The sequence below is a fragment of the Malus domestica genome, chromosome 05, assembly GCF_042453785.1.
Source record: "Malus domestica chromosome 05, GDT2T_hap1".
NCBI classification, from domain to species: domain Eukaryota; kingdom Viridiplantae; phylum Streptophyta; class Magnoliopsida; order Rosales; family Rosaceae; genus Malus; species Malus domestica.
The window spans coordinates 24,867,660-24,939,748 of record NC_091665.1 but is presented as its reverse complement, the minus strand read 5'-3'; the positions used below and the strand labels follow the sequence as shown (position 1 = coordinate 24,939,748).

General features: G+C 37.6%; 3 protein-coding genes, 2 long non-coding RNA genes and 1 pseudogene across 5 annotated transcripts; 5 read left to right on the top strand and 1 right to left on the bottom strand.

Moving 5' to 3' along the window:
* Nucleotides 1-8,605: 8,605 nt before the first annotated feature.
* LOC103422180 (acetylserotonin O-methyltransferase-like) lies at nucleotides 8,606-11,598 on the top strand. The gene is made up of 2 exons (XM_008360216.4): nucleotides 8,606-9,518; nucleotides 11,104-11,598. The coding sequence occupies exons 1-2, from the start codon at nucleotides 8,751-8,753 to the stop codon at nucleotides 11,401-11,403; spliced, it is 1,068 nt and encodes a 355-aa protein (XP_008358438.1). The 5' UTR covers nucleotides 8,606-8,750; the 3' UTR covers nucleotides 11,404-11,598.
* A 27,784-nt stretch (nucleotides 11,599-39,382) lies between these two features.
* Nucleotides 39,383-40,777, top strand: LOC139195933 (uncharacterized). The gene is made up of 2 exons (XR_011581013.1): nucleotides 39,383-39,519; nucleotides 39,790-40,777. It is a non-coding gene; the product is annotated as an uncharacterized lncRNA (long non-coding RNA).
* A 9,501-nt stretch (nucleotides 40,778-50,278) lies between these two features.
* Nucleotides 50,279-53,015, top strand: LOC103445270 (D-aminoacyl-tRNA deacylase-like). Its single transcript, XM_008384262.4, has 7 exons — nucleotides 50,279-50,395; nucleotides 51,405-51,647; nucleotides 51,781-51,844; nucleotides 52,205-52,257; nucleotides 52,428-52,483; nucleotides 52,582-52,656; nucleotides 52,765-53,015. The coding sequence occupies exons 1-7, from the start codon at nucleotides 50,279-50,281 to the stop codon at nucleotides 52,808-52,810; spliced, it is 654 nt and encodes a 217-aa protein (XP_008382484.4). The 3' UTR covers nucleotides 52,811-53,015.
* Nucleotides 53,016-56,495: 3,480 nt separating this feature from the next.
* On the bottom strand, nucleotides 56,496-57,217 carry LOC139195932 (uncharacterized). The gene is made up of 2 exons (XR_011581012.1): nucleotides 57,125-57,217; nucleotides 56,496-56,749 (listed from the first exon to the last, which is right to left on the bottom strand). It is a non-coding gene; the product is annotated as an uncharacterized lncRNA (long non-coding RNA).
* A 6,232-nt stretch (nucleotides 57,218-63,449) lies between these two features.
* Nucleotides 63,450-65,566, top strand: LOC103445235 (acetylserotonin O-methyltransferase-like). The gene is made up of 2 exons (XM_008384232.4): nucleotides 63,450-64,556; nucleotides 65,209-65,566. The coding sequence occupies exons 1-2, from the start codon at nucleotides 63,777-63,779 to the stop codon at nucleotides 65,509-65,511; spliced, it is 1,083 nt and encodes a 360-aa protein (XP_008382454.1). The 5' UTR covers nucleotides 63,450-63,776; the 3' UTR covers nucleotides 65,512-65,566.
* Nucleotides 65,567-65,771: 205 nt separating this feature from the next.
* LOC114825279 (U4 spliceosomal RNA) lies at nucleotides 65,772-65,914 on the top strand (annotated as a pseudogene).
* The last annotated feature ends 6,175 nt before the right edge of the window (nucleotides 65,915-72,089 follow it).

The window sequence follows — 72,089 nt, the reverse complement described above, 5'->3', positions numbered from 1 at the left end:
GTAAGTTTACGAACTTATATTTATATTATTGTAATTTATACTTGCATGTTAATTTTTTGAAGTAATTAAGTAATGTTGTATAATTATTCCCTAGAATAATTTTAATATGTTTAATGTTATTTATTATTTTATTATCAAATTGGATTATTATTCATTAATATTAGGTTTTATTATTCCATATTATTTTTATAATTACTTAAATTCTTACAATCATTTTCTTTACTTCCTATTTAATTCTTCTGTAAAATAACTTTACTTCCTCTTTTCTTAACTTCCTATTTAATATGTTTCTGTCACTACTATATTTTTTGGCGAAAAAATAATTGCCTAATTTTCATGAAAAATAAATATAAGTACGTTTAAGATGTCCAGTGGAGTTACTAAACGTGATCCAGCTTGGGAACATGGAGACCCAATAGACGGAAACAAACATGGCACAATTTGCAAATATTGTGGTCGGGTAATGAAGAGTGGCGGAGTAACACGACTTAAGTACCATCTTAGTGGATTAGATCCAGCACATAATGTCCAACGATGCGATAATGTCCCCCCAGAAGTGAATGCATTCATCAGCACATTATTAAAAAATAAAAAACAGCAGAAGGAAAAGATAACACATGGAATGGAAAATATTCGAGCTGGGCTACGAGGAGAAGTCTATGGCCAAGCGGTTGACAGTGATGATGATGACGATGAGGACGAATGTGATGATGACATGGGACCTGAAGAACGACGCAGTTTGAAACAAGCATTACGTGCCTCCAAACAGTCAGCATGGGAAAGAGAACACCTTCATAAAATTCCTAATAGAATACAAGGTTTCGGGACAAGTGGTGGTGCACAAATGAGACGGGGAGGCAGTCTTAGAGAATCACAACCAACACCACCAATAGCCCCAAGTTTATATAAGTCATCCAAAGCACGTCAAAAGAGTGTTTGGAGTTATTTCACTGGAGGTAATATGAAGGAGGGAATGGGGCGTCTAATTAGCAAGTTCTTTATCTATGAAAATGTCCCTGCTGAGAAAGCATCATCACATCATTTCAAAAATATGGTAGTGGGATGTCAACAGGCCGGTGTTGGAGTACAACCTCCCACTCCCTATGAGATAAGAAATAAATATTTGGATATGGAGTATAAAGACATTGGCGAGTATGTGAACAAGTTGAAGTCAAAGTGGGAAACTAATGGTTGCACAATCATGTGTGACGGATAGACTGGCCCGACCAGATTGTCTATCATAAACTTCATGGTATACTCCAAGGGAAAGACAATTTTTTTTAAGTCTGTTGATGCTTCAGACCATATAAAGAATTACAAGTATATTTACAAATTATTGAGGGATGTAATCATGGAGGTGGGAGAACATAATGTTGTCCAAGTCGTGACCGACAACGGTTCTGCATTTGTCAAAGCTGGAATAAAGTTAATGAAACATCATAATGTGTTTTGGACATCATGTGCAGCACATTGTATTGATCTCATGTTTGAGGCAATGGGGAAGAGAGAGAATGTTGCTACTGTGGTAAAAAGAGCTCGAACGATCACAAATTATATTTACAATCACGGTTGGTTGTTGGCAAAGATGCGTGAATTTTGCAAAGGAGACATTATTCGTCCAGCTACCATTCAATTCGCCACCAACTATATTGCATTAAACAGCCTACTTAAGAAGAAAGCATGGTTGAAGTAACTATTCACTAGTGACGATTGGGCCAACCACAATTTGAGCCGCTCAAATGTAGATCATATGGTGGAAAGTATAGTGCTTGATCATGCTTTTTGGACACAATCAAAACATGTGTGCCAAGTGTTTGAACCTCTTTACAAAGTTTTACGGATCGTTGACACAGAAGTGTATCCTACTATGGGGGCAATATATGAGTTGATGCGTGTAGTGAAGGATGAATTGGAAAGAAAACATGGTGCAAGGTGAGTCATAAAGATAATTGAAGATCGATGGTATAAAACATTATACCACGATTTGCATTCAGCAAGTATAAATTATGTCATAATTTGTAATTCATTTCTTTAATTGCATAAGTATTATTTCTCTTATTAGAGTATGTGTTTCTTTGAACAGCATATTATTTGAATCATCGATACCAATACAGACCCGGTGTTGGAGATGATGGTACCCTTATACGTGCTGTACATAATGTATACTCTAAATTAGACCATGCATCACCAGCAGTTGGCCAATTTGGAAATGAGGTACACAATTACTTAAATTATAATAATTACTTTGTTGGATTAAATTAACACGATTTATTGAATTCAGCTAACATGGTTTAAAGATGCAAGAAGAACTTTTGGAGAACCAACATCAGTTGCTGCTCGAACAAAAATGTCTCCTAGTGAGTGTAAACATATTTCACGATAAGTTTATAATAGAATTGGTTGGAGTTATTAGGCCTATCAACATTGTTTTTCATTGTAGCTGAATGGTGGATCATGTATGGGACCGATGCACCAACTGTGAGAAAGTTAGCAATCAAAGTATTATCACAAACAACTTCCTCATCTGCTTGTGAAAGAAATTGGAGCACACTTGCACTCATACACACAAAGCAAAGAAATAGGTTGGCTCATAGTCGGTTGGAAAAATTAGTTTATTGCTACTACAACATGAATCTTCAAATTCGAGATAAGGAAGCAGAAATAGATCATGTCGACCGTGGTGACCCACTAGATGTGTTTGATATTGTTGCTGAAGATGATGATACAGAGGGTAACCAACTTTATCAATAGATTAGACATCTTCATTTAGATGATGATTAAGGCAACCCAGCTCTCAGAGTTGCTGAAGAAGCACGTAATGAAAGGATAAATGTAGAAAGAGTATTAACGGAGGAGGTGGGATCTAGCAGCGCTGACTCTTTGGAAGAACTTTTGCGCCCAAAACCAAGTAACACTGGAATTCCACCTTCTTCCAATCCTACACAACCACAACATCGTGCTGATACTAATGATAGCTCTAGTACAAGATCAGGAGGAGACTCACCTACCACCGGAGGTGGGAATGATGAAGGATATAGTGGAGCTGAAGGTAGTGGTGGTGGATATGGAAACTATGTTGGACCACCTCCCGGATTTATGAGCCCCTTCACTGGTGAGGCAAACTTCACGCATGCAACACAGGATGAGGACCATGGCAGTAGGCGGGCAGGACCAGGAATTGGTGCCATAGGGAATGACTATACTCGTAGAGAAAGATGCAAGGGGATTTTGTCAAGTCAAGAAGATGACTCGTTATCTATAACTTCGGACTCTGTTGGAGTGGGAAGTAGTAACTATGGTTATACTCATAACCAACAATTTCCCTACCCTTCATATCCCATTCCTGTTGGGATGGAATCGAGCGACTCATGGAAACAATCCGAGACTCAATCTTCAAATGATTTTGCTTATGGACAAGGTCAACCAATCTCGGATCCATATGGGTGGCATGTTAACAATTACATGCAAAACTATTTTAGGGATTTATCATTTGATAACTACTCTTCACAATACACTCACTCTACACATAGAGATGATGAAGATAGTGAAAAATTTGAACCTCATAGGAACTCTATGTGGTACTAAGTTACTCATGTATCTTACCATGCAATGTATAAAGTGTAAAATATTGTACTAATTCATTATATATAAATGATTATGGTGTGTTTAAACTTCTTTCATTAATTACTACATATTTTCTACACTCACAATGTTTGCTAGCTCGCTATATAATCAACTTGATAATGTTAAATCCATCATGCAATGCATTTCCTTCCAATTTTTTATGATAAACTAATAGATAATTGACTAAATAAATATCCTGCAAAGTTTCAATAAAAATTTTCAAGTTTTTCTTATAATTTCCGTGGTTTCCATATTGTTTTTATCGATATCGATATTATCCCGATATTTCCATCGATATTTCGGTGTTTTTAAACTACTAATATTTCCGATATCATCGATATTTAATACCTTTGTCTCATTACATATGTATTGTCTTTTTCAGTTTCGAGCTGATCCTTGCCAACAAACGTACTCTGACTGTTTGACTTCCAATATTCGTGGTCTGACTATTCGTCGCCTGAGTCCTGACGTTACTACTTCGGTCTTCAGGATACTAAGAAAAGTCATCGCCTAAAATCAATAGGTCTGACTATTCGACACCTAAATCCTGACGTTACTACTTCGGTCTTCAGGCATCCTAAGAAAAGTGTTCGTCTAAAATCAATAGGATGTTAATCCCGTAAATAAGACAAAATCTTCTTTAATACATATTGAAAATTGGGTAGTTGAATCTTTGATGCAATCACAATGAAAGTGATGGATTTTTCTTTTTTCACAAGTGTTGAACATATGAAATCAACAAAACTAATGTGATTATGAAAAATTGGTTCCTCCAGCAGTTACTTTATTGTCTTTCTCTTATTAACTTTCTATAAGTTTCCATGCTCAACAAAATCACATGTTAGATCATCTCCAACCTTTGACCTAAAACCTAAAATTTTTAGCCCAGAAACAGTTTTTTTGTTCCAACCTTTTTGGTCTAAAATTTTAGCCTCAGATTATTAAAGAATGAATTTCGACAATTGTTTTTGTTAAAGTAACTTTTTTTATAAAATAAAAATTATGTAAACCATCATAATTTAATTTTATGAACATTTTAGCCTAAAAATATTTAGATTCTGACAAATATTGAAAAATCACTAACCGACACCATGAAACTCGTTAAACACTATGAAAAAAATATGAAACAAATAAAAGATTTTTTTTTATAATTATTTTAGCCGTTAGATTTAAATTTGGACCGTTAAATATTTTTTTTTACCATTGAATTTTATCATATTAGATCTTAACCATTGGATTCAATGAATTTATAAATATAAAACTAAATAAAATATACATATATGGTGAGTCAACCCCACTAATCATGGGCTAAATTTAGCTTCCATTTGAGTTTTAGGGTTTAGGACACATTTTAGCCTTGGGTTGGGTTGAGTTTTGGGGGGGAATAGAAGTGGAAATTTGAGTTTTATCCCAGGGTTGGAGAATGCCTTATAAGAGCAACTCCATCGTTGCTAAGGTCCCCAAGGCTATTCACTATTTAATCCACCAAGTGAACAGTAACTGCCCTTAATGAACAATAACAACTTTTTGCATCTCCACCCTTACACTGAATAGCCCTGGTAATAGGCAATAAAATATTAGTATTTTTTTATTTATAAAATAATACAAAATAATTTTATTTGTAATTTCGGATAAGATTTTTAATCGTTCTCGTTGCGCCACGTGTCATTATCCGAAAAGACAATTATTGGTGATAGATTTCGATAAGATTTTTATCCAATGCCGCCGTGCCACGTGTCGTTACTTTTTCAGAATCGTTAAGGATAGATTTTCAATAATATTTTTAACCAATCACGTTGCGTCACGTGTCACAATCTGTTTACCATCTTTGAGGATAGATTTTGATCAGATTTTTAACGAATGATGGCATTCCATATGGCATTATCTACAACATAATCCCTTATGAATCCTCCATATAATCCACCATCCATCCTCAGAAATCTCACGCCAATTTTCTTAAGATCTCTATCATTATTCATAGTTTTTGCTTTCTTCTTCACCAAAATCAAAATATGTATCATTATTCATAGTTTCTCATTCCTTCTTACAATGTCTTCTTCTTTAAAGATGACGTGGGAAATCAATCAGCAAGAGGAAGAATTGTTTAACCAATAAGAAGGAACGTTCAATCTCCAGGTGGCCCAAAATGAGATGGAAGAGGATGATGAGCGTATAAGGAGAGATGACGAAGCAAGAATGGCAAGAGCTTCACATTCCAGTCGAGTCATCCAAGTTGTGGCTCAGATATGCAGGCCAAGCCATTTCGCAAACCTTGATAGAAGCAGGCAATGATGAGGTACGGATCTCTTGGACGATTATTTTGTCTGTAACAGTGCATTCCCTGATATGTACTTTAGACGTCGTTTTAGAATGGAACAACATTTGTTCAACAAAATCATGATTGTTGTTTGCAACTATGATTCTTACTTTGTACAAAAGAATGATACTTTTGGTGTTATGGGTCTCATTTCTGAGCAAAAAATTATTGCTGCCTTGCGGATGCTTGCATATGGAGTATCTGCATACCAAGTGGATGAGATAGCGAGGATGGGGAAATCAACCATTCTTGAGTCCCTGATGAGGTTTTGCAGAGCAATCGAATCTATCTACACCACAGAGTACCTCCGGAGGCCTACTGAGATGGACTTGCAAAGGCTTCTGAAGAAGGGCGAGATGCGAGGTTTTCCTGATCTGCTAAATTTTCCCCACTTTGAAGATTACTACTAGCTTGTGCCAAGGCGTCTCTCCACGTACTAAACGATTGGCCAAGTAATTTCCAACGACTGGACATCGATTCTTTGGTTATTTTCCCACTAATTTTCTCAAGAAAATTGGTATAAATAAGACTCCACATTTCTCGCAACTGTATCTCATTACCCGTAATCAGATCATGAGTAACTTCAACCCAGCTAGTACACAACGCAACATCTTCAATAAGCGTCCAATTCATACCTGCATCAGTAGTCATTTTGTTGGAAAAAAAATTGGATTGAAACTTTGAGAGAAAGATAGGAATGTAGTTGAAAGTAGTTGAGAAAATATGAAATTGTGGTGTAAGGTAGAAGATAATGAGAAAGTATTTATAGAAAAGTAAAATCAATTTTTTTTTAATTTTTCAAATTTTTTTTTTGGATTTTTATTAATTTTTTACATTTTTAAAATTTTTTTATTCACCTAATTAATCTCTGCCGTTGGATTAAAAAAATTTTGAATTCCAACACTTCAGATTGTGCCATGTGGCACAACGGTAATATTTCTGATTTTTAAACAGTTTTTTTTAATTTATAAAGACGAATAACTTGGACCGTTGATCTCAGATCCAACTGCTGAAATTAAATAAAGTTTTTAATTTTTTTTTACCGTTGGAAATGCAACTGTCCATAAATTGTTGCCGTTGAAATCCAACGGACGAGGAGAAGCCACGTGGCCTCCCCAATGGTAACATTTGTAAAATGCACTGCAGGCCCCATGTCTAAAATATTGTTGGAAGACGCGTGCCCATGTGTGCTTGAAGAGCACTCGCTTGACGCAAAAAACATAAAAAATGTGGCTGACGTCGCCCAGACGTCAACCTTGCGTCACGTTGCCTTCGGGCTCTCGGGCTGGCAACTCGTGCGGGGCCTCTCCCTCAGGCCCGCTCGGGCTCCATCGCCAGCACACGCTGGACCAAGTCACTCAGGCTCTCTGGCCCTGTTCCATTGCCAGTCCACCGGGCAATAGCCCATGGTGGAACTGCTCTAATACACAGACAATTTGGTTGATTGTAGGGGGTTCTTTATGACTAGGGTGACGAAGACTGCAGTTGTATCCTTGAAAAGAGCCGAGAAGCTGTTCATAAGGACACAATGTCACCTGTTCCTGCTATCCAATATTCTGTTATACAAGTTTTTCCTTAATGATGTGAATTTGTATTCTCGAATAAGTGTTTCGTTGTAATTTTAAATTTACTTTGTGGTCCTTTTGTCTTTCTATGTGTAGTCTGCTTTGCGGGTTGGCAATGAAAATTTGTGAAACTTGTTGTGGCTGTTATGAGACTTTCTAATCTAAATGGGCATGTTTTTGGGCAATATAGTGCTATTCAAATATGGAGTTTAATTGCATGCGATGATGCTAATAAATAAAGGGAAAAGTTTTAAAATAAATTTTACAAAACCACTTATCCAACTATGAGACTAAAAACTTGAGGAGTAAAAACACTTAAAACATGTAAATCAAGAATTCGACTTTCACTTTTCGCTTTTATCTACTTTAGAATTTAGGGTATCATTTGAGCAAAAAAGAAAGTGTTTTACGGTAAAATAGGTGGCAGAAAGAAAGAGTTTTTGGATAATTATTTTAGAGAATTATTACTGACATTCCAAATTTCACATTCTACATTTTAAACTTTCTATATTTAAAAAGAAAAATACATTTATGATGATTGTAGAATAATTTTTTTAAAGTACCAATAACACTTCCTTTATTTTATCATTAAAAATGATTTATTTGGAAGAGAAAATGAGAGCAACTGATAGAATAAATACAGACAGAGAGTACCTCACTAAAAAGTTGGATTAAACTCCCAAAATATCCGTCTCAATACATACATACATACATATATATATATATATATATATATATATATATATTGTTTTTTTAGTTTCGAGCTGATCTTGGACAACAAACGTTCTGACAATTCGACTCCATCGTCCTGATGTTACTACTTCGGACTTTAGGCATCCTTCGAAAAGTCTTTGCCTAAAATCAATAGGATATTACCACTCAGTATTACGGTAGTATTCATCTTCATTTAGAAGTGAGGGGTCATAAGTTCGAATTTCGTGAATGGCGAATTCGTTACCAAATTAGGCTGTCCATTGTGTAGTTTAACTAAAGTTTCCCTTCTTCTAGTGTAAAAATATAGATGTACTAAAAAAAATCAATACGATATTAATCAGTAATAGACAAAGTCTTCTTTAATACACATTGAAATTGGGTGGTTGAATATTTGAAATCACAATGGAAGTGTTTGATTTTTCGTAAGTGTTGAACATATGTATTTCATCAAAGCTTCAACTCTAATCTCTTCCAGTAAATTGTGTGTATATATAGTGCTAGCTTAGAGCCTGAGAAACACACACAAAAAGATGGAAGAGAAACAAAGAGAGTTGACATGGGAAGAGGAAGAGGAAGGGGCCACAGCGGAGATGTGGAAATATGTGTTCGGGTTTACTGAAATCGCGGTGGTAAGATGTGCCATTGACCTCGGAATAGCTGAAGCAATTGAAAACCATGGAAGCCCCATGACACTCTTAGAGCTCTCAACTGCTCTAAGTTGTGATCCTTCTCACCTTTACCGAATCATGAGGGTACTAGTCCACCGCAAAATATTCAAAGAAAAACCCACCCAATCAGGCTCCAATGGTTATGCACAAACACCTTTGTCTCGCCGGCTACTAAAATCCGCAGAAAATAGCATGGTGGATTTGCTCTTGATGGGGAGTAATCCGGTAATGATGGCACCATATCTACGCCTGAGTACCCAAGTTCAAAGAAACACTAGTGATGCAGTGTTTGATGAAGTACATGGCAGTGACCTATGGAACTACGGTGCGGAAAACCCTGATCACGGCAAGGCTTTCAATGATTCAATGGCCTGTGATGCAAGGTTAGCTGTGCCTGCAGCGCTTGAAAGTTGTCCAGAGGCGTTCAAAGGGATTGAGACAATAGTAGATGCTGGTGGGGGTAATGGGACCACGGCGCGTTTGTTGGTTGAGGCCTGCCCTTGGATTACTAAGGGCATTATCTTTGATCTTCCTCATGTTGTGTCTACTATTCCAGAGTGCGATCGCATTGAGAAAATTGGAGGTGACTTTTTCAAATGTATTCCAAAGGCTGATGCTGTAGTTATGATGGTAAGTATCTATGAAATCAAAAAAACTAATGTGCATACAAAAATTGTGGTTTCTCAAGCACTACTCCTTTACTTTATTGTAATTTGGATAAATCTTAGTTTACTATCCTCATATTTCATGGTTTTGAATATTTAGTATATAAAGTTTTTTTCATCCCAGAATCATATCTAAAACGTTAATTTTAGAACAGTCTCATACATGAGTTAGTCAACCTGTAAAGTCTGTTGTTAACTAATGACGTGGCGCTTATGTAGACAATGACTGAACATCACGCGTCATTATGGGGTCTACGTTAAAATTATGACAAAAAAAATAAAAATAAAAATCTTTTTGTTACTCGTCTTCCTCCCAGAGGAAGATTGATCCGCCCATCCGTCCTCAATCCCCTCCTCCCTTCTTTCCTCCGCGTCCCACCCAACCTTCCTCTACTACCTCACCCTCCGGCCACCTCTTCTTCCAGATTAGCGGGACCCACCTCCTTCCCCCTCGTCAAATGTCCCTAGCCAAACTCGAGTACCTTTCTGTGGTCTCGTCGGTTTAAGCTTATCCGCCAACACCTCTTAGGAGACTTCACCTTCACAGATTCCTTCATTTCTCATCTCAATTTCCAATCCCAACCAGTTAAGCCAGAGTACTCATCCCTCTCTGAATCAGGGCCCAGCACTCTCCTTTTTTCGCTGCCTTGAGCAATCATCTCTTCATGATCCCATTTGTTTTGCCGAAGCTTGTGTGTATAGTTTTCTCCTAACCCTTTGTGTGTTCTGGATTTATTTTGTTGTATTTTTTCTGGGTTTTTATTTTACTTAGAATTATCGGCTTTTGAGATCTGAAATTGTGGCCCTGGTGGGAGTGTTTGATTTGGTTGAATGTATAAATTTTGGTTTTAGTAAAAAAAGTTGGGATTTTTTTATGGTTTAGGGGGTATTTGGGGCTGAGATTTGACCTGGGTTTTGAAAGTTTTAGCTCGAATTTTGTAAGGTTGTTGATTTTTCTGGATTTTGGAGATGAAGATTGAGATGGGTTTAGGAGGAGGGGTTTGGGATGATGAAGATAAAGCCATGGTTGCCGCAGTTTTAGGAACCAGAGCTTTCGATTACTTGATTTCGAGCTCGGTTTGCAGAAGAAGAGATGAGGGTTTGGTGCAGAGGAGAGAATGGAGGGATAAGGGAGGAAGGAGGAGAGAAGGGAGGATGGTGTAGGTTGCAGAAGAGAAGGGAGGGAGAGGGTGCGGGGAGTTGGGGGAGGTAGAAGACGAGGTTTTTTTTTTTTTTTTTTTTTTATGAACCCCTTCTAAGAAAAAGAATTTCACGTAGACCCTTAATAACACGTAGCGTTTAGTTATTGTTTACATAGGCGCCACATTATTAGTTAACGGCAGACTTAACAGTTTGATTAACGGATGTATGAGACTGTCTAAAAATTAACACTTTAAGTATGACTGTAGGACGAAAAAAACTTGATATACTAAATGTTGAAAACCACGAAATATAAGGATAGTAAACTGAGATTTACCCTTATAATTTAGAGCCAGGCTAGATCTGACAGTTTTTATTTATTTATTTTTTTTTATGTGTGTGATGAGTAGTGGATTCTTCATGATTGGACTGACGAGGAGTGCATCAGTATCCTTAAGAATTGTCGCGAAGCTATTCCTAATGACAAAGGGAAGGTGATAATCATAGATGCTGTAGTTGAAGACAATGAGAAAGATTACAACAAGCTAACACGAGTGAAATTGATGCTAGACATTGCGATGATGAACGGTACCAAAGGCAAAGAAAGGACCGCCAAGGAATGGGAGTATGTTATCCGGGAGGCTGGTTTTAGTCGGCACACTATAACACCTACTCGCACTGTCCAATCTGTTATTCAAGTATTTCCTTAAATTTGGAGAATAAAATGTTAAGGATGTGGATTTGTATTCACAAATAAGTGTTCCTTTCTATTTTCCATGTACAAGTAACTCTATTCCAGTCCTCCTCCTAGTTTTGGGATGGTTGGCAATAAAATTTGTGCTATGCACACCTTGCATGATTTCCGACAATGATGCTGATGAATAAAGGAAAATTTTTAAAGTGAACTTTGGATGCGGTTCCTAACTATCAATGTTTTTTTTACTGAAACCTTGTTGATTTTCAGTGTTTGATTGAAGTCTTTGATATTAATGTAATGATGCATTTTTATGTTGAAATCCCTGATTTGGATGAGTAGCCTTGAGCTCTGTGCCATAAATCATGTAATGATGATGTTATGCGCTATGCGCTTGTTGTGTGTGCACGAAAAACAAGAAATAAACAAGAAATTACCTCCGATATTATGCTCTAAAGACACAATCGTCCGATCCGCTGATTCCGAGGTGAATTGGTCCGTATTCAACGGTGGGATGATTTGAAATGTCTTCTTTGAATATCCGTCATAACTGTATTCTTACTTCCTCACTAAATCCCTATATTTCCCTTTCTGCTTAGAGAATATTGTAGTCTTCTTCTTCAATTTTATAACTGCCGTCGTTATATTCCCCCAAATTCCAATAACATCATGGCCTCATGTGAAGGACCATATTTCAAATACACACACACACACACACACACACACATATATGACGAATCCACATGTGATGTGTGAACAATGAAAGTTGGTACCATAAATGGGCCGTTACGACCTTCTAAAATATTTTTTATACCATGACCAATGCCCTAGTTGGTCCTATACATGTGACCCACTACCAGAAAAAGAATCGCAATAGCTAAATGATGGTGTGCAATATCGGTCAGCCAAAAACTTCCAATTATTGGATCTAATCCTCCACGAAAAGTAAGAAATTCTGCATATTTTGACCAATTCAAGGTGAAAAATAAGGTTGTTGCTTTAGCAAAATTGGGATGAAGTTGAGCCAAAAGATCCCGATTCAAGATAAATTCATGAAGGAGCAGAATCTCTTTAGGATCTACTTCAGCATTTAGAAATTGGTTAATTGGTAAAGATACATGTACTTGATGCCCCGCCCAAGAAAGAGAACCAAGGCCTGGTAGCCATGCTAAATGGTGATTCAACATAGATTCAACATCTTGGAACCAAGCTAACTTCAGAGGCAGTCAATCTATATAGATTGATTCGAAATCTAATTCAAGTCCAATATAGCACATATGGGTACATAAGAATGTATGGACTCGATTCTTTTTAATGAGTAGATCTGGTTGCAACTTCGAATATGGGATTTAAAGGGATCAAATAGGAAATGATACTCTGAATCATATAACTATAATGAAATATACGATCAACTAACATTTATCAAATTTGAAAAAGAGTCAGAAGAAATGGTTCGATCCTCTTATTTTTATTTCTCGAATCGAAAGATCCATGAATCGGGATTCTAATGCATATTGGGTTTGCAATCCTTAATAAGATCAGTTCAGGATCATGGGATCCTTTTCTATCAGATAGGAAGGGTTGTTGCACTAAATGTACTTCTAAGTAATTCTTATTTGTATCCAACCTAATACCAACCCAACTCATTTCATGAATAAAATGTGACCAAATAACAAACCAACAAAACTATTTGTTGCAAATAACATATTGTTCTTGCTTCAAAACATATAAATGTTGACTAATTTGACTGACATTGAGTCATGGTTCTCATGTAGCTAGATCCTTTGGAACTACAAGAATCCTTAGTTAGAATGGGATTCCAACACATCACCCTTTTGAAGTACTAGTTTTATTGTTTGGTTTCCCTTGTCAAAACTTGTAATTGCTACCACACATACTCATATTTTAAAGTTAGGGTATAATCCTGATCTGGGATTTCTATTAGGATTAAACCTGTCAAGATCCAACCTTCTTCACTGCAAAAGGTTTGAATCATACATTTTCATTTTCATATCAAGCTTAGTTTTTCAGATTCCTTTTGTTTAGTGTAGTTGTCTAGTCAGAAGTTCCTTATGCTATCCAACTGTCTAGGCATGCAAACTAAGACAGCCCACATGGGCCATTTAACATCTTTTCCAATGTGTGGATCTCTTACCGTTGATCTGGAAAGGTCTCTTTGGCTTGTGACACATGTCTTATTGTCCTCTCTTGTCTGAAATATCCAGCTTTTCCATTAAAGGGGCTTTCAAGGATTCATTTTTTTTAATTTTTGCTAGGATATTCACATTTCAAAAAGAGTGCATTTAGCGTAGAGTTACCTCTTAAGCTTACATACAGAAACCCTAGCCACAAAACCATCCCATGCACAAACATCCAATCATTGCATATTAGGGTTGCATTGTTTTAATGATTTTGCATTAAGCTTTTGGTCTAAACCTAAGTTTTATATCCTTCATAGACCAATCTCTCATATTTATGTTATGTTCTTCTTCAACTATTTGAACTTAAGAATCTGACTAGTCAGTTGAATTTAGATCTCATGTGCATATCATAAAATCATATCACATCATTGATCGTGTCGATCTCGGTGCCACAAGGTGATGAGCTTAGGAGGAGTTGCCACTTCATGAAGACTGAAGAAGTCCATCTCATATAAGGCAAATTTGCACAAAGGTGAAGCTGCTCCATAGATAGGGATCTAGGAATTGAGCTTGTGTGGTATTTGTATGAACCTTTGTTTACGCTAATGGATTGGACTCAGTGGAGAGTCCCCCATTTTTTAACCCAGAGGTGGGTTTTTCCGGCCAAAAACTTCCTTGTATTTAATACTTTACAAAGTTTTGTTTATAACCCTTGTTGGAGTTAAAAATTGTAGGGTTTGCTAGTATTGACACTTTATTAACCAAGTGAACTTAACTCAAGTACTAAGACTAAAACTTAATTGAGGCTCACATTGCTAAGTTTTAACCTTTTAAGTTAGTTTGGTTTATATGTTTGTGGGCTTCTAACAATCTGTACTCAGTTGATTAGTATGTCTGACTAGTCAGTATAGTTGGTTTTAAGTTTTTGTTGTAGGACATTCCACCTGGTACCAATTTCAACCTTTCCTTTTGAGATTTTGAGAAGAGTTGCTCTTTGGAGAGCACAGTACAATGAAAGTTATAAGCTGTGTTTAGGGGGAGTTATTATCTATCATTGACCTCTATGGTAGAATCAGTCAGGGGCTTGAGAGGCAATAGTTTACCCTGTGTGGCGGATGTCAACTCCAACCCTTGGAGTAGGTCCTAAAATTTACCTTCTATTCCCCCCATTTCCCAACCCTTGGGCCAATTTGGGGCCCCGCACCAAAAAATTAAGTTATTTCCTCAATGAGAGATCTAAGATTACATCAGGTGGTTCTCCAAGCCAAATAAGCTTTAAGTTAGTCGTTAAGCGCACTCTAGCTAATATGTGTGCCACCTTATTTGTCATTCGTTTACTAGACATCACCTTGGATGTAGGGAAGCTATCAATCATCCTTCACGTGTCAGCAATAATGTGCCCAAAAAGCGAATTATCATCAAATCTCTCGTGTTGTAAAGCCTTGATAACCATCAAAGCATCACCTTCGAATTCCACATGTGCCAGTACTGCCTGGGAGGCCATTACAACACCTTCCCTTGCTGCCACGTATCTGCCAGTAAAGCTGACTCAATAAAAGCCAACTTCATAGCCAGTGCCGCCATGAACTTACCGTTACACTTCTTATCTTAACCCTCACACCACCAGTCCCCGTATCCTCATCCCAAGCCTCATCAAAATTAACTTTAGCCCATCCATTTGTCGATGGACTCCATGGCCGCACCATATGAACTCTGGATTTTTTGTCCCGCCCATGCCATTTATGAAATTCCTGCAGCCACGCTAGCATTTTACAGTTAATCTCCAAAGGATTCAAAGCTTTACCTTGCCAGATTAATGAATTATGCTCTGTCCATAAACTCCAAATTAGCATTAAAGCGAGATCAAAGCTTTCTCTAGATAGCGACCCCGCAAGATCAGCAACCCACTCCAGGAAGTTCTCCATGTGGTTCTTTCGGCCTTGAATTGCCAAAGGTCTGGAAAACCACACCGCACTAGCTCTCGAGCAAACACAAATCAAGTTTTCAACCGTTTCAATAGTCTCTTCACAAAATAGACAATGAGGCTCCACATTCATCTTCCTTTTCGAGAGATTATCTTTCATAGGCAAGGCATTCATACTACGTCTCCAAGCTCTCCATATAGGTTTCCATAAGAATTTAATCTCCGAGCCATGATTGACCCACTAGTTTCATTTCCACTCACTTCCCAACACACCCTTGCGATGTGGTAAGCACTTCGAGTTGTAAACTTCGATTTTTCTTTACATTCCAGATTAATCTATCTTCCGCATAGAAATAACTCAAAGGGATTCGAGTGATTAAACTCATCTCCTCTTCGCAAAACATCTGTTGTATGAGCTCCATGTTTCATGATACATCGTTAGTAATTAAAGCACTAACCTTTGTGGTTCAATCCATCCCAATCAGTGTAGGACTAAGAACCTTGAAGAAAGTTGGTCTAGGCAGCCATCCATCCCCCCAAATACATATCTTTGAGCCGTCCCCAACCCTTCATCTTGTACTCGTCCGCAGCACACAACGAGCAGCGGCCAAGCTTCATTTGAAGGGAAATACTTAGCTTTAAAAATTCTCTCCGAGAGGGATTGTGGTTGTTAAATAATCCGCCAACCTTGCTTGGCTAACAAAGCTAAATTGAACGCATATAAATCCTTAAAACCAAACCCCTTTCACTTTTCTGTTTGCATAATTTTCTCCAACATAACCAGTGAATATGGCGACACCCCATCTCCTTTCCCCACCAAAATTGGGCTACCATTTGATTTAACTTCACACAAAACGATTTCGGAAGAAAAAAGGTTTGCATCATGTACAACGTAACCGCTTGACCTACGGTTTTAATCAAAATTTCTTTACCCGCACTACCAAGGAGACTTTCATGACACCCATTCAATTTTTTCCGAAGTCTATCCTTTATATACGCAAAGGTGGCTTTCTTCGACTTCCCCATAAATATCGGAAGACCAAGATAACGATCATGATATTTTACCCTAGCCACACCAAGACAATCTAACAGTAACTGGCCATCATATTCATTAATATTCCCATTGAAAGCCACACAACTCTTCAAAAAATTAATAGTTTGCTCAGATGCTTTTTCATACATTTATAACAAAAGTTTCACCTGAACACATTCCTAAAAGGTAGCCCGAGCAAAGATGAAACTATCATCTACGAAAAGAAGGTGGTGTACATTGGGTGCATATTTGCAAATTTTGACCCTAGTAATTCATTTATGCCGCTCCCCCTCATCGAACATCGTGGATAGACAATAATGAGGCCAAGGATGTACCAATGGGTTGGTGTGAATAGGCCATGCGCCCACCTGAATATTCATGAATGCTCTAGAGAACCAGCCTAAGCTCTCATAGGAAGCGGCCCCACTCCCACACTTATACAGGTGAATACATCAAGTGTGCACTACAGTCAAGCACACCACTCATATATAGGCTATGGTATTCATTTAGAACATAAGTTCTACCTCACACGCTACATTAATTGCACTATCTACACCATAAGGATAAACTCTTGATAATAATAACATTTGATATAAACGATAGTGCATGCCCGATCAATAAATGACTTGTTCTTACCCATATGAACCTACTTCTTAGGATCTCTATTCACATAGGTTGGGTTACCATCAATCTTGATCAATGTTATAAGCATAAGTCTTATCCCCCTCAATGTAATATTCATCACAAGCATTTAGCTTAGTGGATTTGTCAGAGGATAAGCTAGATCCATTTCTAACCTTAAAACAATTATATCAAATTGTGAAATCCCATTCCCGGATTTTACTGTTATAATCTACGTATTTGTACTATTGAGATTTTATATTATTTTTCAAGAATTTATTTTAAATTGTTTGGATTTAGATTTTAATTAAACTAGTTACGAAGAGTGAAGTTTGAAAAATAATTATTTAAAATTCGTTGACATTTTGAGGTCACAAGTAACGTTTTCGAATAGATCTCGAAGCCACGAGCGCATGGGCGAAAGCCGTGTGCGAGTCCGAGTTATAATGGTATAGTTACGAACGTTTGAAGTTGTGAACTATAGATTGTGGGAGTTATTTAATTCCCACATGTGGGTTAAAGGTTAAGTGAGTTTAAAAAGGGGAAGGTTTTCTGAAAAAAAAAAAAAAAAGGGAGAGGGGTCTGATTTTTGACCCGTTTTGGGGCGTTTTTGACCCATTAAACCACAAACTTGACCCGCTTGTATCTCCTTCATCCGATCTCCGTTTTGGGTAATCTTGGTGTCCATGGGAAGCTCTTGACGAGCCTTACAACTCTGTAGTGTTAAATTTTCCATTTTCTTATCCATTTTTCCAGTTCCAGGCAGCAAAGTCCCGTGGGTTTTCCGACGGTTTTGTCATTTTTCTGGCAATTCCGGCAACCATTTCCTTCAAGTGAGGTATGAAACTTCTACTCTTCATAATCTTCAAGTTGGTATGCTTGGTTCGTGCTTTCTTATTCATTTTAGAGTTGGGTGTTTAGAACCCTCGAAACCCGGTTTCCTCGAAGAATTTGGGTGGTTTCCAGTTATAATTTGTCGTTGGTCTAGTTGTGAATAATGTCTCCCTTGTTGAGCTCTAGTTACCACGTGAATTTGAGCCTATTGGGTTAAGGTTGAAAATTTGAGTTTTCAAACCCTTCACCATGGCTACCATTGCGTGTGGCGGTGCGTGGGACCGCACATGAGTGTTGTTTAAGTACCAAATACCTTCTCGGGACCCTGTGAATTTGAGCTCTAGTTACCACGTGAATATGAGCCTCTTGGGTTAAGGTTGAAAATTTGAGTTTTCAAACCCTTCACCATGGCTACCATTGCATGTGGCGGTGCGTGAGACCGCCCATGAGTGTTGTTTAAGTACCAAATACCTTCTCGGGACACTGTGAATCTATGTCTAGCTCGATTTCCCAAAATTAAATTGTTTGGTGTAGTGATCAAATTGGACCGCCACTTGTTTGTGTGATTGATGACAATCCGATCATTGGTTCGTCGTACAATTTTGTGAACACCCTAGTTATCAGTTGTTGGACCTTTGAGAACTTACATATCAGAAATCCGATGTGTGGATCTTCCGGATTGAATAACCTTAGGTTGTTGACCTTAATGGACCTACCTTATCGACGGTTGATGTTCTAGTCAACGTGCTCTACTCTAGAGTGTCGCTTATTTCTAGAGTTGTTGAGGCTTGATGGAGCTTAGTTGGCTCATTTCAATGATGTGTCATTCTTAGTTGAAGTGTGTCTCGATATATGTATTAGTGGCACCATATTGAGTTATACTTGTTTATTAAATGTGCTTTCTATTGAATGGTTATTTTTATTTTAAGCATCGATCTATGTTTCTAAATTGTGAATCAACTGTAGCTTGGAAACATTTATGAAATGTGGTTAGATATGTATGGTTAGTATGATGTGTATGATTGTTTTTATGACGATGTGAACCCAAAATCTTATGAGAAGTATTATGTATAACTTTTATGCTTGTATGATAAGATAGTGGTCATGAGAAGTTGATAGTGCAAGTGATTCCGATGTAAATCATAGCGGATGAGATAAGGGTAAGTGGTATGTGTGTTGATCTAACTGCCCCATATAGCAAAGGTATATAGATGATCCTGCTTGGTATATCCGCGATGGGGGATCATATGTATTCAGGGGTGATCATGCTTGGTATATCCGCGATGGGTGATCACTGCCTGCACGAAGATATTATGCCAATGGTTCTGCTTGGTATATCCGCGATAGAGGACCATACGCATTTTAGAGGGGATGATGATTAGTTGTGCTTGGTACATTTTGATAGGCGATCATAATTTAATGTGGATTCCGTTGAGTGATGGTTAGGAATCCCTTCTACTTCGCGATTCCGTTGAGTGATGATCCGGAATCGTATCCTGGTTTGGATTCTGTTGAGTGATGGTCTAAAATCCTGTTAGTGTCTTGGTTCCTTGGATTTGTTTTCAGCTTCAGAGGTGTAAGGTTTGGTCGAATTGCGTCCCTCTAGCCTCGTTTTTAATGTACATATGAATAATGGTTTTTGGGAATCTTGTGGTTTGAATTATAAAAGCCGTTGGATGTCTAGGTGACTCCTTCGCAGTTTTCAGTGACTTGATTATGATTTCATAAAGCATGATTCTATACTTGATTTTTTGTTTCCGTTGAGGGGTCTGGAACCTGATGTTGTTGGATTCCGTTGAGTGGTCCGGAATCCTTGCTTTTGCTCATGCCCATAAGATTAGTCTAGAACCCTAAATTCGAGTGAATGAGAATTACCCATAATAGACCTTGTGAATTTATATACCATGTTATTACTCATAACCTAAGTAGAGAATTATACAGAGTTCTCTAATTGAATTGGTGAAATGGTATGTTATCTCATTGGTTGATTAATATAGTTAAAAGTTAAAATCGTGCATCTTTAATTCATGAATTGATTAATTGACGGGGTTGTGGAATGACGTTGGATATAGTTGTTATTAATACGATTAGATTAGTTAATGAATGTAACTAGAGAAAAATATTGTGCTTGGTTGATCCTTGATATGTTACATGCCTGGATTGCGATATTATGTTGAAAACATAATGATTTATATAATGGATGAAATAGAAACCTTGATTGTCATGCGGGTTGTTATGTAGTTTGAATCGAATAATTCATGCTCGTCATATCCAAATGTTTGTTTGATTGAGGAATGTTATGCCTTTTGGCTTGAACAGACTGTGTTATATGTCGAGTTATAGCGAAGTTGTACTACGAATGACTTGATCCCTATTGAGGGTACGTAGGTAGTCTAACAAAGAGGTTAGATGTAGCCATAAAGTATACTACGCAATTTGGACCTTGAGTGGTGCTTTATTCATATCTCAAAGATGGGTATGTTAGATATACGAGTATTTGGTGATGTCGCGTGTCGATCCAGGACGTATGTCGGGATCGAGGTGTGACACAAATATTATGCATAAGTCATTTAGCTTAATGCCCTTATAGCTATGATATCACACACAATGAACCAACTAGTATCTTCCACAAATAGTGGGATATCACAATAATACTCAAAAAAAGTTGGTCTCTTCCATATAAAATGGGATATAACAAAGAGGTTGACACACCTGATTGGAGTCGAGGCATGATGGCCGTCACCTGAAGGTGACGTAACCAAATATGAATGTGAAGCATGAAAAATAAGAGTAAATTTAAACCAAAACTAACAATTAATTATTCTAAAGCAGCAAGTGCGCAGTAGTGGGAAGAACCCATAAAGCACAAATGTTCAGAGCATATATGACAAAGTAGTGTAGTCGAAACTAGTTAAGTACTTCATACACAACCAAGAAAAGTCCCTACATTATTTATGGATATGTCAGAACCGCCAGATATTCCTCGTACACCACAGAATAAATAAGCTAACTAGGACCTGGAAGGGCGAAAAACAAAATAGTGAGTGGGAAAAAACAAAGGTTTATAACACACATTTATTTTCTGAACATACTAACCCCTCACCGTAAAACATGTATAGTTTCTAGAAAATCATACTACATATAAGTATGAAATCAAATGCAAATCAACAGTAAATCCAACAATATGCCAAATCACAATATCTCAATAGTAGTATAATAAAATCAGGTGCTCATCAATCTATGCTGACACACGAGTTCATGCAGAGGATTCCTGACATGAACATGACTGGGTGTAATCATAATATACGCTCTAGTGCTACAATCACATGAAGACTAGCGCTATTCATGTCATATACGAGTTGGAGTTGCCTATTGCAACCTGTATGACAAGACTGGCACCTACTGGGATCCAAGGTGAGTGTGCAGTGTGGATGTGAACATACAAGTGAAAGATTGGGCCTGGCCCTGGGCTAGCACTAACACCGAGTGTAGCAATGTATGATGAGCAAGTAAAATGCATATGAACATGTCATGACAGTGTATAATTCTCAACCATGTAATAACGTTTCTAAAATTAAATAAAACATGGCATGATAGGCATAAATCAATCCAAAAGCATATGTGGAAACTATAAAGTTTATATATATATATACACGAACACAAATGCCCACTCACTGATACGTCGAGGATCGTAGCCTCCTAGCCTTGCTTAACCTCATACGTCATTAGGATAAGCCTCACCTATGTGCAAAATAACTAAACTAATTAATTAATAAGGACATAAATGAAAAGGCTTGGAAAACCCCTCATAGTTTGCTCAAATGGAGGGTTTAAATATACTAAAACATTCTACTCGACGACGCGGACCCATACATGTCAACCACTTGCCGGCCGATGGCCGGACTCGCTTTCACGCACCACTAGGTCGCAGCCACATGCCCAGGCCATGCGCTTGACAAACTGATAGGCTGACAGAGGAATATTCCGTCAAATCTGACAAAATATTTTGTTAAATGTAACGGCATCACTTAAATACCTTAACAGTGTTAGAATATTCTGTTAGTCTAATATAATATCCCTCATTCTTCTCCGGTGGACCTCCGCCACCGTTGTCATCGTCAGCCGCCGTCTGGTTCATCGAAAACTAGGAAAATTTGACCAATTTCTGGAAAATTTTCAAATTTTCATATCTTGTTCATTTCTCAACCATTTTCGACACACTTTATATAGAAATGAAGCTCTTGAGGAGTAGAACAAGATTATACCTTTCAAAAGTCTAAAAAGTGGATGGAAATAGACTGAAATTGGCTCGAAAGTCTCGAACCTAAACTCGACTCCTTGAAACTGGGTATTCCGACATTGGCTTCTCTCCCAAATTAGGTTAGTGGCCACGGAGAGTTGCGTAGGTGCTTCCAAAACTCTCGAAACCTTGTAACTCACATGGGAACACATCGGGAAAACTCCACCCGAGTCGGAGCTCCGAGTTGCTCCGAGTTAGACACTCAAAATTGGTCCATTTCGTGATCAGTTGGTACGGATGAGTTTGTGAGGATGAGGGGAGTGTGATGGTGGTAATTTTAAGTTGGATATGCGAGGGTTTAAAGGTGGTCCTTGCAGTTGCAGAGAATAGAGAGTGACAGTGAAGAGAGAGAGAAGGAGAAGATGAGAGAGAGAGAGAGAGAGACGACTTTATGATTGGGTAGAGAGAACAGAAAGGGAGTGATGTCTGATTGGCTGAGAAAAGTGAGGAGAGTAATTGATTGGTGAGGGAGATAGGGTCATGGGACAGATTTAAAGAGAAAAAAAAAATGATAAGATTGTACAATTCGAAATCTGATGTAATCTAACGTACCCTATCAAAAACGGTGTTTCCAACATTGAAATATTAGTACACACGTGTACAAATTTACCCGTTGTTAACGCACTTTAATTAAGCGTAACTTTTTCGTTACAAGTTTGATTCGAGCCTAATTCGCGCTCACGCGATCGTAACAATGATTACTATTTAATTATGATAGTGAGAAAATAAACTAAAAGCTGAATAAGTATGTCCACGTCAGTTTCCACTTTTACCAAAAAGGACATAAACGTCAATTTACACACTTAGGGAGAAAATTACATAGGAAATTAGGGACGGGTCGTCACAGAGGTTGTTAAGCCTCAATTAAATATCTTTTCCAACGAGTGTCAACTCATGCTCCAATTCAAAGTGAACCTACATATCTATTTAATTTAGATATCTCTGCCAAGCATGACATCTCAACATAATATGTCATTTGCACGTATAACATTACCATAAGCTATATAATAATTACTGCTAATTCAAATTAATATATACTATATAGTAGCTCAAGATATTTAGCATTCAGATTATGCCTCTGCAATGGTCCATGAAACTTTTTGGTACACCTGTTCAAATCTTTTACATCTCACCAGCTAAGTGTTAATATCATAATGGTTACATATAATTTCCATACCATAATTGGTGAGAACAAAACTGATTTCAAATTGTATCTCAAAATATTATATCAGATGCATATATGCTAGATAAATTTACATTCAGCTCAAGCTCATTGGTAGGCTATCGCTTTACATTCAGCTCAAGCTCATTGGTAGGCTATCGCCACTCGCCACATATAAACACAGATAAACTGATCTCTTCCGCATAAAGATTCTAAAAACATTTGCCGTCCAATGTTAGTCTTCTATAAGACTACCAACTGGATTTCATATTGGGCATGCATGTCTAATTAGGATAGCTCTAGACATCGCTTCTCAACATATCAAGGTAAGTATCACAGTTGAAATAATACTATCATCATATATGAAAGATAAAACTCACCATACGTTATCTACTAATAAAGAGTACCTCTCATATATTTGTACGAGAAATATATGGCTCTTTAAAACTTTTGAATGTACTCCAATTAAGTGTTTCATCATATATGAATTCACAACAACATATTGTGGTTGTCTTGGTATCTTCTTAGCTATGTACCCCACATTTCCAAGTATGTTGTCACCTGAAAGAAGATTATTCCATACAAGGGCTCTCCACACCCACAATTTGAATGGTATTCTGGAAAGGTGTATAGCATCAAGACCTGCAAACTTTAGCACTAACATAGTTCCGCCGCTGTCATAATCGGTTAAATTCGAACCTTCTCGATTTGGAGCTGTCACAAGGGTCATCACAATTGTACTACCCCTTCTTTATAGTTACTCTGATTATAGTATTACGAAGGCTCAACCAATATCATTAGTTCCATACAGATCAAATTGACATCACGCATAAATCAACATCACAATTAAAATGCATGCAAGGAAACCTCATATTTAATTTCAAAATGGTGATAACCCCCCACAATTTCTAATCATATTGCAGTAAAAAGTGTAACCATTTTATTTTAAGGAAAACTAATGAAAATGGCTTCAAAACTTTGACTTTTAACAAAAAACCGCATACTAACTTTATTTAATGATAAGGACAAGAGAAAAAAAAAAAACAAAAGTTTGGTGCTTCAGCCTCCTCTCTTCGAAGCTCACCTCCTCCGCACCAACTCCTTCGCCGCCGGCATCCCCACCCTCCCCAAACTTCGCCTCCGATTCTCGGCCAGCAACCACCATGGCGACGAGCTTGGCGACAAGGAACAAAAGGATCAAAGCCAGCGACGCCGTCCACTGCCCTTGTTAGCCTTCCTTCTCTCTTTCTTCTCCTCCTCATAAGCCTCAAGGATTTCATGGATCAGCTGCTGGTTCAACGAAGCGTCCCACCGTGCCTAAAAACTCATGTAGCTCCTGAAGCAGTCGCACTGGAACGTAGGAGGGTGGTCCACCCAAAACTATTTCAAACCCAGATTTGATCCAAGATGCTAGAAGACATTACTAGCAACATATTACAACAAAACCAAGCTAATTTTACCTCCTCTTTTCAAGGGTTGTAGTTTGATCCCATTAGAGCAACTCTCACCGAGAACCCTTACTTGGATTATCTTACTTCCCATTACAGAATTTAACATGCAATGGTACCATAGTTATCCCCAGCTTGCACAGGTCTTGTATTTTTGTGGTTTGGGGTCTCAATTAAATTGGAATTTGTGGTGATGGTGCTTGGAGCTCTTTTTGGCTATGGTGGTTTAGAGAGAAGGCAGAGAGTTTGAAAAGAGAGAGAGAGAGAGAGAGAGAGAGAGTTATGGAGTGTTCATGGGGGAAAAGGAAAAGAAGAAAGAAAAGGGGAAGAAAACAGAGTGGGCTAGGTTACAAACACAACACAGTGGTGCAGTACCGTTAAGTTTCATAAACAGTGTAGTAAGTTTCGTAAACAGTGTCATAAGTTTTCATAAACAGTGCAGTAAGTTTTATAAACAGTGTCATAAATTTCATAAACAGTGTAAAAGTTTCATAAACAATGTGAGGACATGAGTCCATGATCGGATCATATTTATATATATTTTTACTTCGAATTCACTCGTCTTTTCTTAGTTAGTTCCTTATATTTTTGAGCTATTTACGTTATTTTTGTGTTTATAGGATTTGTTATGCAAAGAAAATAAAAATAGAACAAGTGAAATTTTATGTAATAAATTCGTCAAAATTGGATGCATTGACCACCTTCTTCCATTCTTGTACCAAGAAGATTGGGATGTTCTTATCGCACACTTTCTTGGAGTGGATCATGCTGGGCTCATATTTGGGGTTGATTCTGTGCAAATGATAGAAAAGTTGGAGCAATACAACAACGTCTTGCTGAAAGAATAAAGAAAGAAAAATAAAAAGAAGAATCCAAGAGAGAGACCAGCAGAAAGGCAGAAAAGAAGAATCCAAGGGAGACACGGGCCCTTGGCAGGGGAAAAGAAGAGAAGCAGGAAACGTGAGACACGGGGGGAGAAAATGAGGGAAAAGGGGGAATAAAAACAGCTGCCCTTGGCAGCTGGTACGGAGAGAAGTCAGAGAGTCAGATAGCTGCTTTTGCAGCTGGGGGAGGTGAGCACAGAGAGTGAGATTCGAGGAGGGAGGTAGGCTGCTTTGGCAGCGAGGAGAAAGGGAAGGCAGTGAGGCTGCCAGAGAAAAAAAAAAGAGAAAAAAATATAGAAAGAAAGGAGGGAGTCCAGGGGGGCAGATGGGTGAGAGAGACTGACGAGGAACAGAAACCAGAGAAGGGACAGAGCACAGAGGGCATAAGCACAGAAGCACGGCAAAGAGCAAAACTTCACTCCATTTTTCTTGGTTTTATCCTCTCAAACCCATGTTCTACTTTTGGTTTAATTTGATAATAATGTGTAACTAAATTTATTTTGGTTAGAGGTTAATTCAAAGCCATGAATATATTTGTAATATGAATTGATTACCTTCAGTTGTGATTTCTGAGTTGTGATTTAATTTGCTTAACTGCTTGATTGATAACTTATTTTTGTATGTCGATTAAGAATGCATACTTAATTTACATGCATGAATTTGATGCTAAAATATAAGTGAATTTCACCTAATCGTTATGAACTTATATTCACAAGTAGTAAAGGTTGCTAGTCACAATCATGTTAAGTAAATTCTTGGCAAGAGTATCATGCTTTTCATAGTTACGAATGTCTCGTCAATGCTTATAGTTTTCACAAAGTTTAATGATCTTTGATTGTATCTCTATTGTGCTTTTCACGTAGGGGACTTTTGAAGAATGTTTTGAATTGTTGTATGCGTTTTCCCGTCCTATTCAATAACTTAAGAAAAACTTGAAGATTAAAAAAATGTTGTTCATGGTTAATCTGAAGTATTGAGATTCATAATTTATTGAAAGAACAACTGAAAATCAATTTAGGTTGCATATGTGTCATGTGTGGAGAAGAACCCTCTAGCTAGTCCGTCATTTATCCTTTCACTTTAATTTCATGTTTTTGTCAATTCTGTAATTTATTTAAGTTTAATTTATTTCTCGTCAAAACCAAAACCCCCATTATTAAATTATATTATTTAATTAGTTTTCATTGTTGTTAGTCTTTTAATTCAATTTCCGTCTATTTCAGTTCCTAGTGTCTAATTTGATTGTTTTCATTATTTTGAGTCATTCTAAGTGTGTTTCGAGTTATTAGAGTTTTTAGCCTAGTTTTGTATCCTTGAGTCTTGTTTAGTATTTTTAAATTAATTTAGAGTAGATTAGCAATCCCTCCTAATCCCCGGCCTAGAACGATACCCTACTTACATACTTTACTACAATTGTCAAAAAGAGGGTTAATTTGTGTGTCAAGTAATTTTCACATCAAATTTTGGCGCCGTTGCCGGGGATTAGCAACTTTACTAATCCCTTTATTTTTGTTTTTGTTTATGTTTATATTGGTGTTTGTGTATTTTACTTTTGATATTTGATTTTTTTTTTCTTTTTCTTTGATTTTAGGTACAAATGGAGCAAGACATGGATTTTGCTAGCATTCAAGCTCAACTGGCAAATCTTACTTCTCTATTGTCACAATATGCCGAAAGGACCACAATGCAAAGTGCCCCTACATTTGATGTGCCCTATGGGCAAGGTTATCAAAGTCCTCAATTTTCTGCAAATGAAGATGTTTGGGGATATCAAGGCTATAACCAATCAAGGGGCAACATGTTTACCAACGCTTGCAATTCAGATTGGAGAGGTCATTCAAATTATATGTGGGGGGAACCTCAACAATTCCAACAAGATGGATATTGGCAGCAAGAGGAGGAGTTCTACACCACACCTATACAGCCACCACCGCATACCCCACAACAATTCCAATCTAATTCAAGTATGTCCATGGATAGTGATCAAATTCTTCAAGTACTAACCTCTTTGACGCAGGACCAACAAAATCAAGACAAGGAGTTGGATAAATTGAAGAGTCAAATGGGAGAGATTATGGAATTCATGGTACAAATTCAAGAGCAAAGTGAACTCTCCAACTCAACTGTTGAAAATTCGAAGGAAGATTTTGAAATCCACGATGCTATCACTTTGGGAAGTGCTATGGAGGTTGGAGCTGGCCTAAAAACGTCCAAACATAGCCTAGAAATGGATGAGGAGCTGCTGATTGAGGAGGAGGAAGCAGACATACACACGGCAAGGGTAGAACAACCCTTGCCGCAGCCCCTTAAGCCCTCTAACCTACCCACCACAAGTAAGGACGTCCTAATTTCATTTCATTCTAATGTTATTCCACCGAATGTCCTTTGTCCGTGCAGGTTTTTTATTCCAAATATCAAAGAGAGTGAAAAAGACATTGTGGAAGCTCTTACAAAGGTGCAAAGTGATATCCCAATTCTTGGCGCACCAAAACAAGTTCCCGATGGTATTGAAACGTTCAAAGAACCTTGCACATCAAGAAAAGGGATTCAAGAAAATGAAGTGGTTGAAGCATATCAAGAATACATCCAAGAGGGTGTGCATGAGACAATCAAGCCCAAAGCAGTTGAGTTTGATGACACGAGACAAGCCACAACCATCATAGTAAACCTGGCCAAGTTCAAAGTCCCGGAAATGTTCAAAGATGTGGTGTTTGTCATTGAGTTTGTGTCGGAAAAAGAAAGTAAGCCATCTTCTCCAATTTTAATTTTAATTTGTACTAACATGTTTCTGATTTTGATGATTCAGGCACCCACTCTTGAATTTAAACCATTGCCGAATCATTTCAAGTATCACCTCCCATTAAAAGATAAATTCCATGCTTTGGAGCCGAGGGGAGTTTAAAGGAAAGATTCGTCCGACTGCGGACGTTAAAGCAAGCGCTTCTTGGGAGGCAACCCAAGCATTCAACTTACACCCTTATCTTTACTGCTTTCATTTTGTTTTGTTTAGTTAGTTGTGTTATTTGGTTGATTTCTGTGAGTTTGTGTTATTTAGTTTAAGTGTGGGGGAAGGTTAAACAAAGTCTTTTTACATTGATTTACATATTTTACATTGATTTAAAAAAAAAAAAAAACAAAACAAAACACACCTAAAAAAAAAAAAAAAAAAAAAAAAAACATAAAAGTAAAAATATTTTACAATGATGTGTAAACTAATAGCTTTCATTGGTCAGGTGGTGCTTCAGTAGTCGGCGGAGCTTCAGCAGTCGGCGGGGCCACAGAAGGAGAAGGCAACAGAGGTTGATCAGTTGGAGCTTCACTACGCGGTGCCGCCCCAGAAGACGAAGGCAGATGCGGTTGGAACAAACCCACAAACCTCCGGTGATCAAGTAAAATCTGACCATCATTTTCCTGCAGCTGGTCAATTTTCCTCTTCATGTTTGTGGCATAGTTGTGTGCAAGCTTGTGCAATTGTTTATTTTCATGCTTGAGTCCTCTAATCTCCTCTTTGAGACTCTGTATTTCAGCCACCAACGATTCAACGTGACAGGTTCGAGCAAATAGGCGTTGGGCCATGTTGGACACAGAACCCGCACACTGCACGCTAAGAGCCAGAGACTCCTTAACCGCCAATTCATCAGATCGTCTAGCGAGCAGTCTGTTATCTCTGGGGGTGACAAGGTTCCGGGCCACCACCGCAGCGGTCATGTCATTTTTCATCACCGAATCCCCCACGGTAAGGGGACCGGTAGGGGATATGAAGGATGGGCGCCATATGTTGTCTGGTGAAGGCGGAGCTGCCTCTTCACCAATGTTCAAGTCAAAACGACGATCGGAAGGGCCAGACATTTTTCAGAGGTGGTGAAGAAATAAGAAAGTCGGACTGATTAAGATTTTGGAAGTGCAAGAAGGGAGTGTTTACAGGAGGGAGCTCAAGTGTGTTGCGGAACAAAATTAACGCCTCTATAAAAAGAAGACATCAAAGAGGCGCTCCTCAGAGAGGCGTCATCTCGCAAATCGAAGAGTCGGGGCTCTTTTCTCAAAAGCCGGATTCTTTTCTCAAAAGAGGCGTTTCATTTCTTAAAATTTGGGCTTGCTCAGAAACCACGAGCCGAACCCCGGATTTCAAAAGATCAATTTGTCCAGACGTGTCGTCACTCGTCACATGCAACTTGCAGCTTTGCGGAAATTACGGGCAGCTTTGTCAGAAAGCGCGTAATTTGTACTATTCATCAATCCACCGGCTGCCGACAATGAGTGAGGGAATAGTTCCGGTTGTGAAGAAAAGTCCTATAAGTATCTACCTTCGCCTTCCACAGCAAAGACACACCCTCTCAGCACTTCTTCCTCTCTGAAATGGCTTTCCAACAAACCATCTCAAGTCACTCTGTATTTTTCATCCCCTGGGATACCCCTGCAAACAACCCATCCAAAGCAAAAGTATTTCATATCATGAAGGTTGAAAGCAAGAGTATCTCATATCATGCTTTCTCCCTGTCCTTTCTCCAGCCAGCCCTTGCTCTCGAGTACTCATCATCTTATGCTTTCGCTTTGTTTCTCACTTATAAGGAAAGTGAAGATGATACCTCGAAGCATGTGGAGACAACGTGCTGATTCATCCTCAACTAAGGACAAGGAGAAAGAGAGCAAGAGGTGGGCACTTGGAAAGATTGAAGAAAGAAACAGACCAACACCTCTCCCTCGTGCCTGCCCGTTGTGCAGAAGAAACAAGCAGAGAAGAATGCAGCTTGCACAATCATCCCAGCGGAAGGAGTCTGAGATGAAGAACTAGAGAAGCTGCCACATCTGCTTGGAGAACAAATAAGGAACAACAACATCGCCAAAAAGCAAAGCCTCACCGTACAATATCATCAAATCATCACTTGCAAGTAAAAAGCTAAGTGTCACCCTGTTCAAGAGGAAAGCTGTGGAAAGTCAACAAGCACGACCAATGATCACTTATTAGTTCTATTCATTGTCTTTTATCGTGATTTTCAATTTTTCGTTTGCATTTTTTTTTTTCTAGCATTACTTAACTGAATTATTTCTTTTCTTTGCAGGAACTTTTGGTTATTTCCACCCTTGAAGTTGATTGCAGAATTTTAGCTTGGGGGGTCATCACTTGGTTTTACTGCAAACTAGGGAAGTTTTCAGTCCAATTGCGTTATTTTGTTTCTTATTATTTATTTATTTTATTCTATTTTTATTTGCATTATAGTGTTTTCTGACATTGGGGACAATGTCCAGTTTAAGTGTGGGGGTAGACATCTCTAGAATTTCCTTTGTTTCCGTGTTGTTGCTTTTTGTTTTCTTAATTAGTTTTGTTTTCTTTAAAAAAAAAAAATCGGAAAATTTAAAAATCCAAAAATATTGTCTTGTTTCCCTTATTGTTTTGAATTAGATTTTTGTTAGTTTCCCGACCCAATGATATAATTGGATCAAATTTGAACCATGATCATCAAGAACTTAGTTAACATGTGTTTTGTGAAATTCCTAATTCTCTTGTTAGTTTTGTACATGTTTGATCATCTTTGAAAAACCAAATGCACATAGCCTTGTTAATGTGAAACTAAAGTATGAATTAAAGCTTCATATGTGAATTTAGTGACCATATATATCCTATGTGAGTTTTTGAGCCGATTGAAAGTGTGTGCATTTTTCATACACTCCTATTCTTTCATGTGTGATGAACTTATGTGAGATACATCTCTAGAACTTGCGTAACGATCTTTCGAAATGTTTGTCATTGATTGCATGAACTTGGAAATGATAGAGGCATTAGGTTTACCACTATGGCCCAAATAACCATGTTTCCCAAATAAAAATGATATCATTAGATTGCCAATTTGAGCCGTGTATGTTGAGCCTTTTATTTCTTATCACCAGATATGTCTACCCTTATACCTGAAACATTTTTCCTTACCCTTTCCAAGCAAGCTAGTGAGCAATGCGAGATTGTCTTATGAGAAACGTTTGTGAAGTACTTTGAAGGTGTTTGGCAAAAGAATAAGTGTGGGGGTGTTTCATGTTTGTATATAAAAAATAAAAAAAATAAAAAAAATAAAAAATAAAATAAAAAGAAAGATTGTATACAAAGAAAATAAAAAGTTTTTCAAGTTTCAGTTAAGGGTGTGGTTGGAGGTGCTAGAAGAATCTCTGTAAAGATTGAGTTCTTATAAATCTAAACAAAAGAATTGCTTGCAATGTAGCTTGGAACTTGTGTTTACCTATTCTTTCATTTCAATAACCCTCTCCCTAAACCTCATTACATCCAATAAAAGTCCTCTTGATTTCAGTTTTGCAATTATGATTGTGGAGATGAGATCTTTATGCAAGCTTATAGTAGAAATTTCACCTTTGATTCTTTGAGCGAAACACATTAAAACTAAACACATGTGTGATTGAGTGCATATCCCGTGAGAAGGTCGCTAGTTTGCATATGATGATTTTAAAAATAAAAACTTGAAATTGCATTAGCATGGCTATCTCACACACTACACTTCAAGGATGATTCAAAGATTACTGCTAATATTTGAATAAGGAAGATGAACTTGGATTAGTTCCTTGGTGCTAGCTATGGTTCTTGATGATTTGTTTTCTTGAATGAAATTATATGAGGGTCACATAGAGGGAAGCTAATGTTTTTCATGTTATTACTTTTTCATGTTTTCTTTGTTTTGCTCGAGGACTAGCAAAAGTTAAGTGTGGGGGTATTTGATCGGATCATATTTATATATATTTTTACTTCGAATTCACTCGTCTTTTCTTAGTTAGTTCCTTATATTTTTGAGCTATTTACGTTATTTTTGTGTTTATAGGATTTGTTATGCAAAGAAAATAAAAATAGAACAAGTGAAATTTTATGTAATAAATTCGTCAAAATTGGATGCATTGACCACCTTCTTCCATTCTTGTACCAAGAAGATTAGGATGTTCTTATCGCACACTTTCTTGGAGTGGATCATGCTGGGCTCATATTTGGGGTTGATTTTGTGCAAATGATAGAAAAGTTGGAGCAATACAACAACGTCTTGCTGAAAGAATAAAGAAAGAAAAATAAAAAGAAGAATCCAAGAGAGAGACCAGCAGAAAGGCAGAAAAGAAGAATCCAAGGGAGACACGGGCCCTTGGCAGGGGAAAAGAAGAGAAGCAGGAAACGTGAGACACGGGGGGAGAAAAGGAGGGAAAAGGGGGAATAAAAACAGTTGCCCTTGGCAGCTGGTACGGAGAGAAGTCAGAGAGTCAGATAGCTGCTTTTGCAGCTGGGGGAGGTGAGCACAGAGAGTGAGATTCGAGGAGGGAGGTAGGCTGCTTTGGCAGCGAGGAGAAAGGGAAGGCAGTGAGGCTGCCAGAGAAAAAAAAAAAGAAAAAAATATAGAAAGAAAGGAGGGAGTCCAGGGGGGCAGATGGGTGAGAGAGACTGACGAGGAGCAGAAACCAGAGAAGGGACAGAGCACAGAGGGCAGAAGCACGGCAAAGAGCAAAACTTCACTCCATTTTTCTTGGTTTTATCCTCTCAAACCCATGTTCTACTTTTGGTTTAATTTGATAATAATGTGTAACTAAATTTATTTTGGTTAGAGGTTAATTCAAAGCCATGAATATATTTGTAATATGAATTGATTACCTTCAGTTGTGATTTCTGAGTTGTGATTTAATTTGCTTAACTGCTTGATTGATAACTTATTTTTGTATGTCGATTAAGAATGCATACTTAATTTACATGCATGAATTTGATGCTAGAATATAAGTGAATTTCACCTAATCTTTATGAACTTATATTCACAAGTAGTAAAGGTTGCTAGTCACAATCATGTTAAGTAAATTCTTGGCAAGAGTATCATGCTTTTCATAGTTACGAATGCCTCGTCAATGCTTATAGTTTTCACAAAGTTTAATGATCTTTGATTGTATCTCTATTGTGCTTTTCACGTAGGGGACTTTTGAAGAATGTTTTGAATTGTTGTATGCGTTTTCCCGTCCAATTCAATAACTTAAGGAAAACTTGAAGATTAAAAAAATGATGTTCATGGTTAATCTGAAGTATTGAGATTCATAATTTATTGAAAGAACAACTGAAAATCAATTTAGGTTGCATATGTGTCATGTGTGGAGAAGAACCCTCTAGCTAGTCCGTCATTTATCCTTTCACTTTAATTTCATGTTTTTGTCAATTCTGTAATTTATTTAAGTTTAATTTATTTCTCGTCAAAACCAAAACCCCCATTATTAAATTATATTATTTAATTAGTTTTCATTGTTGTTAGTCTTTTAATTCAATTTCCGTCCATTTCAGTTCCTAGTGTCTAATTTGATTGTTTTCATTATTTTGAGTCATTCTAAGTGTGTTTCGAGTTATTAGAGTTTTTAGCCTAGTTTTGTATCCTTGAGTCTTGTTTAGTATTTTTAAATTAATTTAGAGTAGATTAGCAATCCCTCCTAATCCCCGGCCTAGAACGATACCCTACTTACATACTTTACTACAATTGTCAAAAAGAGGGTTAATTTGTGTGTCAAGTAATTTTCACATCAGTCCACGCGTCAATTTTTTTTTTTAAATTTTTAAATATTAAAATTATGTCCTTTTCATTAAAATTTAAGTTATTTTGTCCTTTTTATTAAAATTTAAGGGTTTTTCATTAAAATTTAAGTCTTTTTAATTAAATAAAGTTATAGCATGGTTTTTTATTAAAATAAACTTAGTCCAAGCCCTTTTCATGAAAGTTCCATTTAATTTAATAAGTACAGTGAAGGAAACACCCACAAGTTCTGGAAAGCCTTAAAATTTTAACAAATCACACCTGGTTTATTGTCATATGTATTGTACATGCTCCCACATATAGTGTAGTAATCTTTATCCCAATCTTCTCTAATTGAAAAAAAAAACCCCAATCTCTACCATTTCCAGATCTAACGCCACCAACTACCAAGTCTCACCCATTCGGTTCCATCAACGATTTCTCCGAAACCCCAAACTACTCATTTCTCTCTCCAAAATCCCCACTGCCCCCCCCCCCACCCAAAAAAAAAATCTTCTTTGGAATCGCAACCATCTCCCTAAGCAAACCCTAGTAGTCGAACATCAACTCATTTGTTTGCATACACTATTTGAACCCTATTTTTTTTTTTTCTGTTATGACCCAAGTTATTACTGAGGTTTTATGCTTAATTACTGTGAGGAATTGTTAATATGCCAGCTGGCATTTAAAAGTGTAGAGGTTGTATAAAAGGAGCGCATCTCCTTCAAATGTATCAAATTAGAATTTACACAAAAGAAATATAAACAAAAACAATTCAAGAGCTCTACTCTCTCTCTTCCTTCCCTCTCCATCTCTATCCTCTATGTTACTTGCAGGTTGATTAAGGGCCTAAAGATTTGGATCTTATCAATGGTATCATCCTTCTCGAATCCTGGTTTCCCTCATGTGCACGCCCACCCGACCCATCTTCCTGCCATGGATGCACACCTCTCTGCTGCAATCGACTCATTTGAAGCTTCGATATGAGCTGCGATCCGTGATAAGATCCGCGAAGCTATGGATTCTGCACTCATTGCCATTCACAAGGCTGTGAATCCTGTACTCGTCGAAATCCGCAGTAACCTTGCTTAGTTACACCATGACTTGGCTCTCGGCGTCGAGGGAGATTCTGATCCAGCCTCGATGTGTTCCAAGGAACCTGCATCGATCGAGGTCGGTCACCAAAACCCTCACAACCAAGGAAGAAAATATCGGTAATATCGGAAATATCGGTAGTCCGAAAACACGGAAATATCGATGGAAATATTGGGATAATATCGATATCGATAAAAATTACATGGAAACCATGGAAATTGTAAGAAAAACTTGGAAATTTTTATTGAAACTTTGCAGGATGTTTATTTAGTCAATTATCTATTAGTTTATCACAAAAAATTGGAAGGAAATGCATTGCATGATGAATTTAATTGATTTAAGTTGATAATATAGCGAGCTGGCAAACATTGTGAATGTAGAAAATATGTAGTAATTAATGAAAAAAATTTAAACACATCAAAATCATTTATATATAATGAAATTAACAAATGTGGAACAAACAATTTGAAAAGTAAGAGAAAAACTAACAATAATATATACATGTGCAATATGGAAACTTTCACACGGCATTTCTAGCCACATGTCAGATCTCACAATTTCCTCATATTTAATTATCTTTTAGAAATGTAGAGGGATTCGTGCAGGGCTCTCTCGATCCTTCTCCCAAAGTCTCCTTGTTTCTTCTTCTGCCCCCTCATCTCTTCTTTGCAACACACATAGACCGCACACACCACACACGCAGTCTCTCCTTCTCTCCCTCAGTCTCTCCGTCGTCCGTCCATCCTTCTCCCTCAGCCTCGATCTCGATCCTTCTCTCCCTCAGTCTCTCAATCCTTCCATCATTCTCCCTTAGCCTCGATCTCGATCTTTCTCCCTCAGTCTCTCCGTCCGTCCATCCTTCTCCCTCAGCCTCGATCTCGATCCTTCTCCCTCAGTCTCTCCGTCCATCCTTCTCCCTCAGTCTCTCCATCCTTTTTCTTCTCCCTCAGTCTCTCGATCCTTCTCCGGTTCTCCCCCCCATCTCTTCTCTTCTCTTCATCTCGTCTTCTATTTCATTTTCATACCTAGATTGGAGTCTAGGGTCCTGTTTTACAGTCGGCCGGAGCTGTAGAAGCTCCGGCGTTCTTCTCCGAGTAGCCCAGTTCAAAAAATATCGCGATATTATCACGAAAACCCTTTGGATACCTATTAAAATATCGGTCCCCTGAAAAACCGATAATATCGGCGATATATCGCCGATATTATCGATTTTTTCTTCCTTGCTCACAACGAAGACGGCAACCCACTTCGAATTCCATCGATAATCCACGACCATTCCATTCCGCCATTGCTCTCATCTTCACAGAAGTTGCGAACACTGGAAAATTCGACCGTCAAGCCACAATCGAACAAGTCTGCTGCATCTGTAGTTTTGCTTCCGGAATCGAAGATGATGATCTCTGCTCCGCAGCTACTCCATAAGCACTTGTTCTCCGATAGTATGAAAAATGGACCTGAGGTAGTTCTTAATTTGAGTATCATTTCAACAACTTCGGAGGCTAAGTTCCCTTCTCTTATGACTGATAACTATGGTGCATACCTGAAAGATAAATTTGGATGGGTTAATTGGTATCTTGTGGGTAAGTTTGTGAAGAAGGATTTGTGTGCATCTACCCTGTTTGATGAAATGTCTAAGAGATGGGGTGACGAAAATATGGGAACACTTTTCAATTTCATTTATTATCTCATACATCACCTGTAAAGGCTTATTCCTTGTCATATCACCTCTAATCTCAATAGTGGTTGTGCAAACCAGTTAACTATATATGAGCCATCCCTCTACGTCTATGTTGCATCTCAGTCATTGTGGAGCAATATGGATGCCTTGGTATATTTGAAGCTCTTAATATATGGTTATTTAGCTCTCAACTTGTTAAGGTCCTACATCAATAACAGTATTATGAATACTCTTAGTGGAGCAGTAATTGAATATAGGTGTGAATCATGTCCAAGGGTTCATGTCATCCCTGACTAGTGGGTTGCATCTGTGCAACTTTGCCGGCATGTTTCTAACAGATGTTGGTTTTCCTATCTGAAGTAGTTGATCCTGAAACATGGTTTTGCTACTATTGCCATATGGATTAAACAAATGGTTAAAGAAATTTCTTGTGAAGAAAAAGCTAATGTATCCCACGTTGAGATCAAGATTATTGAAAGCAAAGGCTTAGATGAAAAATCTTCCCGTGTAGACATTGTGATGTTTTGGTTAGCTAAAAGCGTGGTTGGCATAAATCAAACTACACACTTTGTTGGTTTGGATGATATTGAGTTAGATGCCCAGGGTGATTTGCGTGGGGATCCTAGCAGCAAAGTACCCATTGAAGAAAACCTTGTTAAAGTACCTATTAACTTGATTTATGATGTTGGTTTATTTTACTTGGGAAACACCTATTATATGAACTCCACCTTACCTTTTCTGCATTCTGTTCCAGAGTTGAAATCAGCTTTGATCAAGTATTCTCATTCTGAAAGAAATGATGGGGGGATCAGACTTCTCATAGGCTGACTATTACAACTTGTGCTTTAATTAGTGAATTGGATAAAGGTATCAAGGCTATGGCACCTGTGCAATTTTGGATGGTATTGCTCAACAAATACCCTCATTTTGGTCAGCAGTATAATAGTACCTTCATGCAACAGGATGCAAAAAAATGTTGGTCACAGCTTTTATACACCCTTTCTCATTCTCTACGATGGTCAGGTTCTAGTGAAAGTCCTGACTCTGTTAAAGCCCTTTTCGGCATTGAACTTGTTAGCATGGTGCACTGCATAAAAGGTGGGGAAAAAGGCTCAGAGTCAGTTCAATCGTTTAAAGGCCACATATCACATGAGGTGAAACATTTACAATGTCTGCATTCTTGTGAATTTTTGCTTTAGTCAATTATGGCTTGCACTTTAACGAAGCTTGTTTTGAGATTGGAGGAGATTCAGCCTTCAAAGGTTGAAGTGAACAAGGCTGAACTTATAGGAATAGATTGGACCTTCAAATTTGATAAGAAAATCATGCCAAAAAAGGGTAGTGGTCATGTTGTGCTGATTGTTCACAGACATCACTTTGCTTCCTACTTGGAAAGGGAATGGCAGTGCTCAACCTATGATATTCAAGTAGCAAATGTGTTGATTGGAGCTTATGATAAAACACAGACCATGACTACAAACCAGATGGCAGTGGCAAAATTTGTAGCTTGGAGTCCTAGGCCTATTATACTACTGAAGTTTAGGGTGGATGGAATTACATACAATCTACTTGATGGTGAAATTCTTAACTGGCCAACTGGTCAAATGGATGCTAATCTTCAAATGATCGCAAAGGTAGCTGCTGTCTACAATAATGATAGCATTGAACATGCAGAATAGAAGTATGTTGCTCATGGAATGCCTGCTAAGGCAGCTCCAAAGTTTTTAGTTGAGAAGATGGTCCTTTCTGAAGAGTCCAAGAGTCCGGAATCATCAAATGGAAGGGATTTTCTTGGTTGTTGCCAGAAGTGGAGTGAATATGAACACCGAATTGCAACCCTTGAGTTTGATCGCGATAAGAAATCCACGGGTGTAATTGTCAACTCTGTTTCAGGGGAGGAGTCATTGCTAGTGAAGGGTGATGTAGAGAATTTGCTTGAGAAAAGCACTAAGGTTCAGTTGCTTGATGGCACTGTTGTACCACTGGATGATAGCTCAAGGAACTATATCGTGCAAGCCCTTCATGAGATGTCAACTAGTGCTTTGAAACCACTGAATGATGCACTTGTTTTGAAACTTGCTGATATTGGGATTGCAATGGGCATATCTAGAATTGAGAACATGACCATCACAAGGGAATGTGTTGCTGCTTTCAAACAAGTTCCCACATCCAAATTTTTTAGCCTTGTGGACAAGGCTAATTTTCAAGGGGGGAGTATTGTTATGACCCAAGTTATAACTGAGGTTTTATGCTTTATTACTATGAGGAATTGTTAATATGCCAACTGGCATTTAAAAGTGTGGAGGCTATATAAAAGGAGCGCAACTCCCTCAAATGTATCAGATCAGAATTTACACAAAAGAAATATAAACAAAAACAATTCAAGAGCTATGCTCTCTCTCTTCCTTCCCTCTCCATCTCTATCCTCTATGTTACTTGCAGGTTGATTAAGGGCCTAGAGATTTGGATCTTATCATTTTCTTGGCATCTCGGGTATTCCCAATCTACAGAATCTTCGACTTCGTCTCCAACTAGAAAGCACGAGATCTCGCCGTTGTATGTCTCAGTGGATTTCAAAGGCGAGGCTTTGGCACAATCACCGTTGTCTAAATGGGAATCGACCTCTCGAATCTGCTTTGGAATCGATATTTTCCCTCTCTATTGCTCTATTTCTTTCTCCTGATTTGTGTTGCTGTTTGTTTAGAATTGAAGATATGTGATTAAATTTTGTTGAATTAGGTTTGTTTACTTGTTGGGTTTTAGGCGAAGGTAACACAGGAGCTGATAAATAGGAAAATCTAGGGGTACATTTACGGAAGTGCGTATCCACTGAAGATGGATCTTGAAAGGCAAATCCTTTCTCGGTATGTGATTCTTCTTTTTTGTCTAATTTTGACTTGTGTTTGTGAATTGTTGTAATGGGTTCCTCTTTTTTTTTTTATGATTGAGTAGAAGTAAACATGTGTTGCTATGTTGAAAAGTTAGGTTTTTTTTTTTCTTTTGTTGTATTTGTCTATTATGCTGCCTTTTTATGTGAAACCCGGTTGCATTTTTTGTTTGGAATTGTTGTGGGATTGTTGGTTATGAATCGTAACGGTTTTTCAGTATGAGTTTTGCATTAGAGCTGTGTTGGTAGTTCTGTCTGTGCAGATTTTAATCTCTTTATACAGTTGTGCTCTTAGGTTGTGCCCAGTTTGTGTCGTTATTTCTCACTCATTGACGAAAAACTTTTCAATCAGGAATATGTTGATGGAAATTTGTGTTCTTATGTTCTTTCGTATCCTCTATATTGAGTCGATTATAACACCAGCTTCCTAACAATTTGCGGTGCTTTTCGTTTTATCAAATATCCAAACTAAGTATGAGTAAGAAAGAGCTTACGGAATCTCATTTTGTAGTCTGAGTTTCCTCTAAAGTCCTTATATTATTGGTGGATATAATTGTTTATGATGGAGCTTAAAACACCGAATTTTTATTTAGTTTAGTTTGTACACTCCAATGCATGCTAGTTTAGGTAGTGCATAAATGTGTAAGGACTAGGGATGGGCAATGGTTATGCGGGCGGGTAACCGCGGTTAATTTACCCATAACCATTTATGCTCATACCCGCATAATCGTTTACCCGTTGGGTAATTGCCTAAACGGTTATACCCATACCCATAACCGTTTATAAACGGTTAACCATACCCATAACCGCATACCCATTTAACCGTAACTGTTTAATACCCGTTTAACCATTTATCCTTTTTAACCCGTTTATCTTTTTTTTTTACCATTACCCTTTTTTCATCAGTCTACATGTTTTTTAACAACTTGAAAATTAAAAAAAAATTGTCATAAATTTTTTTTTTGACAATTAAACACCGTTATAGGTACATTCATCATACATTTCCATATTTTAATTTTTTAAGTTCTTATACAATTCCAATAATTGAAATAATAGTTTAGGGACGATATTTTTAACTGTTACCAATGAAGGTAAATATAATATTTGCTAAGTATTATTGGGTTACAAAAATTGTTTAGAAGACATTTCTGTCAAAACATTTCTGTCAATTTCACGATTACCTGCAAGGAATTTAAATTAATTTGGCCAATTCCTTGATAATGAAAATCATCATTCCTATAGTAGTGTTATTGAAAGAAGGACCGATGAATTCCTTGCTAATTTATTGGGTGCTAAGTATTATTGGATCGAGAACATGGTTTGTGTTAGTTTTACATATATAAAATAAATGGGTAAACGGTTACCCGTTTATAACCGCCCATTTAAATTTCGTGGGTAAACGATTATACCCATAACCGTTTATTTATCTAAACGGTTACCCATAACCGTAACCGTTTAATTTAAATGGGTGGGTAACCGTGGTTACCCATAACCAATGAATATTTGCCCAACCCTAGTAAGGACTGATTAAATTTTAGGTAGTTTAATAATAATAATAATAATAATAATAATAATAATAATGATAATAATGATAATAATGATAATAATGATAATACTTGTGTTCCCCTCATGGGGAATAAACATATTCCATTCCCAAATTGTGATTCTAATTTCCACTTCTTTGTCCTTAATCATCCTTATCGTCGAATTGTGAAGTAGTAATCTAATGAAATTAATATTTCAAGTCTCAAAATTTGATATGTTCTAGCACTTTTCTCCATCGGTAGTTTTTGTATGTTTGAGTTTTTTAATACAAATTTTCAATGATGCTTTCTAAACCTGTGGTTTTCGTAGCTTTGCGGTTTACCCTTTTTATTTGCACAAAGAACTTGCAGACAGGGTAAGAACTTGATATTGATTTCTAAGCTAATTAATGATTTAGCTTATAGCATTGGTTTGGTTCCTATAGTTTTATGTTTGAATCTATGATTTTTTATTTAATTGCTATATTATAGTAAATGTGTAATTTTGTGTATAAATATTATATAATACATTTATTAAACTTCTTTTTTTTTGGAAATTTTTTTATAACGGGCATTAGCCGTGGCCAATTGTAATCCACAACGGTTATAGTGCACGTGGTATTTGATCTTAATCTACAACGGGCACAATCTGTGCTTATATTACAATTGACAACGAGCATAACCCGTGGTAGAATCTGTGACTTTCTATCACATCCAGATTACTAACAGGCATAATATCCGTGGTAAATATCGACCATGATAGATGAGCTTTTTTCTACTACAGGGGCATACCTTTACACAGTGAGGGACAAATACAGTGACCTACTCCATTAAATGAGCTTTCCTTGGAAGTGTTGGTCATCACAAGTACATCACCCCCATTCCTAGGATCACTCGTATTGTTGCAGCTTCACCATAGAAGACAAACACAATACTACTCTATAGATATTGCAGACAAGTCAAATATACAAGCGACAAATAGGAGTCCATTAGAATTTGCAATGAATAATACGTCTTTCACAACTAATTAAGGAGATCAAAAAAACTCAAGCATGTATGTGTGTCTTAACTCTATAACGCATATGTATTTCAATTTAAGCTATCTGATTATTAAGAAGTGTACCACACAAGAAGCATCAACAAGTTATGCAAAAACTAGCTCACCATGAACCCCCACAAATTGAGGGAAATCTCCAGCAAATGTAGGACTTGCAAACCTTATAGTGCATGCTCATATCACAAGGCTGTCTTTAGCACATCACTGCCTTTCATCATAAGCATGGTAAGCTCGTGAGGTACTAGACCGATATTATAATGGATTACTAATAAATTGACTTTGACTATGGAATCATTCTCATATAATAGATTACTAATAATTTTAATTTATATAGGGAAAAAAATCAATAACTAATTAAAATAATGTGTCACTTATCTGTAAATTTCATAATGAAAATGGACCTTAATCCAGCACATCTGGGTCATCTAAGTAAGAGCTTACTTTGAACGCTCTTGGTGATGAAGTGGAAAACTTTGGGGATGCCAATCAATGAAGTGACACAAAAGTATCGTTTAGATTTGTCGACCTAGTTCTTAGTTCACTTGTAAATATGACACAAATCAAAATAGGTAGCAAGCGAATAATAAGGTCCATGGAAAAACCCCCACAAATATAATATTATAAATGTAAACAAATATTCGTTAGTAACATTTCAAAAACAAAAAAAATTGTTTTCTACAAGCTCAAAGAATAGTAGGTATCTTTTAAGAATCAAAACTACCTTTATATACGCTGTAAACATTCTTTCTTTCGAAGACACTTTGTAATGAATTGACACAAATGGTTGCAAAGTTTTGGTGGGGGCGTGAGAGTGGCAAGCGTAGAATCCATTGGGTACAGCGGCGTCGAATGTGTAAACCAAAATGTGAGGGAGGATTGAGCTTCAAAAACCTTTATGCTTTTAATCTTGCATTACTTGCGAAGCAGGGGCGGCGTTTTTTTCAACAACCCACGTCCCTTGCTGGTCGTGTTTTCAAAGCTCGTTATTTCCCGAATTCGGATTTCATGCAAGCAACAGTGAAAACCAATGCGTTCTATTATTGGCGTAGTCTTGCGAAGCCCGAACTATTATTCGACAAGGATCGAGATGGAGGATTGGGGATGGAGAAAAGGTTAAAAAAAATATTTGTTTTGGGGGGGGGGGGGGGGGGAGGTGTGGGGCCGTGAGCATTTTTCCAAGGTTATTAGCCCAATTCCGCATGGCATTGATCACGGCACCCAGGTGGATTGGTTGCTAATGGAGGAAGGGGGTTTGAAATGGAAAGTGGATTTAATTACTTGCATTTTTTTCTGTGGAAGAAGCGGGTTTGATCTTGAGTATTCTCATTAGTTATTTTCGATCACCGGATACTTTGATAAGGATTGCGAAGAAGACCGGAACCTTCAGGATCCATGAGCATTTTTCAAAGGTTATTAGCCCAATTCCGCATGGCATTGATCACGGCACCAAGGTGGATTGGTTGCTGAGGAAGGGGGTTCGAAGTGGAAAGTGGATTTAATTACTTGCATTTTTTCTGTGGAAGAAGCGGGTTTGATCTTGAGTATTCCCCTTAGTTATTTTCGATCACCAGATACTTTGATAAGGATTGCGAAGAAGACCGGAACCTTCAGGATCCATGATGGGTGCAGGGATCCATTTGCTATAGAAAGCCTTATGGAGAGCATGTGTCCTCACGAAAGTTAAAATCTGTGTATGGTGGGGATGTATGACCGCATTACCAACTAGAGCTAATTTGCAGAAGAGAAAGGTCATTACAACTGACACACGTGTTTTTTGTGCAAGCGCGAGGGAAATTGTTGAACATCCATTGCTCGATTGACACGTCCAGCTTCAGTTTGGTTTTCTAGCCCGTTGAGCTTGAGAACGGGTAGTTTTGCACAAGGTGGCCTTCAAAATTGGCTGGCACAAATGACAAGTGCTTTATCCAGACAAAACTTTGAGTTAACTTTGATGTTGCTTTGGAGCATACGGAAGGAAAGAAATTCCTTCTTGTGGACTCGGAAAGCGATGAACCAAGTGGATATACATTGTAGAACTCAAGCATGGCTCCAAGAGTATAGAAAGTGGCACGAATCGAAGAATTCGAGGGGGATTGGTGCTGTGATCCGTGATGACCAAGGTGTGTTTGTAGCAGCGATGGCTGCACGTATGCGGGGTGTGAAATATGCAGAAATGGCAGAAACAATGGCAGCGCGAGCTGCTGTCCATTTTGTGTAGGAGGTGTCATGCTCGGCCATGGAGGTACAAGGCCATGCTGTGGTGATAATTAATGCCCTCCAGGCAACTGATGCAGCGGCATTAAGTGGGGAATTTGGGCATATTCTAAATGATGCTAGACATATTTTGAAGTCTTTCTCACAACGAAGGTCACGTTTGGTCGACGGGAAACAAATAAGGTAGCTCACAAATTGGTCAGATTGGGTTTAACATTAGATAGTCAAATTTATTGGTTTGAAGAACCACCGGATGTAATCTTTGATATTCTTTTCGAGGATGGTATTCAACATTAATTTTGGTGCGTGGCACTCTTTTTCCCTTTGAACGGTTTGAAATCCCCGGTAAGGTTTTTATCGAGGCCCATTGTTAGCACCATATCCTACTTATTTGTACATATTCTTTCATCTTTAATGAATATCGCACTATTTTTTTAAAAAAAAAAAATCCCATTAAATATAATATATATATGTATATAGGGCTAATCACAAAAAAAGTTGGCCAAATAGTGGGAATTCACGGAAAATTATTGCGCAATCATACGCTAACATTATAAATCCTTTCAATGCATCAGTTTTGGTTAAATAAAACTGAAATTAAGAATTAAAAGAAATCATTAGAAATGATATTAACATGACAATTGACGCATTGAAATAACCAAATATGCAGCGGCAGAACGCCAACTATAATAATAATGACAACTATTATTTCAAAAGAATGTATAAATCAAAATAAATATCTTGCAACGAATATGTGATCATAATCAAGGTATAAAATATCGATGATATCGGAAATATCGGTAGTCCAAAAACACGGAAATATCGATGGAAATATCGGGATATTATCAATATCGATAAAAATTGAATAAAAAACCACAAAAATTATAAGAAAAACTTGGAAATTTTTATTGAAACTTTGCAGGATGTTTATTTAGTCAATTATCTATTAGTTTATCACAAAAAATTGGAAGGAAATGCATTGCATGATGGATTTAACTGATTTAAGTTGATTGTATAGCGAGCTGGCAAACATTGTGAGTGTAGAAAATATGTAGTAATTAATGAAAGAAGTTTAAACACACCATAATCATTTATATATAATGAATTAGTACAATATTTTACACTTTATACATTGCATGGTAAGATACATGAGTGACTTAGTATCACATAGAGTTCCTATGAGGTTCAAATTTTTCACTATCTTCATCATCTCTATGTGTAGAGTAAGTGTATTGTGAAGAGTAGTTATCAAATGATAAATCCCCAAAATAGTTTTGCATGTAATTGTTAACATGCCACCCATATGGATCCGAGATTGGTTGACGTTGTCCATAAGCAAAATCATTTGAAGATTGAGTCTCGGATTCTTTCCATGAGTCGCTCGATTCCATCCTAACAGGAATGGGATATGAATGGTAGCGAAATGGTTGGTTATGAGTATAACCATAGTTACTACTTCCCACTCCAACAGAGTTCGAAGTTATAGATAACGAGTCATCTTCTTGACTTGACAAAATCCCCTTGCCTCTTTCTCTACGAGTATAGTCCTTCCCTATGCACCAATTCCTGGTCCTGCCCGCCTACTGCCATGGTCCTCATCCTGTGTTGCATGTGTGAAGTTTGCCTCACCAGTGAAGGGGCTCATAAATCCGGGAGGCGGTCCAACATAATTTCTATATCCACCACTACCTCCACCTCCACTATATCCTTCACCACTACCTCCAGCTCCACCTCTCGTGGTAGGTGAGTCTCCTGATCTTGTAGTAGAGCTATCATTAGTATCAGCATGATCTTGTGGTTGTGTAGGATTGGAAGAAGGTGGAATTCCAGTGTTTCGTGGTCTTTGGCGCAAAAGTTCTTCCAAAGAGTCAGCGCTGCTAGATCCCACCTCCTCTTCTAATACTCTTTCTACATTTATCCTTTCATTACGTGCTTCTTCAGCAACTCTGGGAGTTGGGTTGTCCTCATCATCATCTAAATGAAAAGGTCTAATCCATTGATAAAGTTGGTTACCCTCTGTATCATCATCTTCAGCAACAATATCAAACACATCTAATAGGTCACCACGGTCGACATGATCTATTTCTGCTTCCTTATCTCGAATTTGAAGCTTCATGTTGTAGTAGCAATAAACTAATTTTTCCAACCTACTATGAGCCAACCTATTTCTTTGCTTTATGTGTATGAGTGCAAATGTACTCCAATTTCTTTCACAAGCAGATAAGGAAGCTGTTTGTGATAATACTTTGATTGCTAACTTTCTCACAATTGGTGCATCAGTCCCATACATGATCCACCATTCAGCTATAATGAAAAACAATGTTGATAAGCCTAATAACTCCAACAAATTCTATTATAAATTGATAGTGAAATATGTTTACACTCACTAGGAGACATTTTTGTTAGAGCAAAAACTGATGTTGGTTCTCCAAAAGTTCTTCTTCCATCTTTAAACCATGTTAGCTGAATTCAATAAATCGTGTTAGTTTAATCCAACAATGTAATTATTATAATTTAAGTAATTTTGTACCTCATTTCCAAATTGGCCAACTGTTAGTGATGCAGGGTCTAATTTAGAGTATACATTATGTACAACACGTATAAGGCTACCATCATCTCCAACACCGGGTCTGTATTGGTATCGAGGATTCAAATAATATGATGTTCAAAGAAACACATACTCTAATAAGAGAAATAATACTTATGCAACTAAAGAAATGAATTGCAAATTATGACATAATTTATACCTGCTGCATGCAAATCGTGGTATAATGTTTTATACCATCGGTCATCAATTATCTTTATGACCCACCTTGCACCATGTTTTCTTTCCAAGTCATCCTTCACTACACGCATCAACTCATATATTGCCCCCATAGTAGGATACACTTCTGTGTCAATGATCCATAAAACTTTGTAAAGAGATTCAAACACTTGGCACACATGTTCTGATTAAGTCTAAAAAGCATGATCAAGCACTATACTTTCCACCATACGACCTACATTTGAGCGGCTTAAATTGTGGTTGGCCCAACGTCACTAGTGAATAATTGCTTCAACCCTGGTTTCTTCTTAAATAGGTTGTCGAATGCAATATAGTTGGTGGCGAATCGAGTGGTAGCTGGACGAATAATTTATCCTTTGCAAAATTCACGCATCTTTGCCAACAACCAACCGTGATTGTAAATATAATTTGTGATTGTTCTAGCTCTTTTTACGATAGTAGCAATATTCTCTCTTCCTCATTGCCTCAAATATGAGATCAATACAATGTGCTGCACATGATGTCCAAAACACATTATGATGCTTCATTAACTTTTTTCCAGCTTTGACAAATGCAGAACCATTGTCGGTCACGATTTGGACAACATTATACTCTCCCACCTCCATGATTACATCCCTCAATAATTTGTAAATATACTTATAGTTCTTTATATGGTCTGAAGCATCAACAGACTTCAAAAAAATTGTCTTTCACTTGAAGTATACCATGAAGTTTATGATAGATAATCTGGTCGGGCCAGTCCATCCATCACACATGATTGTGCAACCATTATTTTCCCACTTTGACCTCAACTTGTTAACATACTCGCCAATGTCTTTATACTCCATTTCCAAATATTTGTTTCTTACCTCATAGGGAGTGGGAGGTTGTACTCCAACACCGGCCTATTGACATCCCAGTACCATATTTTTGAAATGATGTGATGATACCTTCTCAGCAGGGACATTTTCATAGATAAAGAACTTGCTAATTAGACGCCCCATTCCCTCCTTCACATTACCTTCAGTGAAATAACTCCAAACACTCTTTTGACATGCTTTGGATGACTTATATAAACTTGGGGCTATTGGTGGTGTTGGTTGTGATTCTCTAACACTTGCTCCCCGTCTCATTTATGCACCACCACTTGTCCCGGAACCTTGTGCTCTATTAGGAATTTTATGAAGGTGTTCTCTTTCCCATGCTGATTGTTTGAAGGCACATAATGCTTGTTTGAAACTGCGTCGTTCTTCAGGTCCCATGTCATCATCACATTCGTCCTCATCGTCATCATCATCACTGTCAACCGCTTGGCCAATGACTTCTCCTCGTAGCCCAGCTCGAATATTTTCCATTCCATGTGTTATCTTTTCCTTATGTTGTTTTTTATTTTTTAATAATGTGGTGATGAATGCCTTCACTTCTAGGGGGACATTATCGCATCGTTGGACATTATTTCCTGGATCTAATCCACTAAGATGGTACTTAAGTCGTGTCACTCCGCCACTCTTCATTACCCGACCACAATATTTGCAAATTGTGCCATGTTTGTTTCCCTCTATTGGGTATCCATGTTCCCAAGCTAGATCACATTTAGTAACTCCACTGGACATCTTAAACGTACCTATATTTATTTTTCATGAAAATTAGGCAATTATTTTTTGGCCAAAAAATATAGTAGTGACGGAAACATATTAAATATGAAGTAAAGAAAATAGGAAGTAAAATTATTCTACAGAAGAATTAAATAGGAAGTAAAGAAAATGATTATAAGAATTTAAGTAATTATAAAAATAATATGGAATAATAAAACCTAATAATAATGAATAATAATCCAATTTGGTAATAAAATAATAAATAACATTAAACATATTAAAATTATTCTAGGGAATAATTATACAACATTACTTAATTACTTCAAAAAATTAACATGCAAGTATTTTTTGGTTCTTAGATCACATGCACAGGTCCACACAAATTTTTTGTTGTTGTATAAATTACAATAATATAAATATAAGTTTGTAAACTTACCTTAAATATGGAACCCTTTGTGTAAAGGCCAAATAGAATCTGCATGGAGCAACAATAAAATAATAATTACACAAATGTAACAAATCTCGAACTTTCGATGTCGTACGTAGCAGCAAAACCTCGACGATCCTCTGCAGCTTGTTGTCTGTGAATAAATGAGAGAGAAAGAAGGTATTAACATTTAATTTGGAGTGGCGCGAGCTGCAGATCCATTTATTCAATTTGAAGCTTTGAAATGGCTCTAGAATGGATCTGGAATGGCTCTGAAAGGGCTAAGGGAAGAAGAAGAAACGAAAAGGTGTAATAGAGGTTTTTCAATTTTCGAAGGGTCAAAAAATGTGTGATGATTTGATACTCCACCTTTGAGAATGTGAAAGAATATCACGCGTGGCACACAGTTTTGAATCTTTATGAAACCACCATTATTTTTGTCTTGTCAAAAATTGTACAAGTTGTAAAAGTTGTTAGGGTTTTGAATTATTTGGATACTCTTTTTTCTCACATGCACGCCACCCACCACACACAAACAGAGAGAGTCAAAGACTCTCACATCACACGCCACCACATGCACATAGACCACACACGCACACAGAGACCTCAGTCTCTCTCTCAATCCTTCTCTCTTCTCCCTTCAGTCTCTCTCTCTCTGGATCCTTCTCTCTTCTCCCTTCTCCCTTCTCCCACACACACACACACACAGATCTCTCGATCCTTCTCTATTCCCCCTTTTCCCATACACAAGCACAGAGACCTCAGTCTCTCGATCCTTCTCCCACATGGCCTTCTGCTCCTCCCTCGCCTTCCTCCTCGTCCGCGTCTTCCGCCTCGTCGGCGCCGTCTCCATCTCCCGTGACCTCTACACCCTCTACCCCCATCGTAGTACTCCGTCAACGGCATCATCATCAACATCTAAACCGCATCTTTCTCTCCCTTTCTCTCGGTGCATGCAGCTAGGACACTAGAACCCAAGAACTCTCCGGCAAGGCCGTGAGTGTCGAGGAACTTTCCGAACACCTCCGACCGTTTCACGGCAAACGGAAATTATAAAAATATTCCTTTTGTCTTCTATTTCATTTTGATACCTAGATCGGAGTCTAGGGTGCTCTTTTACAGTCGGCCGGAGCTGTAGAAGCTCCGGCGTTCTTCTCCGATTCGCACCAGCCTCAAATATCGTGATATTATCGGTAATATCGCGATATTTGGACAATTTTTCAGTGGATACGTGTGAAAATATCGGTGTCTCACAAAAACGATAATATCAACGATATTTCGCCGATATTATCGATATTTTGGTCCTTGATCATAATCAAATCATTAAGACAATATGCTCTACAACGTAACTTTATAAAACAACATCCTACCTTACCTTGTACTCGGAACAGACAACTGGTTATGTATGTTAGTGGTTACGGTAAGAAAGATAAATACTTTGGATTTGTTAAAAAAAAAAAAAAAAAAAAAAAAAAAAAAGACACCTCCAAAAACACTTTGGAGAAATGACAAGCAAGATCACCATCACCCCTCCTTGCCGACATAGATAATAGTTGTGCGGAGATCAAGCGACATAGAAGTAGCTTCCAAATCTACTCTTAAGATTAGGGGTGGGTTCAAAAAACCGAAAACCGAAAAAAACCGAACCGAAACCCGAACCGAGACTGAAAAAAACCGAATCGAAAGTGTAAAACCGGACCGAACCGAATGTGGTTCAGTTCGGTTCAGTTTCTGGGGTTCGGAAACCGGACCGAACCGATTAATAGGCAAAACGACGTCGTTCAGCTTCAGTTCACTCTCTCTTCACTTCAGTCTGAAAGACTGAAACCCTAAACATATCGATTCCCTTCCCTTTCCCTTATCGACGCCTCCCTCTCCTCTATACTCTCACTCTAGACCATCTCCTCCCAGCTCCGCCGCTCTTCCGCTTCGTCTTCTTCCTTCCCAGTGATATTCCTGAGCAAACACACCGCCGTCTCCAACCGGCCGGCACTGACGGCACACCCGATCGGAATCCCTCATCTGAGTGAAGGCGAGGCTGGGCCGCAAGGCGGGAAGCCGGGTTGGGCTGCGCCGCCGAGCCCCAGCATTGGACCCTGGCTCAGGCACCTGAGGAAGCTTGCCCAAGCCCACAACATGGTTCCTGAGTTCGAGGTTTCCTTCTCACTCTCTTGATCTCCGTTTTTAATGCTCGTCATATGTTTGTGTAAATGTGTGTGTAAATGTGTGTGTGTGAGTCTGAGTCTGTGTGTTCATAATTTATACCGTTGTGTATGTTTGAATGTGGATTACATTGGAGGGTACGCATCATGGACCGGTAACGAATACGCCCACTATGTTCGTAGAGATTGGTGAGTTTTTGATGAACCCCGTTGCTCTTATGCTTTTCATTCTGGAATTACATTGCATGATGCTATTTGTTCTTTTTGTTGGAAGGGAAAATTATACATATTTCCATTGCGCGGCATGAATTTTTACTTTCCTCCAATGCGTTTTTAGTAATCTTATGAACATTTTTTTTATACCTTTTGATGATCAGTTCGTAGAATTGATTTATTTCGTTCAAAGGGTAAAGTTTACTGCTTCTGCTATTTCTATTGTTGTAACTGCTCGGTCTGAAGTTTCGGCATATGACATGGTTTTTCGTATTTTTTACCATGCACTTGAGGGTTTCTTTGTTTTTTTTTATTTGTTCCTTCTGGTTGATATAGGCAGTACAGATGAGTACTGGAAAAGGCAGGATGCAGCACAAGTTATTGCTCTAGTTAAGTACACAGTTAACCATTTCAATCATTTGAGCAAGAGTCATTGATACGTCCTATTGTTGAATAAATACTTTCCTCTTCGTAATGTTTCTAGTTTTCCCTGATCTTAAAAAAATAATAGAATAAACAACTCATGAGAGTAAATTGGTGGCAATTTCTGTTCTTGCAGTTGGTTTGGGAAGGACTTGGGCTTGGAGGAGGAGCTGCTGTTGGAAACTGGAACGGGTATATTGATTTTCTTGAAAAGCTCATGTCTTTGTTTGCAATTTTAACCAAAGTTTGATGCTTCTCTAACTTCATTTTCTATATTATTGGCGATCTAGGGAGAAGGATAAGAATAAAATTCTTCTTGGATTAGGTGGTGGACATTATGCTCCTCGGCATATGGATATAGTCCTGTAAGTTATAGCATTTTACAGTTTGCTCATATCCAGCTTTATTCTTTGTTTCCTTCTTTGCACGCTTGCTTTACATCATGTTCTTTTTTTTTTTTTATTTGTATGTAGAAATGGCAAGGGAAAGCTCAAAGAAAGGTGCTATGTTGCCTCCTAAGCCGCCTATGCGTTGAGCTTGAGCTTGAAGACTTGGAAGATTTTATTTGTGCAAAACATGAAGTGATGAAACCTTGAAGGTTTATTTGACTTGTGTGATGTTTAAATTTGGACTTTTTGAAGACTTAAACTTTGATGTTTAATTTGGACTTTTTGAAGACTTAAACTTGATTGATGATTGATTCTATTTCTAGTTGGACTTTAAATGTTTATTTTCATTTTTTGAAGACTTTTAGTTTTATGAGACTTTATGTTTTTAGATTAATTAGTAAGTAGTAACTTCCCTCATGAATATTGAAAAACCGTCCTGGAGAGATGGAAACATGTCATATTTTCTATTTCTATCTTATGTTGTGGTTGTTTTGCATTTTTTGGAGGAAAAAAAAAAAAAAAAAAAAAAAAAAAAAAAAAAAAAAAAAAACCGAAACAAAACCCGAACCGAAAAAAAAACCGAACCAAAAAAAATATGGGCCGAACCGAACTGAACCGAAATTTCGGTTTGGTTTCGGTTTTGGCAAAAAACTGAACCGATAAGAACCAAACCCAGCCCTACTTAAGATTGTTGGAAATATAGGTGATTTGAATGCTACTTCTCCTACAATAAATCATATAAGATAAATATATTAGTAAATATTGTTTCGCATCAAAATAATAAAATAGATCAAACTAATCTAATAACAACAAAATACTTATCTTTTGTAATGTAGAAATCTTTCTTCATAGATAGTTATTAAAACAAGATTTTAGGTTGAGGCATGTTAGTTTACTGTCCCTAAGAGTAGATTTCGTCTCGCAGAGACAATGTCTCGGTGTAATACAAGTTATGGCACCCTATTCTTCAAGATATAACAACCTATGATCATTGTAAACGTACACTTGCCACACTTGAATCAAATAAATAACTCAATTTTTCCATTGGTACAAAACAATTGAATGATATAGCCACACTTAGAAAACAGAGGGATTCGATTAGGTAATAGAGATGATGATCTTGTATATATGATCCCAAAAAAGACTCACGGCTGCCCATATATAGTAAAGTCTGAGCCCCAAAAACCTGTGTACAATCATGGCAATGAAAACAAATTAAATCAAATGATTGCAACGTTATTTATTCAAATCACAGTTAACCAATACGTTAAAACCAAATTCATGTAACTGAAGGATTTTGTTCTCATCTAACTTGAAAATAACAGTAAGTAAAAACCAATTCTAATGCCATGTCCAAACTAGACCTGGCAAACGGGTCGTGTCTGTCGTGTTCGTGTTATTTTCGTGTAACACTTGTTATCTTAACGGGTCGTGTCGTGTCACACCTGTTATCTTAACAGGTCCTTAACAGGTCGGGTCACTTTACCCAACGAGTAAAGTGACTTGACCCGTTATGATCCGTTATGACCCGTTAAGAAAAATATATTTTTTCTTAAATTTGCACATACTACACTTTGCCACATAAATATTACTTCAAAACATTAAAACACATAATTTAATATATATATATATATATATATATATATATATATATATATAATTATATATAATTATTTTAGTTTTTAGGGGTATAAAATTGTTAAATTAATATATATAATTATTATAGTTTATTCATACTTTCATTAAGTATAACATAAATTTTGTGGTATCCACTAGTGTAATTTTTTAAATTGAAGATCGAATTCATTCATTGTATTCATATAGGGTCAAGGAGTGTAGCTATAAAAAATCATCAAAATCAGAGTTAAAATAACCGTTAAATCTTGATTTTTAGTTTTATAACCGTCGAAAAGTTTTGTCTCGTTACTTGATCTCTGAATGTTTGTTTTTTACAATTTTTGGCATATGCGATCTCGAAGTATATACAAACATGTTTGACGGTTGGATCGTTGAAACAAGTTTCGTAGAATGTATCCCATCAAAACAATAGATTCATTAACACTTAAGAGTTTATTCGCACTTTCATTAAGTATAACATAAGATTTTGTGGTATCCATTAGTGTAAATATTTTAAATTGAAGATTGAATTCATTCATTGTGTTGATGCACAAAATCAGTGAGGACTTTGGTATAACATAAAGTGTTAAGTTTGTGACCTTCACTAGATTGCTCCGGTCACTAGTGTAGATAAGTATGCAAATGGATAGAGACAAGGAAGCAAACACAAGATGTACGTGGTTCACCCAGATTGGCTACGTCCACGGAGTAGAGGAGTTCTCATTAATTGTGAAGGGTTTACACAAGTACATGGGTTCAAACTATCCTTTAGTGAGTACTAGTGAATGATTTAGTACAAATGACATTAGGAAATATTATGAGAGAATGATCTCTATTTATAGAAGAGAGTTTCTAGTTTTATTCTGACATTGACACGTGTTGTGTTGTGATTGGCTTCTGATGTTAACACATGTTGCGTTATGATTGGCTTCTGATGTCGACACGTGTCGCACTGTGATTGGCCTCCTGGTTAGAAGGAAACTCTTCTGAGTCCTTGACGGTATAACGTTGACCGATGCTCAATAGTTTCGGGATTGGCCAAGTATGGTACAAACAGTGCTCCCCTAAGTTCTCGAGTGAGGGAAACTCCTCGGTTGGGGACTTGCAAGATCCAAGCCATTGAGTAATCACGAAACTTCTAAGTACCGAAGTGTGGTATCATTTTCACTTGCCTTATCTGTCTCATATGTAGATGTGGCATCTTCTCTGGAAGTACTTTTCCTCCATCCAGGAATGGTATCTTTAACCGATGAAGATGCACAAGGTAATGTATCAATTTCACTTGAAGCTTACTTGTAGTTTCGAGCTTGGTCAAGTGCGATACAAACCCTATAGTAAGAGTCCCCCAAGTCGCCGAGCTAGGAGATTTGCTGAATGAGGTAACAGACAAGGTAAGCAATCAGACTTCCAAGCAAGCAACCTGGATCAAAGGTTCGACTTCGGCTTCCGGTTGATTGTTCTCCTTCTCTTTGTGTCGTAAATAACACCAAGGATAAGCAGAAGCAAATGGAGAAGAGATGATATGAGATACTTTTTCTTTTGAAGAAGTAACTTTCCACATGCTTATTTTTGAACTGGGCTGGAGGGTTTTCTGGTTTCCTCCAGAGTATAAGGCTGACTCAAGAATTTGAGGGTCAAAACAAGTCCATCAAATCTAGAGTACGTTCGACCCTGATGATATGGGATACTTTTGGTATTGACAAAGTAGTGGATGTATCGGCACATGTTATGTTACGCTTGTCTCCACATGCTTCCTTGTATCCTTCTTACTTGCCCTATCTGTTCCTCAGGCAGATGTGGTATCTTCTCTGGAAGCATAAGATGTTGAAGATGAGTACTCGAGAGCAATGCCAAGTAAGTAATCAGGCAAGGGGTTCCAGGCAGTCAGTTCCTGACTAGAAGCTTGATTCCAAGTGCTGACTGATTGCTCTCTTTCGTAAAATGCGTATCCCATCAAAACAATAGATTCACTAACATTTAAAAGTTTATTCATAATTTCATTAAGTATAACATAAATGTAAATATTTTAAATTGAAGATCGAATTCATTCATTGTATTCATATAAGGTCAAGGAGTGTAGCTGTAAAAAATCATCAAAATCGAAGTTAAAATAACCGTTAAATCGTGATTTTTCTTTTTATAACGGTCGAAAGTTTTGTCCCGTTACTTGATCTTTATATGTTTTTTTTTGGGTAAAAGACTGTTTACTACCCTCATGTTTCATGGTTTTCAACATTTAGTACATCAAGTTTTTTTCGTCTCAGAGTCATACCTAAAGTGTAAATTTTGGGACAGTCTCATACATCCGTTAGTCAAACTGTTAAATTTACTGTTAATTGTGACGTGGCGTCCATGTGGACAATGACGTGGCGCCACGTGTCAGCCACGTTTTTTTTTTCTTTCTTTCTTTCTTCTTCTTCTTCTTCTTCTTCTTCTTCCACCCGACTGCAAACTTTTTTTTTTTTCTTCCTCCTTCTCCTTCTTCCTTCCTCCTTCTTCCTTCCCCTTCTTCTCCTTCTTCCTTCTTCTTCCTTCTCCTTCTCCTTTTTCTTCCTCCGAATCTGGGGATTTTTTTTTTTCTCTTTCTTCTTCTTCTTTCTTCTTTCTTCTTCTTCTTCTTCTTCTTCTTCCACCCGACTGCAAACTTTTTTTTTTCTTCCTCCTTCTCCTTCTTCCTTCCTCCTTCTTCATTCCCCTTCTTCTCCTTCTTCCTTCTTCTTCCTTCTCCTTCTCCTTCTCCTTTTTCTTCCTCCGAATCTGGGGATTTTTTTTTTCTCTTTCTTCTTCTTCTTTCTTCTTCTTCTTCTTCTTCCACTCGACTGCAAACTTTTTTTTTTCCTTCCTCCTTCTCCTTCTTCCTTCCCCTTCTTCTCCTTCTTCCTTCTTCTTCCTTCTCCTTCTCCTTTTTCTTCCTCCGAATCTGGGGAATTTTTTTTTTCCTGCTTCCTTCTCCTTCCTCCTTATTCCTTCTTCTTCTTCCTCCGAATCTGCCCAGATTCGTTTTTTTTTTTTTTTCCTTCTTTCTTCTTCTTCCTCCTTCTTCCTTCTTCCTTCTTCCTTCTTCCTTCCCCTTCTTCCTTCCCCTTCTCCTTCTTTTTCTTCTTCTTCTTCTTTTTCTTCTTCTTCCTCCGAATCTAGGGAAGTTTTTTTTTTTTTTTTTTTTTTTCTTCTTCTTCCTCCTTCTTCCTCCTTCTTCCTTCTCCTTCCTCCTTCCTCCTTCTTCCTTCCTCTTCTTCTTCTTCCTCCGAATCTACCCAGATTCGGCTTTTTTTTTTTTCTTCTTTCTTCTTCTTTCTTCTTCTATATCCTTCGACTGCAACTTTTTTCTTTTCTTTTCTTCCTTCCTTCTTCTTCTTCCTCCTTCTTCTTCCTCTTCCTCAAAAAAAAAAAAAAAAAAAAAAAAAAAACCGAATCTGGGCAGATTCGGAGGAAGAAGAAGAAAAAAAAAAAACCGAATCTGGGTAGATTCGGAGGAAGAAGAAGAAGAAGAAGAAGAGGAAGGAAGAAGGAGGAAGAAGGAGGAAGAAAAAAAAAACTTCCCCAGATTCGGAGGAAGAGAAGGAAGAAGGAGAAGAAGGGGAAGGAAGGAGAAGGAGGAAGGAAAAAAAAATGTTGCAGTCGGGTGGAAGAAGAAGAAGAAAAGAAGAAAGAAAAAAAAAACGTGGCTGACACGTGGCGCCCAGTCATTGTCCACATGGGCGCCACGTCACAATTAACGGCAAATTTAACAGTTTGACTAACGGATGTATGAGATTGTCCCAAAATTTACACTTTAGGTATGACTCTGAGACGAAAAAAACTTGATGTACTAAATGTTGAAAACCATGAAACATAAGGGTAGTAAACAGTCTTTTACCCTTTTTTTTTTTGCAATTTTTGGCGTATGCGATCTCGAAGTATATACAAACATGTTTGACAGTTGGATCGCTGAAACTAGTTTTGTAGAATGCGTATCCCATCAAAACAATAAATTCACTAACACTTGAGAGTTTTTCATACTTTCATTAAGTATAACATAAGATTTTGTGGTATCCACTAGTGTAAATATTTTAAATTAAAGATCAAATTCATTCATTGTATTCATATAGGGTCAAGGAGTGTAGCTATAAAAAATCATCAAAATCGGAGTTAAAATAACCGTTAAATCGTGATTTTTCTTTTTATAACTGTCGAAACGTTTTGTCCGTTACTTGATTTCTGAATGTTTGTTTTTTGATATTTTTTGCGTATGTGATCTCGAAATATATACAAACATATTTGACGGTTGGATCGTTGAAACTAGTTTCGTAGAATGCGTATCCCATCAAAACAATAGATTTACTAACATTTAAGAGTTTATTCATAATTTCATTAAGTATAACATAAGATTTTGTGGTATCCACTAGTGTAAATATTTTAAATTGAAGATCGAATTCATTCATTGTATTCATATAGGGTCAAGAAGTGTAACTGTAAAGAAACATCAAAATCGGAGTTAAAATAACCGTTAAATCGTGATTTTTCTTTTTATAACCGTCGACAAGTTTTGTTCTGTTACTTGATCTCTGAATGTTTGTTTTTTACAATTTTTGGTGTATGCGATCTCGAAGAATATACAAACATGTTTGACGGTTGGATCGTTGAAACTAGCTTTGTAGAATGCGTATCCCATCAAAACAATAGATTCACTAACACTAAAGAGTTTATTCATACTTTCATTAAGTATAACATAAGATTTTGTGGTATCCACTGGTGTAAATATTTTAAATTGAAGATCGAATTCATTCATTATATTCATATAGGGTCAAGGAGTGTAGTTGTAAAAAATCATCAAAATCGGAGTTAAAATAACCGTTAAATCGTGATTTTTCTTTTTATAACTGTCAAATGGTTTTGTCCTGTTACTTGATCTCTATATGTTTGTTTTTTGCAATTTTTGGTGTATGTGATCTCGAAGTATATACCAACATGTTTGACAGTTGGATCGTTGAAACTAGTTTCGTAGAATGCGTATCCCATCAAAACAATAGATTCACTAACACTTACAAATTTATTCATACTTTCATTAAGTATAACATAAGATTTTGTGGTATCCAATAGTGTAAATATTTTAAATTGAAGATTGAATTCATTCATTGTATTCATATAGTGTCAAAAAGTGCAGCTGTAAAAAAATCATGAAAATCGGAATTAAAATAACCGTTAAATCGTGATTTTTCGTTTTATAACCGTCGAAAAGTTTTGTTTGGTTACTTAATCTCTAAATGTTTGTTTTTTTCAATTTTTGGCATATGCGATCTCGAAGTATATACAAACATGTTTGACGGTTGGATCGTTGAAACTAGTTTCGTAGAATGCGTATCCCATCAAAACAATAGATCACTAACACTTAAGAGTTTATTCATACTTCCATTAAGTATAATATAATATTTTGTGGTATCCACTAGTGTAAATATTTTAAATTGAAGATCGAATTCATTCATTATATTCATATATGGTCAAGGAGTGTAGCTGTAAAAAATCATCAAAATAGAAGTTAAAATAACCGTTAAATCGTGATTTGACGGTTGAATCGTTGAAATTAGTTTCATATAATTCGTATCCCATCAAGTTCAATGGTATATATATATATATATATATATATATATATATATATATATATATATATATATATATATATATATATATTTATTAAGTAGATTTAAATCTATTTATTTTGTACGTATAATTATTATAGTTTTTAGGGGTATAAAATTTAATTTAAAATTATATATATATATATAATTATTATAGTTAATATTTTGGGGGTATAATTATTACAATTATTATAGTTAATTTAATATATATATATATATATAATTATAGTATTTTTTAGGGTTATAAAATTATAAAATTAATATTTTGCTTATTGTGTATCGTGTTATCCATGTGTATACCCGAATCAACCCGTTATCTTAATAGGTACTTATCGGATTACCCGATAATGACCCTATTCGTTATCACGTCGACCCAAACATCTATTAATTTCGTGTCGTGTAATGTCCTATAAGAATTCAACCAGGCCTAGTCCAAACGGTCCAATTAAGTAAGATTGGAATCAAAACAAACATATAAAAGATCTGATGTCAAATGCATTGAATGTGTAGTATAAGAATTCAACCTAGAAAGTTATTTCTAAAGGTACGGTCAACAAAGATTATAAATGAATTAATACCAAAAGGAAATTAAATTAAAGAGTCAAATGTAATTATGAATTAAAACAAATATAAACAACAAAGGTAGTGTGAGATGAGAATTTGTGTTTTGAAATACCACTTAAAATTTCAACACGTGCCAGATCTCAAGCGAGTCCATAATGACAGTTTTTTCAGGGTAATTCGGGAATAGCAACAAAGAGTTTAGGCAAGACGACTAACAAAAGAGAAATTGGGATGATTGAGTTGTGAGGTTAGTTTGTATAAGTACATAATGGGACGTCTGAGCTATGGGTGTTTGGTTTACAGATTAACGAGTATAGTTAAGGTGTTTTGCATTGTATTCATGCATTGTTATCGCTGATGATTTGATACCTGATTGTATGATGTCATGACACTTAATTTAGTATTGTCAATTTATTATGATAAGGTTATGTTTTTACTGAGCTGTTAAAAATTCAGCCCTCTATTGTTATGCATATTTACGAACTAGACAATCAAAATGATAGACGAGATAAGATCGGATCAAATGTGATACTAGAAGTTTAATTATTTATTTATTTTAACTCTGTAAAGAATTATGATTTATTTCTATAAAAGGAATTTATCTTCACTTTCAGCTTCTCTTTAATTATTTTATTTTTAATTTTGGCTCGCTTTCCGAATTCGGATTTTTCTATCAACCCCGGCTAATCGGGTTTGCACATTTGCCCAGCCCGTCTGATATTAAGACAAAATCCTTGCAACCAAACAGCAAATGGATGTCTGACATTGTACATCTAGGGTTGTTGAATCTTGCAGAGATCCCATTGAATATGGCAGATAATCTACAATATTTGACACATTTTCTCCATGCAATGAACCAAAGCTACCCCAATTCGCAAACATATAATTAATGTGTAATGTGTGCGTATGCGTATGCGTGTATTATATACATCTAATGTGTATATTTGACACATTTTCTCCATGCAATGAACCAAAGCTACCCCACAGTTCACAAACATATAATGTGTAATGTGTGCGTATGCGTGTATTATATGCGTATAATGTGTATACATAATCTACAATATTTAATACATGTTTCTCCACGTAATGAATTGGGATTTTTGTACAACCTAATTTATCACCCAAATATACCAAGAGTGAAGATTTAGGGTCTAGAATTTCATTTTGTTTACCTAACAAATAATTCAAGAGATCGAGCGATAACTTAATATTTTTTTTGAAATTATGTATCAAACGAATGAGAACAATATTTATTGAAGGTGCTGAAAATTTTTTTTCACCTCATTCTTGGCCAGTACCTTAAGTTAGATGATATTTTTAATTGTTTTATTATTTTAATTATTTGATATTCATTTAACATTCTTATTTTTTAATTAGTTATAATTCATGTCATTTAATGTTTAAAAACATTCTAATCACATTTAATCAAGACCTTTGGATGTTATAAAATCTAATGGTTAAAAAGGAGTGTAAAAATATTTGCAAAAATTCAATTCAGCCTGAACCTTTGGATGTAATATATATGGGATATGATCAAGGGACAAACATTTTGACAAACATTTTTACACTCCTTTATAGCTTTTAGATTTTATACCATTCAATGGTCTAGATTAAGAGTGATGTGGAGATTTTTAAACATTAATGACTTGGATAATTATGTGGATAATAACCAATAAGAAAAACATTAATTTAAATTAAACAGAAATATCTAATACAATAAAATTGAAAAGTAAAAATTTCATTTGAACTGATAAAAAAAAAGAATATGAAACCCACAGTGAAGAATACCCAAGAAAGGTGAGGAGACAAATCGATGTTCTTGCACCTTCATTACTTGAGATACTCTAATTCGATTGATACGAAATTTTGATGCATACTACAACAAATCAAGCTATCAGTGTCTTGAATCTTCTTAGAACAAAACCCTAAATTCTAAATCTTCAATCTTGACTCCTGGATTTCACTTTCTTTTTTAATATGATGCACAATGAATGGTTGATGAGTTTGTGGCTGCAGAAATTTTCAATGCTTGGCTCGATAGGGTTTTGCTATGGAGGTGGCAAAATGATTGAGTTGCTAGCCTAGGATTAGGGTGCTTAAACTCAAAACAAAACCCTAAATTATTCTCAAAGTAAAATTCTTTCTGCATGGTATCATGTTTTTTATGTAATTAGGGTTCTTTGTTTGAAGGAAAGAAAGACTTTTCATCTAGAAGTTGCAGACCTCTTCGACAAAGATGGAAATGGAATTTTCATTTTATTTTTTTATTTTTATTTTTTACATTAGATATTTCAAAGTTTGATTATTTATATTTCAATTTTATTATTATTTGATATTCCTTTTAAATTAAATTAGCGTTTTCCATATTAGTTATAATCTACATTATCATCCATGTCATTTAATTTTTAAATCCTCGAAATCACTATGAATCAAGATTGTTGGATCTTATAAGATCTAAAGGCTACAAAAGAGTGTAAAAATTTTCGTCAAAATCTTTGTCCCTTGATCCTATCCCTATATATATACACACACAAAGCCTTTAAGGGAAGGACTCCACATCCTTTTGTTTTAAATGGGGATTGTTTAGGGCTCACACGACATCGAACTTCAATAATCCGAACCATCTATTTTTCAAGGTGCACGATCATTCTTGCAAAATATTAGGCAAATTGGAAAAAATTGAGTCATTTGGTTAAGTTCAAAGAAATTGACAAACACAATGTTCTAAGAAACATTGAAATTTCATTATAACAATTAAATAGGTAAATGGTTTCAAACTGAATTGAATTTTTGCATGGATGATCTATGAATCGGGAGATAAAAAAAATAGACAGCTTGGATTGTTAAAGTTCAACGTGGAATAGGTCCCATAACTAATCTCCATTTTTTGAAAGAAAAAAAAAAGTTTTCCCTCTCCATAAAGGCCATTATGTCTATATATACACACACATGTGTGTGTGAGAAATCCCAAGCTTTCAACATATATTTGTAGATGCTAGAAATCCCAAGAAAAACACACTAGCTAATTACATCCACTCTTTTGCGGTTGAATCTCATATTTTTTCCATCTTTCACTTGTGCATCCTAAATGTTGAGTGTTTAAACACTATATCCATATGCTCCTCTTTAATCATACTGGATTACTAATTATTCATATTAAACCTGCAGTTTACAAAACTTACAACTAGCATAAATCTTTGAGTACTTGTTACTTGGTTTCATTGTTTGCTTATCTCTTGCTTGTCATTGTTTGTTTCCACTCACGATCTTGCACATTTTGTTGAGCATTCGCACAACAAGATGGACACGCAGAGAGAAACGGAAGATACAAAAAGAGAGTTAACGTCGGAAGAAGAAGAAGAGCGTGCGAAAGTGGATATGTGGAAATATGTGTTCGGGTTTGTTGAAATCGCGGTGGTAAAATGTGCCATTGAACTCGGGATAGCCGATGCAATTGAAATCCATGGCAGCCCCATGACACTCTTAGAGCTCTCGTCTGCTCTAAGTTGTGATCCTTCTCACCTTTACCGCGTCATGAGGGTACTAGTCCACCTCAAAATATTCAAAGAAAAAACAACGGAATTAGGCCCCAAAGGTTATGCACAAACACCATTGTCCAAACGGCTATTAAAATCCGGAGAAAATAGCATGGCTGCGTTAATTTTGCTCGAGAGTAGCCCAGTAATGCTGGCACCGTGGCACGGCCTAAGTGCCCGACTTCGAGGAAATAGCAATCCGTCATTTGAGGCAGTGCATGGAGAAGATTTATGGAGCTTTGCTGCCGCCAATCCTGATCACAGCAAGCTCATCAATGATGCAATGGCTTGTGATGCAAGGGTGGCTGTGCCTGCAGTGATTGAAAGCTGTTTAGAAGTGTTCAAAGGGCTTGAGACAATAGTAGATGTGGGTGGTGGTGATGGGACTACGTTGCGCTTGTTGGTCGAGACTTGTCCGTGGATTCGAGGCATCAACTTTGATCGTCCTCATGTTGTGTCTGTTGCTCATGAGTGTGATCGGATTGAGAATGTCGGAGGTGACTTTTTTTATTGTGTTCCGAAGGCTGATGCTGCAATTATCATGGTCAGTATATTTATTGTATAAGGAAATCAATAAAACTAGGGTTTTTTTTTAAATCCAAAATGGTCTTTGAGATTGATATAACTAGTTACTTTGGTCCCTTAGATTAAAAATTGATAGAAGTGGTATATGAGATTGTCCACTATCAATCATTTTGGTTCTTACGTGAAAAATCTTCGTTAAATAAGGACTAAAATGACAAAATACCCTCAACTTTTGTCAAATGTCATTTTGTTCTTATTTAACAGAGATTTTATACGGAATGACCAAAACGATTGATGGTAGACAAAATCATGGACCATTTCTATTGATTTCAAATTTGAATGACCAAATTAATAAGTTATACTGATCTCGGGGACAAACCATTTTGGCTTTAAAACTTAAAAACAAACCACTTACTTTGGAAGATTATTGCTTTTACCTGCTAGTAGTCATCTTCTTTAATATAAATCCCGAATGAAACCTCAATAGAGCTAGGGATCACAACTTATGACTTATTATATTAAGATGAGGATTAATAAATATATCAGCTATCACATCATGTAGTCTGCTATTATTATGAAGAAAAAAAAAATGGAGTCCCTCTATTCTTGCTTGATTTACAACACATGTTATGATAAAAGGTAAGATCTAATTCTCTTTTCGTGAATTGTAGTGGGTTCTTCACGATTGGGGAGACGACGACTGCATTCGTATCCTGAAGAAGTGCAGAGAAGCTATTCCGAACGATAAAGGGAAAGTTATAATCATAGAAGCTGTGATCGAAGAAGATGGAAAAGAAGACAACAAGCTAGCAGATGTGAGATTGATGCTAGACATGGTGATGCTGGCCCATACAAACACAGGCAAAGAGAGGACCTTTAAGGAATGGGGATATGTTCTTGGAGAGGCTGGATTTAGCCGATACACAATCACACCTATTCATGCAGTCCAATCAGTGATTCAAGCTTTTCCATAAATTTATGCAGCAATTAAACTTAAGGATGTCGATTGGTATTCTCAATAAGTGCTTTTTTGTTTTCAAAGGTAATTTTCTAGTGTTGTTGCTTTGTCATCTGGCTTGTAATATTTGGATTGTTTTGACAATAATATATAATTGTGTGATGTGTTAGATTGTTAAGAGTCTTGAGACATATTTAAGAGAAAAACTTTGTCCCACATTGGTCAAGTGAAGAATGTAGAGTTGCAAACGCCTGGAGCCAACCACAATGTGTTGTCATCTTTGCGCTTGGGGCAATTACGCAGCTAATGAGGTTCTAACCAAAGCGCGTCTATAGCTGGTTGAAAACTATTTCCAAACTCCATTTTAGGCTTGGGTTTAGTCTTGTGCCTTTGAGAATTTTTGAAAAGGTCAACTCTCTTTGGAGGAGTCTCTACAATATTTAGTTCAAACAATTTATTTTAATCATTAACAATATTAGATTCTAATTAATTTCCTCAAATTTACGAGAGAAGATTGATGGAAAGATATAGAGATGGGAAAAAGGATTTACACATGGTCTTTATAGATTTGGAAAAAGCGTATGATAGGGTCCCAAGAGACATTCTTTGGAGGATTTTAGAGAAGAAAGGAGTACGAGTAGCATATATCCAAGCTATAAAGGATATGTATGAAGGAGCAAAGACTGCCGTAAGAACTCATGAAGGACAAACCGAAAGCTTTCCCATAACTGTAGGATTACATCAAGGCTCATCCTTAAGTCCTTACCTTTTTGCGTTGGTAATGGATGAGTTAACAGGACATATTCAAGATGATATTCCTTGGTGTATGCTTTTCGCAGACGATATAGTGTTGATAGATGAAACTCAGGAAGGGGTAAATGCAAAGCTTAACCTTTGGAGAGAAGTGTTGGAATCTAAAGGTCTTCGCCTAAGCCGATCAAAGACAGAATATATGGAGTGCAAGTTCAGTGCAAATGGAGGCCAAAACGAGTTAGGGGTGAGGATCGGAGATCAAGAAATACCAAAGAGCGACCGTTTTCGTTACCTAGGATCTATCTTACAAAAGAACGGAGAATTAGATGGAGATCTCAACCATAGAATACAAGCTGGATGGATGAAGTGGAAGAGTGCATCCGGCGTGTTGTGTGACCGCCGTATGCCATTGAAGCTCAAGGGAAAATTTTATAGGACGGCAATAAGGCCAGCGATGCTGTATGGCACAGAATTTTGGGCGGTGAAACATCAACACGTACACAAAATGGGTGTAGCGGAGATGAGGATGCTTCGTTGGATGTGTGGGCACACGAGAAAGGATAAGATTAGGAATGAGGATATCCGGGGTAAAGTAGGAGTAGCCGAAATTGAAGGAAAGATGAGAGAAAATCGGTTACGGTGGTTTGGACATGTGCAAAGAAGGCCTACTGACGCTCCGATTATAAGATGCGACTATGGGACAGAGGTTCAGGGCCGAAGGGGTAGAGGAAGACCTAGGAAAACTTTGGAAGAGACTCTAAGAAAAGACTTAGAGTACTTGGATCTAACGAAGGACATGACACAGGATCGAGCACAATGGCGTTCTAAGATTCATATAGCCGATCCCACTCAGTGACTTGGATTTTCCAAGTCTCCAACCAAGAAGTTTTCCTCACTCGGGAAATTAAGGGAACACTACCCCAACCTACATGCTCCACTCAGAAAGCTTCAACATACAAGCTTCAACAAAAGAAAATTCAAAGAACTTAGCGAAGAAGGCTTTGGTGTATTTAACACAATACGTTGAAATGAAGGAAAGCTTATTTATTGATATCCCCGATAAGCTACAAATATGTACATATACATGAGTCAAAATAAACACACAAGAGGGAACCTTCACAAAGGTTGCTTAGGAGAAGTCTCAGCAGTCGGTAGAGCCCCAGAAAGAGAAGGCACCGGAGGGGGATCATTTGGAGCCTCAGTACTGGACAGAACCCTAGAAGGATGAGGCATCAGAGGTTGATCATTTGAAGCTTCATTACGCGGTACAGCCCCAGAAGACGAAGGCAATAAATGCCTTTGGAACAAACCCACAAATCTCTGATGATCAAGTAAAACCTGACCATCAGTTTCCTTCATCTGGTCAAGCTTCCTCTTCATGTTTGTAGCATAGTCATGTGCGAGCCGGTGCAACTGTTTATTCTCATGCTTGAGCCCTCTAATCTCCTGTTTGAGACTCATCACTTCAGCCGCCAATGATTCAACTTGGCGGGTTCGAGCAAATAGGCGTTGGGCCATATTAGACACAGAACCTGCACACTGAACACTGAGAGCCAGCGAATCCTTAACAGCTAACTCATCAGACCGTTTGGAAAGTAGTTTGTTATCTTTGGGAGTGAGAAGGTTCCTGGCCACCACCGCAGCAGTCATATCATTCTTCATCACGGAATCCCCAACGGTAAGAGGACCAGTTGGGGAGACGAAAGATGGGCGCCATATGTTGTCTGGAGAAGGCGGGGCTGCCTCTTCAACAAGGTTCAAGTCAAAACGACGGTCGGAGGGGCCAGACATTTTCAAAGGTGTTGAAGAGAGAAGAGGTCGGACAAATCAAGATCTTAGAAGTGCAAGAATGAAGCTTCTACTGGTGGAGATTCAAGTGTGCTTTGGAACTTAATGCCAGCCTCTATAAAAATCTGCACTCGACGGAGCTTCAGAAATCAAAGAGGCGCCTGCTCAGAAATCGAAGAGGCGTTTGCTTTCTCAAAAGTTGGGCTGCTTAGAGATCACGAGGGTTGATCTCAGAAATCGAAGAGCCGTTTGCTTTCTCAAAAGTTGGGCTGCTCAAAGACCACGAAGGCCGATCTCAGAAATCGAAGAGGCGCTCGCTTTCTCAAAAGCTGGGCTCCCTAGAGACCACGAGGGCCGATCTCAGAAATCGAAGAGGCACCTACTTTTCCAGCCTTGTCAGCACCTGTCACACGCACACTCAGCTTTGCGGAAATTATGGGCATTCTGTCAAAGACTTCTGGGGAAGTAGAAAACACAGGAATCTTACTGTTCAATCACCCACTTCCCACACGCAACAATAGCTCATGGGTACCACAGATAACTTTGCCAAAGTTCTCTGCCAAAGTTGAGCACGTGAAGCTTGCAGCTCCCACTACATCGCTCTGACCAAGAAGGGTAAAAGAATAGCAAAGAAACAGCACTAACAAAGTTTAGACCCATAAATTTTGAAGGTCTAGCTACCATATTATTACCCACAAGGGTAAAGGAACAGTACCACTGCTGGATAATTGGAAAGTCCATGTATGTCAACCTCTGTGCTTCGTGGCAAGGTAGACTAGCAAACATGCCCAACCTTTACTCACATTCGAGAAAACACTCCCAATAAGATTGCTTGCTCCAAAATCGAAGAGGCACCGTCCTCCGAATCTAAAGAGCCAGACTCCCAACATGACTACTTTCTTAAAAATCGAAGAGAGGGTAAAGGAACAGTACCATTGCTGGATAATTGGAAAGTCCCTGTGTGTCAACCTCTGTGCTTCGTGGCAAGGTAGACTAGCAAACATGCCCAACCTTTACTCACATTCGAGAAAACACTCCCAACAAGATTGCTTGCTCCAAAATCGAAGAGGCACCGCCCTCCGAATCTCGAGAGCCACTCTCCCAACATGATTACTTTCTCAAAAATCGAAGAGACACTGCTCCCCGAATCTCGAGAGCCAGACCCCCAGCATGATTGCTTTCTCAAAAATCGGTGAGGCACCGTTCTCCGAATCAATCGAAGAGGCGCTCGCTTTCTCAAAAGCTGGGCTGCTCAGAGACCACGAGGGCCGATCTCAGAAATCGAAGAGGCATCTACTTTTCTAGCCTTGTCAGCACCTGTCACACGCACACTCAGCTTTGCAGAAATTATGGGCATTCTGTCGAAGACTTCTGGTGAAGTAGAAAGCACATGAATCTTAATGTTCAATCACCCACTTCCCACACGCAACAATAACTCATGGGTACCACAGATCACTTTGCCAAAGTTCTCTGCCAAAGTTGAGCACGTGAAGCTTGCAGCTCCCACTACATCGCTCTGACCAAGAAAGGTAAAAGAATAGCAAAGAAACAGCACTAACAAAGTTTAGACACATAAATTTTGAAGGTCTAGCTACCATATTATTACCCACAAGGGTAAAGGAACAGTACCACTGCTGGATAATTGGAAAGTCCCTGTGTGTCAACCTCTGTGCTTCGTGGCAAGGTAGACTAGCAAACATGCCCAACCTTTACTCACATTCGAGAAAACAGTCCCAACAAGATTGCTTGCTCCAAAATCGAAGAGGCACCGTCCTCCGAATCTCGAGAGCCAGACTCCCAACATGACTACTTTCTCAAAATCGAAGAGAGGGTAAAGGAACAGTACCATTGCTGGATAATTGGAAAGTCCCTGTGTGTCAACCTTTGTGCTTCGTGGCAAGGTAGACTAGCAAACATGTCCAACCTTTACTCACATTTGAGACAACACTCCCAACAAGATTGCTTGCTCCAAAATCGAAGAGGCACCGCCTTCCGAATCTCGAGAGCCAGACTCCCAACATGATTACTTCCTCAAAAATCGAAGAGACACTGCTCTCCGAATCTCGAGAGTCAGACCCCCAGCATGATTGCTTTCTCAAAAATCGAAGAGGCATCGTTCTCCGAATCTCGAGAGCCAGATACCACAGACCACTTTTTCAAAGTGCTCTGACAGAGTTAAAACATGTGAAACTGGCAGCTCCCACTACCGTGCTATGACCAAGCAGGGTAAAGGAATAGCATTACTACTTGTTGTTAGGGAGACTCCTATATATGTCGACCTCCATCCCCAACGGACAGGCAGACCTGCAAAAATGCTCAACCCTTCATCATATCTGAGAGGGCACTCCCAACAAAGCCTTTCGAAATATTCAGCTTTCTTTCCCCCCGATAATACCTCTGCAAACAAGCTATACTAGAGCAAGAATATCTCATATCATCAGGGTTAAAAGCAAGAGTATCCCATATCATGCTTTTTCCCTGTTTTTTCTTTTGGCCTTGTTTTTACCTGCAAGACAAGGAGAAAGAGAGCAATCAGTCAGCACTTGGAATCAAGCTTCCAGCCAGGAACTGACTGCCTGGAACCCCTTACCTGATTACTTACCTGGCATTGCTCTCGAGTACTCATCTTCATCATCTTATGTTTCCAGGGAAGATTCCGCATCTGCTTGAGGAACAGATAGGGCAAGTGCGAAGGATACAAGGAAGCATGTGGAGACAAGCGTAACAGCACACGTGCCGATACATCCATTACTCTGTCAAAAGCAAAAGTATCCCATATCAGCAGGGTGGAACGTACTCTAGATTTGATGGACTTGTTTTGACCCTCAAATTCTTCAGTCGGCCTTATACTCTGGAGGAAACCAGAAAACCCTCCAGCTCAGTTCAAGAATAAGCCTGTGGAAAGTTACTTCTTCAAAAGCAAAAGTATCTCATATCATCTCTTCTCATTTTTCTTCTCTTTATCCTTCATGCTGCTGCAAGATGGGGAGAAGGTGAACAATCAGTCGGAGCTCTGATTGCTTACCTTGTCTGTCACCTCTTTCAGCAGACCCCCTAGCTCGGCGACTTGGGGGACTCCTACTACATGGTTTGTATCGCGCTTGACCAAGCCTGAAACTACAAGTAAGCTTCAAGTGAAATTGATACATTACCTTGTGCATCTCCACCAGTTAAAGATACCACCCCTGGATGGAGGAAGAGTACTTCCAGAGAAGATGCCACATCTACCTATGAGACAGATAAGGCAAGTCAAGACGACACCACACTCCGATACTTAGAAGTTTCGTGATTACGAGATCATTCTCCCACAATATTTCCTAATGTCATTTGTACTAAATCATTCACTCGTACTCACTAAAGGAGAGCTTGAACCTATGTACTTGTGTAAACCCTTCACAATTAATGAGAACTCTTCTATTCCGTGGACGTAGCCAATCTGGGTGAACCACGTACATCTTGTGTTTGCTTTCCTATCTCTATCCATTTATATACTTATCCACACTAATGACCGGAGCAATCTAGCGAAGATCACAAAAAGCGACCGTTTTCGTTACCTAGGATCTATCTTGCAAGAGAACGGAGAATTAGATGGAGATCTCAACCATAGAATACGAGCTGGATGGAAAGAGTGCATCCGGCGTGTTGTGTGACCGTCGTAGGCCACTGAAGCTCAAGGAAAAATTTTATAGGACGGCAATAAGGCCAGCGATGTTGTATGGCAGAGAATGTTGGGTGGTGAAGCATCAACACGTACACAAAATGGGTGTAGCGGAGATGAGGATGCTTCGTGGGATGTGTGGGCACACGAGAAAGGATAAGATTGGGAATGAGGATATCCGAGGTAAAGTAGGAGTAGCCGAAATTGTAGGAAAGATGAGAGAAAATCGGCTCTGGTGATTTGGACATGTGCAAAGAAGGCCGACTGACGCTCCGGTTCGAAGATGTGACTACGGGACAGAGGTTCAGGGCCGAAGGGGTAGAGGAAGACCTAGGAAAACTTTGGAAGAGACTCTAAGAAAAGACTTAGAGTACTTGGATCTAACGGAGGGCATG

Excerpts from the sequence above, each read along its gene's own strand:
- LOC103445235 (XM_008384232.4), top strand. The coding sequence starts at position 63,777 with ATGGACACGCAGAGAGAAACGGAAGATACAAAAAGAGAGTTAACGTCG. Across the intron at positions 64,557-65,208 it reads CTGATGCTGCAATTATCATG|TGGGTTCTTCACGATTGGGG; the intron begins GTCAGTATATTT and ends CGTGAATTGTAG.
- LOC103445270 (XM_008384262.4), top strand. The coding sequence starts at position 50,279 with ATGGCCTTCTGCTCCTCCCTCGCCTTCCTCCTCGTCCGCGTCTTCCGC. Across the intron at positions 51,648-51,780 it reads ACATGGTTCCTGAGTTCGAG|ATTACATTGGAGGGTACGCA; the intron begins GTTTCCTTCTCA and ends GTTTGAATGTGG. Across the intron at positions 52,258-52,427 it reads CAGCACAAGTTATTGCTCTA|TTGGTTTGGGAAGGACTTGG; the intron begins GTTAAGTACACA and ends CTGTTCTTGCAG.
- LOC103422180 (XM_008360216.4), top strand. The coding sequence starts at position 8,751 with ATGGAAGAGAAACAAAGAGAGTTGACATGGGAAGAGGAAGAGGAAGGG. Across the intron at positions 9,519-11,103 it reads CTGATGCTGTAGTTATGATG|TGGATTCTTCATGATTGGAC; the intron begins GTAAGTATCTAT and ends TGTGATGAGTAG.